Source organism: Pistacia vera, unplaced genomic scaffold, assembly GCF_008641045.1.
Source record: "Pistacia vera cultivar Batoury unplaced genomic scaffold, PisVer_v2 Contig791, whole genome shotgun sequence".
In the NCBI taxonomy this organism is placed as follows: domain Eukaryota; kingdom Viridiplantae; phylum Streptophyta; class Magnoliopsida; order Sapindales; family Anacardiaceae; genus Pistacia; species Pistacia vera.
This window is the reverse complement of record NW_022196658.1, coordinates 86831-158919: the sequence shown is the minus strand read 5'-3', so window position 1 is coordinate 158919 and position 72089 is coordinate 86831. Positions and strand designations below refer to the sequence as shown.

At 34.2% G+C, this 72089-nt stretch overlaps 2 protein-coding genes and 1 long non-coding RNA gene across 8 annotated transcripts; all 3 read right to left on the bottom strand.

The window, feature by feature from the left end:
* Nucleotides 1–33708: 33708 nt before the first annotated feature.
* Nucleotides 33709–36943, bottom strand: LOC116116971 (SHUGOSHIN 2-like). 6 transcript variants are annotated; one of them, XM_031403002.1, is made up of 12 exons: nucleotides 36796–36943; nucleotides 35918–36093; nucleotides 35755–35792; nucleotides 35538–35646; nucleotides 35406–35429; nucleotides 35248–35316; nucleotides 35106–35147; nucleotides 34922–35015; nucleotides 34777–34846; nucleotides 34616–34678; nucleotides 33982–34050; nucleotides 33709–33841 (listed from the first exon to the last, which is right to left on the bottom strand). In XM_031403002.1, exons 1-12 carry the CDS (start codon nucleotides 36842–36844, stop codon nucleotides 33751–33753), a joined length of 894 nt encoding a protein of 297 aa, XP_031258862.1. In that variant the 5' UTR covers nucleotides 36845–36943; the 3' UTR covers nucleotides 33709–33750. The 6 variants fall into 6 exon arrangements, with proteins under 6 accessions (XP_031258862.1, XP_031258864.1, XP_031258866.1 ...); XM_031403004.1 differs by having other exon boundaries at nucleotides 34777–34834; XM_031403006.1 differs by having other exon boundaries at nucleotides 35918–36680; nucleotides 36796–36941.
* Nucleotides 36944–48381: 11438 nt separating this feature from the next.
* On the bottom strand, nucleotides 48382–48722 carry LOC116116963. Its single transcript, XR_004125909.1, has 3 exons — nucleotides 48710–48722; nucleotides 48529–48622; nucleotides 48382–48455 (listed from the first exon to the last, which is right to left on the bottom strand). It is a non-coding gene; the product is annotated as an uncharacterized LOC116116963 (long non-coding RNA).
* Nucleotides 48723–53806: 5084 nt separating this feature from the next.
* LOC116116974 lies at nucleotides 53807–55033 on the bottom strand. Its single transcript, XM_031403009.1, has 2 exons — nucleotides 54913–55033; nucleotides 53807–54815 (listed from the first exon to the last, which is right to left on the bottom strand). Exons 1-2 carry the CDS (start codon nucleotides 54961–54963, stop codon nucleotides 54144–54146), a joined length of 723 nt encoding a protein of 240 aa, XP_031258869.1. The 5' UTR covers nucleotides 54964–55033; the 3' UTR covers nucleotides 53807–54143.
* Nucleotides 55034–72089: the final 17056 nt, after the last annotated feature.

Here is a 72089-nt window from a genome sequence, read left to right as displayed (position 1 = left end):
GGAATGTCTAGTAACTCCTTTATTTTCCATAACGGAGACTAAAATGTAAGTATAAGTTTAACACTTTACATTACTCATGACTTTAATTACTACTACTCTTATATTCAATATTTTATATTAGAAATTAAACCATGTTATAAGTTTCATATATTATGCAGGGTTGCTAGATCTTTTTTTTTTTTTTCTAATTTATTTAGTAGATTTTTAGGTTTGGTCATATGTTTATCTTATTACGTTACGATATTAATTGAATCCGCTCCAAGTCATTATAGATTCATAAATTTAGTTGGCTTTCATAGGATTTCCCTTTTGATGGGCATATTTGAAATATAACAAAGTAAAATATATTCTCATATTGGCACAAAAGCTAACCACCAAAGCCTCAGATATCCTCCCAATCTTCACACCATAATAACCATTCCATCATCCTCATCAAATTTACAATAAATTCCCATTTCATAAACTTGTAAACAGTCAGAATCCACCCTCTAAAACTTAATTCTCTTTTCAATGCTTTCATTCAAATTCAGAAATTGAAAAACTTAAACTTCAACATAAAATTCTACAAACAAATAGCAATTAAAGTGGAGTAATATATATAAACCTGGCAAGAACCAAGGCTCATAATCAATTGTATTGAAATTTTCAGATCAGTAAATCCAACAAAGTGTTTTATTTATTTCCTGAATAAAAATTAGAATCTAAGGCGATTATTATGCCCTAATGCAAACCTAATTATCACAATCAAAATTCTAATTGCTTACTTTAGCAGCATAGCAAGCTGCAGCAAAGAGCTGTCTATCATCTGTAATAAGACCTTTCTCCTCTAATCTTCATTTTATTTGCTCTCTTACTCCAACATAAGTGACACCATGCACAGAGGTCATCATGTTAAAACCAACAATGTAAATCACTCAGAATCAACATGTATCATTATTCATATACATGCTTATATATTCATGAAGATTCGCGAAAGCGAAATAATTTAACCGCTAACCTCCAGCCATAGCAATTTGTTGTTGCTGTGTTCTTCAAAGGTTACATACTCTTCCAATGCACTGCAATTCTCATAACGATGGTTTTTAGGAAATCAAAATAATTGCATGTATTGGGGACCTATAACTGTTCCCCTTCTAAAGCACGCAGAAGTCTTTCCATCAAAGACAACTACTGGGGATAACTGCTGAAAACTGCTCAGCAGTTTAAATTTTATATAAAATAATATATATATAAAAGTGGAGGACCAAATAGTAATTTTAAGGCAATGAATTTTAATTAATTAAAATTCTAACATTCTCCCACTTGGTCCAAACTTTTATTACACAATCCACAACATAGTAGTTTTATATTCTTTATGTTTAATTAGAAAAATAAAATTGCATGAATCATAGCGGTAAGTCCCTTTTAAACAAGTATTACCTTCCATGTATTACTATGCAATTTTCTCTTTCTAAATAAACACTTAAATGTGGAATATTACTTTATGAACAAATCTCAAATGTTTGTTCCAAGTCCTCTAGATATACAACTTAAAAGAGAAAACAAACCAAATTACAAAGTTTCAGAGAATGAAAGTATTACCTCTCATAGTGACAAAGCAAGACGTAATCCCATTTGAACTACATGATCCTTGAACGCCTTTAATGGCATGCCTTTTGTTAAAGGATCAACAATCTCTGCTCGGTGTATTTGTGTTCATTGAGCACTTTTTTGCCTTTAATGTGCTCCCTTATTGCTAAGTATTTAATGTCGATGTGTTTACTTCGACTCCCACTCTTACTATTCTTAGCAAAGAACACAGCAACTGAATTGTCGCAATACAACCTTATTAGCCTAGAGATAGACTCAACAACTCCAAGCCCAGAAATAAAAATTCTCAACCAAATACCCTGTGTAGTGGCCTCAAAACAGGAAACAATCTCAGCTTCCATGGTAGAAGTGGCAACCAAAGATTGTTTGGTACTTCTCTAAGATATAGCACCTCCAGTTAGCACAAAATCATAACCAGATGTTGATTTCCTAGAATCAACAGAGCCAGTGAAGTCTGAGTCTGAATATCCAACGACTTCTAAAATGTCAAATCGTCTATAAGTAAGCATGAAACCTTTAGTTCCTTAAAGATACCTCATGACCTTCTTTGCAGCTCTCCAATGATCTAAACTTGGATTTCTTTGATATCTTCGTAACATGTCAACTACAAAAGCAATGTCAGGTCTAGTACTGAGCATACATTAGGCTTCCAATAGTTGAAGCATATGGAATGGCTTTCATTTGTTCCATTTCAATCTCAAGTATAGGACATTGGTTCATATTGAACCTGCCACCCTCAACAATGGGTACAACACTGGGTGAACAATCATTCATCCTATATCTCTCAAGAATTTTATTAATATAGGTTTCCTGAGATAGTCCCAAAACATGTTGGGACCAATTCCTATGAATCTTAATGTCAATGACATAAGATGTCTCAACCATATCCTTCATACTAAAATGTTGAGAGAGAAATTGTTTCACCTCATGCAACAAACCCAAATCATTGGTTGCAAGTAGAATATCATCTACATATAACACAAGAAATATGATTTTGCTCTCACTGACCTAGTGGTATATACATTGATTCATGACATTCTCTACAAAACCAAATGAAAAGATAACAATGTGAAATCTTATATACCATTAGCAGGAGGCTTGTTTAAGTCCATAAATGGACTTCTTAAGCTTGCAAACCAAATGCTCACCATCACTTGAAATGAACCCATCAGGTTATTTCATATAAACCTCTTCCTCCAAATCTCCATTGAGGAAAGCTGTTTTCACATCCATTTAATGTAAATCTAAATTGAAATAGGCAACTAATGCCATGATGAAGCGGAAGGAATCCTTTTTAGAAATTGGAGAAAACGTTTCTTTATAATTTATCCCTTCCCTTTGTGTGAACCCCTTGCCAACAAGCCTAGCCTTGTATCTCTCAATGTTGCCTAATGAATCCCTTTTGATTTTAAATACTCATTTACAGCCAATAGGTTATTTTCCAGTAGGCAACTTAACAAGGTCCCAAACTTTATTATCCGCCATATAATTCATCTCGTCAATCATGGCATTATACCACAACTCAGATTTACTATTGTCCATAGCTTGTAAAAACGTGTCTGGTCATCTTCAACACCTATGTCACAATCAAACTCTTACATATACACTACATGATCAGTAGGAATTGCTGATTTCTTTGTTCTAGTAAATCTCCTTAATGTTGTATCAACAATCTCTTGTTGAGATTGTTGCACAACTGGTTGTTCCTCCTGTGGTAGAGGTTGTTCATAATTATCTTCTAAAATAATCTCATCAAAACGTGGACTCTGAATGATTGGTTCCTCATTATTCATCTTGTTTGGATGAACAATCAATCTTTTACTTAACGTAGCAGCATTATTTGAAACATCAATTTTCTTAGGAACTAAGTCTCCGAGTTGATCACTCCCACTGACCACGTCATTCTCAAGAAATTTGGCATTTCTTGATTCAACAATTCTACTAGAATGGTTCGAACAATAAAACCTATATCCCTTGGATTTTTCAGCATATCAAATAAAATATGCACTAAGAGTCCTAAGATCTAACTTTCGTTCTTATGGATTATAAACTCTAACTTTAACTGGGTAACCCCAGACGCATAAATGACTTAAGCTTGGTTTCCAACCTTCCCATAACTCGAATGGCATTTTAGGAACTGCCTTAGTTGGAACACGGTTTAATATAGATGTTGTAGTTTTAAGAGCTTCGATCCACAAAGAATGAGGAAGTTTGGAGTTACTTAGAATACTCCGTACCATATCCATTAATATTCTATTTCTCCCTTCTGCTACACCATTCTGAGATGGTGTGCCAAGCAAGGTTTATTAAGCCACAATACCTTGCTCTTGAAGAAATTTAGCAAATGGACCAAACGCTTGTCCTGTACCAGTGTATCTACCATAATATTCACCACCTCTATCAGATCTCACGATCTTAATTTGTTTTCCACATTGTTTATCTACTTCTATTTTATATGTTTTGAAAGCATCCAACCCTTCATCCTTGTGATGAAGCAAATAGAGATACATATATCGTGAGTGATCATCAATAAAAGTGATGAAATATTTATGACTACTAGAGTTCATGTCAGGGCAACAAATATATGTGTGTATGATCTCTAAAAGTTTAAAACTCTTTCTGGCACCTTTCTTGGATTTGTTAGTCTGTTTTCCCTTAATGCAGTCTACACAAGTATCAAAGTTAGTAAAATCAAGAGTTTCAAGAACTCCAACATCTACAAACCTTTTAATCCTATCAATAGAGATGTGTCATAATCTCCTATGCCACAGAAAAGAAGAGTTTTTATTCATAACAGTACGTTTAATACCAATACTAGCATGTGAAGTCATTAAACTATAAGGAACAGTATCACTTAAATGAATTTTAAACAAACCATAGTACCATTTCCAACAATAGATGAGTTCTTAATTAAATTAAAAGAACTACCATAAAAGTTGAAAAAGTATCCACAAGGTACAAGTTTAGAAACTAAAATTAAATTCCTAGAAAAAGTTGGAATATAAAGTGTTCGTTCCAAATCCAAAAAAAAATTAGTGCTTAAAATAAGTCTATATGTTCCAACAGCTTCAACATGTGAAGGCATCATGTTTCCTGAATAGATGTTACATTCATTTCCCATCGGTTTCCTTTGATCCAAAGAACCGTGCATGGTATTAGAAACATGGATTGTAGAAACAGAATTAATCCACCAATCATTATGAGAAACACAACTCATATTAGATTCATAACACACAAGAGATGTGAGGTTACCTTTCTTGTCAAGGCAGGCCTTTCTTTTAGGATAATCCTTCTTCATGTGTCCTTTCTTTTTACAGAAGAAACACTTGGTGTTGTCTTTATTTCTTTTACTCATAACCTCATGCAACTTTCCTTTTCCCTTCCACTTCTTATTCTTGTTTGAAGTGTGTTTGACATTTCCTGTCACCAAATGTGCAGTTTCATTCACTTCTTGAAGCAACCTCTCCTCCTCTTGAATACACATGGTCAAAAGCTCATTGATTGATCATTTAGCCTTTTGTGTGTTATAGGATATCTTGAAAAGAGTATAATGAAATGAGAGAGAGTTCAAGGCATAATGCACCAGGAAATCATCATTAATCACCATCTAAAGGGAACTCAACTGAGCAGCGATGTCCCTCGTTTTCATAATGTGCCCACAAACTCCTTTAATACTGATGAGCTTCCTGGATGTCAATCTACTCATTAGGGTGCTGCCTAATGTCTTATCTGATGTTTCAAACTGAGCATGAATTGCATCTATCAGATCCTTGACATTCTCACACTTCGGTATCGACCCATGAATACTACTCATAATGTGAGATTTAATAAACATCATGCTTAAACGGTTAGATCACTCCCACCATTCATACAAAGCAATCTCGCCTGAGTGTTAGTATTCGTAGGTGTAGGTGGCTCTTCCTTACGAAGAGCATAGTCAAGATCAATGCACCCTAAATGAAGAAGGACAACTTCCCTCCAGGATTTGTAGTTATCACCATTTAAATAAGGAACTTTATCCTCAACCATCATCAAAGTTTGATCAACTATAGGTATATCAACAGATATGCTTACTAAATAAATTATGAGGCACAAACCATCAACAACAATTATAAGTTTATCAATGTAAAACAAATAACAAATCATAAATGAATCGACATATCATAAAATCTCCCTATGGGTAAAGACATTATATATTATGATTCACTATCCTTTAATGATGAAAATAAAATTTATTAATATTTCATAATACCTGTGGGCTAATTAAGAAATAAGAATAATTTATATTTCATCATAATTAATCATGAAAATATAACATTCCCTGTGGGTAAAATGATTATATTAACATGATTAACTACAAAACGATGTTATTAACTATAATAATCATAATTAATATTACTTAATGCATATAGTATCATAACTTAGATGTTGTGGCTACTCTAAATTAATTAAATATATACTATTATAAAACATCATATAGTTCTAACATGAATTATTGCATATAATACAACATAACATAAATCAAAACAAGAATAACACATTATTTATTCATAACAGACTAATACATGACATAAAAACCATCACACGCGCTATCACCGAACCCCACGCGCCATTGTGACTCAACCACACGCAGCCACGTGTCCCCATACGTCGTCACGATCCTCTAGAAGACAACACACTCTGCACGCGCCGACAAGGCCCTCCCACAAGTTGCACGCGCCAAAGCACACCTCCCCCACGCGTTTGACGCAAGCACACATACACACGCCAAAAGTCAACGCCAATCAGTTTGACCCATTTGACAAAGTTGGGTTAACCTTTACCCGATTCCTTTGACCCGATTTGACTAGTTCGCTAACTTGTTGACCTGTTCATTGGCTCGATTTGGACTGTTGACCGGGTTGATCAAGTCAGGTTCACCCATTGGGTTGTTGGGTGAGTTTGACTAGGTCGATTTGACCTTCGACTTTGATCGAGTTAGTTTGACCCATTTTATTCTTGACTAGGTCAATTTGACCCATTGACCCGGTCAAACCGGGTATTCTTAACCCATTTTCTACAATTTTTGAACCTATTTTCTGCAGTTTTTAACAGTCTGATTTCGACCATTTTTCCAACGTTTTAGAGGGAAACTTGAATGTGGACGTGTGACCTATGTCAGTGACATCCAAATCGGCATCGTAAATGGCTGCCAAAATCACCCAAACGATAATTTTAACTAAGACTTTAAACTAGCATAACTTTGCAACCACAACTCCGTTTTTGACAAATAATATCTCGTTGGAAAGCTCTTTCAACAAGGATTCTAATGACACCAAAATCGAAAACATATATGATTTATTCAAGAAGTTATGTCCTATTAAAGTTATAGGTTTAAATACAAAAAGTCCCAATTTTATGTAATAAACTCTAATTTTGCAACAAACAATTACATGTCAGGCAGAGATTAAAAGAAGGCTTTGATATCACATGTTAAAACCAACAATGTAAATTACTCAGAATCAACATGTATATATTCATATCATTATTCATATACATGTTTATATATTCATGAAGATTTGCAGAAGCGAAATAATTTAACCACTAACCTCCAGTCATAACAATTTGTTGTTGTTGTGTTCTTCAAAGGTTACAGACTCTTCCAATGCACTGCAATTCTCAGAACGATGGTTTTGGGGCAATCAGAATAATTACGCGTATTGGGGACCTGTAACTGTTCCCCTTTTAAAGTATGCAAAAATCTTTCCATCAAAGACAACTGTCGGGGATAACTGCTGAAAACTGCTCAGCAATTTAAATTATATATATATATATAAGTAAAGGACCAAATAGTAATTTTAGGGCAATGAATTTTTATTAATTAAAATTCTAACACATCACTTTCTGTTTCACCAATTTCAGATCCACCTGAAGCTTACAAACATTTAAACAGTCAGTTCAAGAAAACATAACAAAATCACAGTTAAGAACTTTGAAAGGCCAACCTAATCAATTAAAATCTTGGCCAATAAAGCATGCAGATATTTAGCAATATCCTTGTTACATAATCCCAATCATCTGTGAATTCGTCATATTTTTGTAAATTGAAATGCTATATCAGAATCTAAACAGAAATTCAAAATCAAAAAATCAGAAATTGAAAACCTACATAATGATGATACGTTTACAAGTCCTAAAACACTTGTAAACATGAGAGGACAAGGAATTACAAGTCCTAAAACACTTGCTAATTCGGTTGAATCAAAGAGTTTCATTCCAAGTCCTAAAACACTAGGATTGTAGAATGTGGAAAGCATTGGAGGAGATTCGGCCCAAGCAAGTTCCAGGGGGAGAGAGAGCCCAAGCACTTCGGCCCAAACCATTCCAAGTCCAAGCCCAACAAAGAAAGCTCAAGTCCACCAAGAGAGAAGCCCAAGTGTTGAAGTGAACCCATTTGGCCCAATTCTCATTCCAAAGGGGAAAGCCCACTTGAACCCTTATTGGATCCATTTGCAAGATCTTCAAGGCCCAATCTCTTACACCCTTATTAGTAGACTTGATTAGGATCATTGATCAAGTTTTGGGCTAATAAAGTGAGTTTTTTCAACTAATGGGGTGGTTAAAGACATGAACCCTAGAATTAGGGAATCATGTCCCTTTTTGCATTAAATGGGTATGGCCTTAATTTGAATGGAAGGCTTGTAATTTTGTGTAATATTTATTAATTTTCATTTTCTGTATTGTATTTGTTGATTACTCTTTTAACCTTGTAATTCCTATATAAAGGCAAATATTCTCCTTGTAAAAGTAGTTCATGAAATATCAAAAACTTGGTTAACCATTGAGAGAACTTTGTGTTCTTATTGTGATTTCTTTATCCAAGTTGGCAAGGGATTTGGTGGTGAATCAATTAAGTTGGTGGAGAATTCCTTTATGCTTGAAGTGTTCATTCTTGTCTTAACCCAAAATTGCAAGTAAGTGTGACATTGCCTCCCTAGTGTTTTGGCCGAATCTAAGCTTGAGTTTAGGGCATATTTTGTGTTGTTGTTGCAAATTGGTTGGAATTGGATCAAATGATGAGACTAACGTTAATCTATAAAACAAAAATGTTGATGCGTGATTTTGACACCAACGAAACGCACGTGTGAAATGTTGAGTTGGCCCAAAAGACACACGTGAATGGAAAGGAAAATGACAGTAAATGCAATGGGGACAGTTTTTAAAGTGGTTCGGATGCTAAGAAAGCAAGTCCTACATCCAGTGATGTTTATATTATTGATAAGGGTCAGGTCGCCTCAGCTGACTGACTTTACAATGGTAATATAAGGTATCTAATGATGTCTATTCTAGAGAGAGAGAATGGGTGGTCAAGAGTAAAAATGTGTGAATCCCCCATAATGAGAGAGGAGCTCTCAACTTATATTGGGATGCATTGAGGTAATGATCACTGAATCTGTAAGTTGGTGGGATGATTCGTGCAAATCCTTCTTTATGTCACATTATCCATCTTCTAAAGTAATTCACATGATTTGCTGCAGGGATTGGACACGCGGGATCATCACAGCTCCTGGCTGGCCTGACGTGCACCCACTATTCTGACGGAAGTAGGTTGTGGGTGTACCCATGATCACACGACGCGGCTATGCCAGAATGTTAGTAAACTCTTTCCGAGGTCTAACCTTTCGCACTTAATTGGGCGTCATGTTAGCCCTATTTTCCCAGGCATAATAGAAGTCCCCTAATTTTTAAAGTTTGAAAATCGAACCTTGGAAAATATAAGTCATGCCGCAATTAGATGATTCCTGGAAATTCTGGTGATTTTGACTTGTTTGAAAGTAGGTCGGGACGGCACTTTTTTGCGAACACGACCTCGCATGATCATTGTTTACAGAGGACGAGCGACCTGATTTCGTCGGACGTCACCTGTTGTGCTTTTGATATGGGCGCATTTAATGAAACAGTCTCTGTGCTGACAGATGTGCCTTATGCGTGATAAGTGCCAGCCAGATGCATTAAATGCGTTGTACGCTGACACAATACGCCTTATCAAGACATTAAATGAGTGGCATGTTGAAACGACGCCCCTTACCAGAGCATTAAATGCAGATTGAGGCGCAATTAATGCTCTGAGAGAGAGATGGCCATCGTTTGAGCTTTTCAACGAAAAGATGAAGATTTGACTTTCTTCAGTCGTGACGCTCACTATTCCATGCTGATGAGCGACACGTGGCCGTGATCAATGGTGAGAAACCTTTGCCGCCCAAACGCCATTTCAATTCCAAGAAATCCAAACGCCGATTCATACGTTATAAAAACCTCAAATCTTTCTCAGGCAATGTCACCAGAGCCTTTTACATAGAGAGTAAAAGATTTTCGCAAACCTAGAACCTCTGCCTTCCAAACCAGTATTTTTTTCAGTATTTGAAGCGGAAGCTATTCTCATACTCCGAGAGGTAAGAGCTTTTCTTTGTTTTTGTTTCATTATTTTCCATGCTTAAATGGCGTCTGTCTTCCGGTAGCCCATCGGAGACGAGATGCTTAGGTCGGGTTCGAGCCATGAATGGCAGCTTGAATCATGCCGTTAGGGTTTCCTTTGGGATTTAGGGAGTTTGTTTCCTCCCACCTCATCGTACAAAATAGCGTACGGCAACTAAATGACCATTCTGCTTGTCGCTTTTGCAGACAAGCAAAATGGACCCCTTAACAACTAGATCCGAGCAGGAAACCAGTTCGTCCCCGCAGGGTGCTCCGAGTATCCCTCTCGAGGTCTTCTCGGTACTTACCGAGGATGAGCTTGAGAGGGTAATAAAACAGTACGGTATCGAGGTGGACGCTTTCCTCGACGTGGCACACTCATCATGATACCCGCTAAGTGGTTTGGCCGCGATCTCCGAGGAGATCATCAAGGGTGGGGGACTGATCCCCTTCCACCCTTTCATCATGTCGCTTTTGGACCACTTCGGGGTCGCGCCGATGCAGCTGACTCCAAACGCGTACGTCATTTCCGTTGCAATGTACATCGCGTGCCATAAGAACGGGCTAGGCGAGCTGATCGTGACGGAGCTCGGCTGCTCGTATTTTTTGAAAAAGAGCAAGGACAAGGATTCTTATTACTTGTCCAAGCAACCTACTATCACCGAAGGAATACACAGTTACCCGAGCAACGCGGGGGCCTATGAAATGAAGTTTTTCTTCTTTCACTATGACGGCCATTGCCGTTTCCAGGAACCGAGTAGGCCTCTTTTTCTTCTCTTTTTTTTTTTTTTTTTTTGACAAATTCATTACATTTGAAATGTGCTCTTTCTAACGACCTGATTCCTTTCTGACAGTTAACAAAAACGACCAACTTAGGGCTACTTTTTGATAGAAGTAAGATCGTGCATTTTGGCTCCCTACCCGAGGACAAGTGCGACGCGAAGAAACTCGTGACGACCATAAATTTGTGGAAATACGGTTTCTTCAACGCAAATGCGTCGTTAGAGCCCCCATTGAGTAAGTCCTGCTAACTGGTCCTTTTCTAGTCGTGAAATAAGATATCTTTGCTAATGATGCTTTGCATGCAGCGACCATGCCTCTGAAGGAGTTAGAGCAACTACGACAAAGGCCGCTCAATTTCCCTCGGTCAAGAAAAGCCAAGGCGACCGATGCTGCTCCGACCATTCCCCCGACTAAAGGCGTAACATCGAGCCTACTGACGCAACCTTTCGGAACTTCTCAGCCACAACCGTTAGAGGATGCACCAATATGAACCACGAAGGTCTCCCAGTCGTCGCCTGCTCGCCCGAGGCTAAAGACAATAGCCCAGCGAAAGAAGAGGAGACAAATTCAGGTCGAAGAGTCAGAGACCGAATCTGAGGGTGATCAACCCAAGAAGTCACGGCCGGACATGAAGAGGTCGAGTAAGGAACCGATGGATGACACGACCACTGTTGAAGGAGCGAAGAAGGATACTCCAGTGTTGGACTCACTGGGGAACCTATCAGAGTATCTGCAGTCGGTGGTCAACGTCTTATTGGAATGCGGACTCTCAGAATCATTTGAGCAGTTCGCAGATTCTAGCGACGTGGACCTAATGTCCATATCGGTCCAACACTTAAGCAAGGTGAACGAACTATCCTCGGCAAGGACTACCCTTAGCTTCTTTTGATTAGCTAACTCTATCTTTCTTTGTTCGCAGGCTCATCTTTCCATGTGAATGTCCTTGGAGAAGGTTCAATTGGGAGCCGCAAAGGGAGAGGTTGCTCTGAAGGAAGAGAACGCAACGCTCAAGCGAAGCCTGGAAGCCACCAAAACAAAGAGAAACCTATTTTCTGAGCCAGCGAATCGGTACCTGAACAAAAGAGACGCAGCTCTTCGCACGGTGGACTTCCAAAAAGCGCAGCTCGAGAAGCATGGAGAGAAAATAAAAGAGCTACAAAGGACCATAGCCAGACTCTCCAAGGAGGCCGAAGAGAAAGACCAGGAGCTCAAAGCGACCTCTCTACAGGCCTTGCGAATAGAACAAGGGAGGGATGCCTCTGAGAAGCGAACGCAAGCTCTCGAAGCTGAACTCCAGGCAAGTTAGGGAAAAATTGCTTCCTTGACAGAAGAGATGCAAAATCAGGCAACGGAGGTCGAGGAGAAGGCTGCCGAATGGGTGATCAAATCTATCTATGCCTTGCGACCGAAGAATCTGTGACTTGATATGTCTGACCTCCTGGAAGACTAGCAGGATACACTTATGTCCATGACGCGGGAGGATGATGAAGCGGCAGCCTCCAGAGCAGGGGGTTCGAGACATGCCTCGGATAAACCCTCAGCCGACCAGCTTTAGGACGACGAGGTCGGCCCTCTAGGAGCCGGATTAGGGCTTGTAGTCATGTCATTTTGCCTATTGTACTCCTCATTAATGAAATACATTTTTGCTTTTACAATTTCTGTTCGCAGTATTATACATGAGTACTTCCTGATTGCTTACACTGGAACAAGTGTGATAACATAACACATTCACACGAACAAGATTACATGCGAAGATTGTTACAAGCGCACAAAATGACACTTTACAAGGAAATTATTTACACAAATCGCAAGTTAATTTACAAGGAAAACTGAGTTTGAAATTACTGATAGTATGGTCGAAGGTGCTCAGCATTCCAAGCTCGGGGTACTTTGGAACCGTTCAGCCTTTTGAGATGATAAGTCCCCGGTCTTATCACTTTGTCGATGCGGTATGGACCTTCCCAGTTTGGTCCTAACACTCCCGTACTTGGTTCCCTAGTACCGAGAAGAACTTCCTTTAACACAAGGTCGCTGACCTGCAAGTCTTTTCACCTGACCTTTGAATCGAAGAACCTCTTCGCGCGTTGCTGATAGGCTGCTATCCTTAGCGAAGCCTTGCTGCAATGTTCTTCAACAAGGTCTAGGCTTGCTCTCATAAGTGCTTCATTGTCGGCTTCATTGTACAAGTCTCTCCGAAGTGAACCAGTTCCCACCTCTACAGGGATCATCGCTTCGCATCTGTATACTAGCAAAAAAGGTGTTTCTGAGGTAGAGGTTCTTGGAGTTGTTTTGTATGCCCATAGGACTTCGGGGAGGTCGTTGGCCCAATTCTCTTTGGCTACACCAAGTTTGACCTTCAGAGTGTGCTTAATGGTTTTGTTGACAGCTTCAACTTGGCCATTTGCTTGTGGTCTTGCGACTGAGGCGAATTTTTTATGGATGCCCAGCTCTTCGCAAAACTACTTGAATTCCTCGTTGTCGAACTGTTTCCCATTATCCAAGATGAGGGTATGAGGAATTCCGAAGCGGTACACGATATTCTTGAAAACGAAGTCTTTGAGCTTTCTGGTCGTGATCACGACTAGCGGTTTGGCTTCCACCCATTTGGTGAAGTAATCTACCGCAACCACGGCATATTTGACTCCCCCTTTATCAACTGGCATGGGACCGATGAGATCAATCCCCCACATGGAAAAAGGCCAGGGGCTAGTCATGGTTATTAGTTCGTGGGAGGGAGCTCGCGGTATATTCGCAAACCGCTGGCACTTATCACACCTTTTGACAAAGTTGTAGGCGTCATCTTGGATTCGGGGCCAACAGTACCCCTAACGAACAATCTTGTTCGCAAGAGATCGCGCGGCAGTGTGATTACCGCAGATCCCTTCATGTATCTCCCTCATGATGTAATCCGCTTCTTCGCTGGTTACACATCGAAGGAAAGGGGCACTAAACCCTCGCCTATACAGCTGGTCTCCGATAAGGGTGTAACGAGCAGATCTTGTTCGCAGAACCCTTGCCTCGACCTTATCGTCAGGCAAGATCCCATCCTTGAGATACCGAGTAATGGGGGTCATCCATGAGTCTGAACCTGTTACATTCATGGCCTGTTCGACTAGACTGATACTGGAGATTTCGATGAATCTAACAGGAATGTTCTCCGGTGCATCCGAGTCTAATGATGAGGCTATCCTTGCCAAGGCGTCCGTCACATAATTGTTTTCTCTGGGAATCTAAGTGATCGTGAAGTGCTTGAACGGCTCGAGTGCGACCTTAGCTTTCTTCAGATAATTGATCATGTTATCTTCCTTAGCTTGATAATCTCCCAAAATCTGGTTAACGACCAGCATAGAGTCACTATGGATGCTGATCGCGGTTGCGCCCATTTCCCTGGCCAACCTGAGTCTAGCGAGCAGGGCTTTATACTCGGCCTCATTATTAGTTGCTTTGAAACCGAATCAGAGAATGCCATGAATGCGGGCCTCTTCGGGACTTAACAAGAGAAGACCTGCTCCAGCCCTCTTTCTGTTTGATGATCCATCAATGTAGAGGGTCCAGGTTGAGAGATTTTGAAAAGTTTCCTGGATGACTTCGTTGGGCTGTTCCGACTCGTTTCGCTGGATGATGCGAGAACTCTGATATGAAGTCAGCAACAGCCTGCCTTTAATAGTTGCTCTTGGTTTGTAATGCAGATCGAACTGGCTGAGTTCCATGGCCCATTTGAGCAATTTACCCGATGCCTCCGGTTTTTGAAGGACCTGCCTGAGCGGGTAATTAGTCAATACGTGAACTGTATGGGCATGGAAGTAAAGTCATAACTTTCGGGAAGCGATCAGCAGGGCATAGGCTAATCACTCTATTTCGGATACCATATCTTGGCATCCAACAGATGCTTGCTCGTGTAATATACTGGCCATTACGTTCTATTCTCTTCCCGAACTAAAGTTGCACTGACTGTGAATTGCGAGACGAATAGGTACAAAAAGAGGATCTCTTGTGGAAGAGGTTTGGACAAAAGTGGTGACTTCCCGAGGTGTTCCTTTATTCTCTAGAAGGTCTGTTTGCACTCGAGAGTCCATTCGAACTTCTTATTGGCCTTGAGTACATTGAAGAATGGCAAGCAGCGATCTGTTAGCTTCGATATGAAGCGACTTAGCACCGCTATACGCCCGTTCAGGCTCATAACCTGTTTTTTGTTGGTCGGGCTCTTCATATCGAGGAGAGCTTGGATTTTTTCAGGGTTGATCTCAATTCCCCGCTGGTTAACCATGTACCCTAGGAACTTTCCCAAGGATACTCCGAATGAACATTTGAGGGGGTTCAACTTCATTCGGTACTGTCGGAGGATGCCGAACATCTCAGCGAGATGTGCTACGTGATCTAAAGCGACAAACGACTTCACCAGCATATCGTCTACGTGGACCTCCATCAATCTGCCTATCTATTCGGAGAACATCCAGTTAACCAATCGCTGGTAAGTTGCACCAGCGTTCTTGAGGCCGAAGGGCATAACTTTGTAGCAGTACAGTCCCTGATCTGTAATAAAAGATGTATGCTCTTTGTCTGGCCCGTACATCAGAATTTGATTATATCCTGAGTACGCGTCCATAAAACTTAGCAGCTCGTGCCCCGAGGTGGCATCCACGAGTTGGTCAATTCTTGGTAGGGAAAAGCTTTCTTTAGGACATGCCTTGTTAAGGTCGGTGAAGTCGACGCAGGTCCGCCATTTGTCGTTAGGCTTCTTTATTAGAACTGGGTTAGCAACCCAGGTCAGATAGAGTACTTCTCGGATGGATCCATTTTGAAAGAGGTTGTCCACCTTTAAGCTTCAAGGCAGCATATCGCTCTGGGTCCATCGCTCTCCTCTTTTGGCGAACTGGCTTGGCTTCATTGTTGATGTTTAATGCATGGCAAATAACATTCGGGCTGATCCCGACCATATCTGCATGCGACCATGCGAACACATCAATGTTTTCCCTGAGGAAGCTAGTCAGTTCGGTAGCGAGCTGAGGATTGAGATTTTTATCGATCCTTAACACCCTGCTTGGTTCGTTCTGGTCGACCAGTACTTCAGTCAGGTCCTCAACTGGCCCACTAGAAAGGTAGTCCTGAATGCGAGGATCTATATTATCCTCGGCTCGACCAGGCTGTGGCTCGATCCGGCTAATCGCCATTGTCTAGTTGTGATTGTTGCGTGAGGTGCCTTTGCCTTTGCCTTTGCACGCCATCTGCATTGCTTTCACATAGCAGTCTCGAGATACGCGTTGAGACCCGCTAACTTCTCTAATCCCCATCGGGGTGGGGAACTTCATCTTCAAATGGTATATTGAAGTGACCGCCTTGAAGTGTCTCAGCAGAGGTCGCCCCAGGATTCCATTAAAGGCAAACGGGCAATCCACTACCAAGAACTCAATTACCTTGGTCACCTCGTCGAAGTCACCCAGCGTGACTGGGAGTGAGATCGTGTCCTTGGGGAGCAGGTGGTCCCTTGTGAAGCCATATAGAGGGAACGAGGCAGGCTTCAGGTCTGCTTCATCCAAATTCATTCTTTCGAAAGTTGAAGCGAACAGGATGTTTATAGCACTACCGTTATCCACTAACATTCTCTGGTTATTATGGCGCCCTATAAGGGGCGTGATCACAAGGGCATCATCATGAGGATGATGCAGCTGGGCTACATCTTTTTCGGAGAAGGAAATTTCCTCCTCCCGGCGAACCTTCTGTGGTCACTGTGTCACGCTCATCGTACTGATGGGCTCGTGATGTGCCTCGCAAGCATACCTTTCTTGGGCACCTCGCGAGTTCCCCGCGAAGTGCTGTCCCCCGAAAATTAAATTGAGGGTGCACACTCTTTTCTGATCGTGGTGCTTCTTACTTGGCTCCCCCTGATTTTTCTCTTGTGAGGGAGCAGAGTCATCAATTTACTCCTTGAAATGTCCCTGCTTGATGAGGTTTTCGATCGCCTGCTTGAGAGCTCAGCATTCATCGGTATGGTGCATATTGTCCCGATGATAGCGACAATATTTTTTATTATTTCTGGCTGTCATAGGAGTTTTCATGGGCTCAGGCTCTCCGAGCAGGCTAGCCTCCTCGGATTTATCAAGGATAGCCGATACAAATGCGTTCAGTGGAGTATACTGGTTTCTGTCGTGATCGCAATGAGGGACGGGAGCATAGGAGTTTTTGGGCTCGTAACGGGGTTTCTTCCCTCTTCGCTGATCGTCTGCGTCCCCCCTGCGATCAGCTCTTCTACTATCCCATCGACCAGGTGTACTGTCCGAAGCGCTGGGGTCGCAACGGCGGAGTGCCGCCAATGAATTTTCTATCCGGAGGTACTTCTCCACAAGGTTATAGAATCCAATAAGGGAAACATCGTCCTCAGCCTGTAATTCTTTCCACAGGTCGGTCTGTGGACGAACTCCGGCTATGATGAGAGTCTGAACAAACTCTTCGGGAGTATGAGCCACCTTGTTGAGTTCTCTATGGAAATGGTCAATGTAGGACTAGAGGGATTCATCCCTTTCTCGCCTTATATTGCTGAGGTAGCTCAAAGGCATCGAGAACTTTCGATTTGCTTGAAAATGCCTTAGGAATGTCGCGCTCATCTGAGGCCACAAACCGATCAATCCCGTTGGGAGCAACCTAAAACACCGTTAGGCATGAGAGGTCAAAGTCACTGCCAAACAACGGCATTTTGCTAGATCTGAGACCCGGTGAAGCTCCATCAGGTCATTAAATTCATATAAATGATCCTGCGGATCGGAGTTTCCATCAAACGCCGGCATGTCGGGTATCTTGAATCCTGGTGGGAGTGGAGCGGCTAACACTTCGATAGATAAGGGGCACGCAGATGCGACCTGCCCCTACTCATTTTGCTGAGCTCGTAGTCTGTCTAGAGCTCGCTGCAGCTCCTCAATTTGTGGCAATGGAGCCGCTTGGGGATTGCTTTCACCCATACGAGTTCGACCCTCGCGATTACGATTGAGGAAAGTCCGAAGGTCGGGTTCCTCTTCGCCTTGGTCTGCGGTTCCAGCCACTCCCGACACACGCTGGCTAGAGGCATGTGATGGCGATGAAAGGTGCAGGGTATTTTCACGACCTTCGCAGTGGTAAGAACCGCTCCGCGAAGTGTGGGACCCTTTTGCACGGTGACGATCATGATCGTTTTGCTGGCAGTGATAGGAATCGCCCCGTCCAGCACTTTTATGGGTGTGCACTTGCGACGTGACATGGGACAGCTCAGGCTGTATCCTTTCACTGAGTCTCAACGAGACTGGTATTCTGCTTGAGACGCGATCAGAGTTTGCTGGCCCTTTGGAGCCTGTAGGCTTGTTTTTTGCCACTTGCTTACCCTTTCGCCTACGCGTTGCAATGCTCGTGGCACAGGCTATTTCCCTTTGCCTCATTTTTGCGCGACCTGCAGGCGTTTTTGGCGGTTACACTGCCGCAGCTGACTTAGAAGGCACGCCTTGGTCCAAACGGTCCAACCTTCGGTTGACAGTCTGGAGAGTATTGTTAAACCTTTCCAGGTAGCTTCTTATAGCGGGGTCAAGCTGTGAACTTGACGGGATATCTCTTGCAGCATTTTGCGGGCTGAAGGTTTTTTGGAAGAAGTGTCCCCCTGAACTTGGGAGAGCCCCTCAGCGCCCTGGTTGGTTTGCTCAGGTTCTGGTTGGCGGGCCATTTGTTGCTGTAGGACCGGTAGGTTGGAGATTCTCCTGATGAAGGATGAACACTAAATCAGCCCTCCTTCTAGCGCCAAACTGTTGATGCATGATTTTGACACCAACGAAACGCACGTGTGAAATGTTGAGTTGGCCCAAAAGACACACGTGAATGGAAAGGAAAATGACAGTAAATGCAATGGGGACAATTTTTAAAGTGGTTCGGATGCTAAAGAACCAAGTCCTACGTCCACTAATGTTTGTATTATTGATAAGGGTCAGGTCACCTCAGCTGACTGAGTTTACAATGGTAATACAAGATATCTAATGTTGTTTATTCTAGAGAGAGAGAGTGGCTGGTCAAGAGTAAAAATGTGCTAATCCCCCTTAATGAGAGAGGAGCTCTCAACTTATATTAGGATGCATTGAGGTAATGATCACTGAATTTGTAAGTTGATGGGATGATCCGTACAAATCCTTCTTTATGCCACATTATCCATCTTCTAGAGTAATTCACGTGATTTGCTGCAGAGATTGGACACGCGGGATCATCACAGCTCCTGGCTGGCCTGACATGCATCCACTATTCTGACAGAAGCAGACTGTGGGTGTACCCATGATCACATGACGCAACTGCACCAGAATATCAGTAAACTCTTCCCGAGGTCTGACCTTTCACACTTAACTGGGCGCCACGTCAGTCCTATTTTCCCAGATATAACAAAAAACAAAATAAACTTTATGCAGGATAACTCGGATGTAAAAATAAAAACCCAAAAAGAAAAACCCCCAGAATCCAAAATTTATCAAAAAAAAAAGCATGCACTATAAAATCCTAATAAACTTCAAAAAAAACAAAAATCTTAAATAATAAAAAAATAAAAAAGGCCAAATAATAAACTACTATCGAGCTTGCTCCAGGCCTGATCTTGTTCTTGGTGTTAGCGCCCATTCTGATGCAAGTGCATTCAGCTTTATTGTCTAACCAAGGGCTACTCAGCTATATATATATATAATGTTACATTTACACTACTTTTTTACACCATTTTCATTGCATCATGATGTAGCATATGTCATAACCACATAAATTTTATTATAATATTAAAAATTTTAAATAATTAAAAATTTATGTGATTGTGGTATATACCACATCATGATGTAATGAAAATTGTGTAAAAGAGTGGTGTATATATATATATATTTCACATATTAATTATTTGATTACATTTACTTAAACCCCTATTGAAAATATTGACTTAAGAATATACCAATATTGTATTTTCCATTATGCTGATATGGTAAAGTGGGTTGCATTTTGGGCCTAAATTGTCTAACCAAATCAACCAGCCCAATCAATTAAATTGGGACAACTTCGATTGGGTAAGTAAGACCAAGACCACTATTTTGGTTCTAAAAACTCACAGACTTCTCTCTAGGTCAAGGTCAAGCCACTACTTCATAGTTCAGTGCATCACTGCCTAAAGCATATTTATTTACCCTACCCATCCACACATTAATTTTTTTTTTTTTTTATAATCAAAATATTCGTACCAGTTTATACACATCTTAATCGATCTTAAAGACTCATTAAACATTCTATAAGTTCAATATTCTAAGTAAACCATAAATATGATAAATGTCCCCAATGTTGCTTGAACTCATGAAGTTAATAAAGGAAGTAAAATTTTCTTAACCACCAAACTAGCCTCTTGGTGTTTATACATTAATTTTTTATTCATACTAAACATGATCTCAAAAAATGGACCAAAATTTTTATTTCAAGTATTTAATATTATTTTATAACATCATCTTATCATATACGCGTTAATATCACATGTGGAAACAGATTACGAAGAAAATTGTTTTAACTTTCTATTTGAAACGTAAAGTATTACTCGCTTTTATTTGTCATTTGACAATGTTAGCAAAAGTACTAATTGAATTGACAATCAAAATAAGAAACAATGCTTTCAAAAAATAAATTCTTATTTTTATTAAACGGACTTCAAAATACAGCAGACCGATCACATTATATATGCTTCAAAATCAAAGATTATCATGCCATATAAATGATTAATTTATATTTAACTCAATGTAAATTAACTTGTGACATGACCTATAAATATTGTGGAACAACACCAAATAAGCACAAAACACGCAATGGATTTTATTAATATCACAAACCAAATTGTAAAATATATATGCATTAATATTTTTCTGGGTTTTTTTGGTAAACTCGTGTATTTGACCTTTTTGTAACGAGCATCTACTAGTTTCGAAAATGTAATTTTAACTCGTGTGTTTGGTTTTTTCTTAGTAAGTATATGCTAGTTTTGGAAATGCGATCGTAGCTCTTATTTTTCATGGTCCATTAGGTTATTTTGTTTAAATTTAAAGGAAATAATGTTTTTACTGTTCTCACAAATTCAATTAATCTAACATTCAAAATCTATCAACAAATTGATGATATTATTGACAAATTTAAAAGTTTGATTATAACATTTCTAAAACCAAAGTGCTCATATATATATGCGCTAAATACGTAGGAATTAAGATCACATTTTCGAAATTAATAATGTTAAATGTACAAAGAAATTTACAAAAATTTCTTATACAAAATGATGTAGCATGAGATTAATGAAAGAATGAATACAAAGAGTTAAACTCATCATATTCACTCTTTTATTCATCTCCTTTCATATTACATTTTAGTGGAACTCTTTGTAAATTTATTTATATATATAGGATTACCCGTAAATATTATAAAAGGGTAAACAAAATGCGTTTTCCTATAAAAATATATATATATTTTTTTTTTTTTTAATATATTTAATAATATCTAGGAAGAAAATTGAGTGGGCTTTGTCATTTATGTAAAAACGTGTACTCAATCGCGCAATACACTGCAGATGTATTTATAACCCGAATTCCACGCGTCAGGAATGGAAGACAAAGACTAGAGAGTTCTGTGCAAGTGCAAATGCAACAAGACAATGAGTTGTAACTCGGTTTTAAATTTTAAGCGTCTTTGACGGAGTCAGCGGTGAAACTTAAGAAAGCCTCCTGATTTCAACCACATTTTCTGACAGGCTATTGCATTGGTAGGAAATCACGCAACTTGTAAAGTTCAAATAAACCAGTGTCAATCTCAAAATGAACTCTACTCGTCAACTTCTAAGTATTAAATTAGTCTATTTTATTATTATATATTAAATCAGATTTTAAAAATAAATTAATAAAAAATAAAACAAACTAAAAAGTAAATAAAAATAGAATTGTATTAATACTTTGATAAAAAGATCAATAAAATTAAACTTAGGATACAGATTTCACACCAATTTAATACTATGCATTGATAATTATTGCTAACCTAATTAAACTTATTTTAAAGGTCAAATTCAATAATATTTCACCAACTTTCTCTCGAATAATTAGCAAATTAACCCTAAATATCTCTAAAGTAGATTTAGCTAAGAGATCATTAAGTTCTATGGAATCTACCAGAGTCTCACAGATCGCGGTAACCAATCTCTAGCGTTCGCTTAATTTATGGTTTTATTACCTTAGACTAATTAAGTTTCATCTCTTGATCTCAACCCAACCCATAAAATAATTCAACACTTGGTTAAGAATTGAAAGCATTACACATAATAATGAAACTTAGAATTAATGCTCAATTAAAATTAACAACAATAAAATTAACACATATTCATAAATTGGGTTACATCTTTAGCCGTAGAATAGGAATTTAGTTCATAATTGCAGTAATAAAAACAACCATTGTATTAACAAACATGAGTTCAAGAAAGAAAATAGAAAAACTTCTCTAATTGGTGAACAAAAACTGCAAGAATTCTGATCTCCAAAATAGTAGCCGCTCTTTCTCCTTCTCTAACCTCTCTAAAAATAATTAAAGACTCTTATTTATAGTGCTAGGATTTCGAAATTTATTAGGAAAGAATCAAATGCCTTAAACCATTCAGATTCGGACTAGGAAAATACGATAACCCAACACAGGCTCGTGATCCACCGCTGCGGCGATAGAAACGGTAGCTGCTGCGATAAAAACGGTTGCTGCAACAATAGTTCTTTCTATCCCACGAGTTTGGAATCTTCAGAATCTGGCAAAGTCGTTATAAACACGAACTTTGTAGCTCTCTGAATAAGCTTTCCAACGCCAGAAGAATCATCAAATTCCGATTTTTACAACTCAAGTTACAATCAAAATATCAAAGCATGCTCATCTTGACAAATTTCTAAGTTTTACGTCTCATCTTCAACATGTCACAACTTTCTCGTTTCAACTCTGATTCTAACACCGTTTGTACCTACTCATCACAAATTCCATCGACATCATTATTCTTCATTCAAATATTGTTTTTAACCTGAAAATACTCAAAATACACTAGTGATTCCATCAAATGTATTTACGAAATAATTAACTCAAATTTCACATTAAAAAAACATTTTTCCACAAATAATCTAGTTGAATCACTAACAAAATATATATTTGTTGAAATTTAATACAAATTAGTAGCAAAACAGTGAAAAACAACAACAAAACAGCAGAAGAACAACAATAAAACAACAGGAGAATAGCAGGAAAAAATAGCATAGAGACAGTAGCAAAACAGCAATGATACAGCAATGAAACAGCAACAAACTCAGCAACGATATAGCAGCATCAAGGCGTGCAAAAGCAATGTCCTTAAGATCAGATTTCTGCCCCACTGGAAGGATCTTCTTGATGCAAATGGCTCAAAAGCAGACCAACCTCCAGGATACAATGACAACTTTCTATTTAAAGTGCACTCTTTTAACAGAAGCTTATAACAATATAAGAAAAAATAGAAGTTGGAAAAAATAAAAATATAGAGGTAAAATGAATTCTCTCAAGTTGAAAAATTGTCTCTGTATAAAAGAGAATAAAATACCCCCTTTTATACTTACCTCTTACATGTAACAACCATTTTTTTAATTATTAAAATCGAAACTACCTGGCTTTTATAACAACCATTTTTAATTAAAAAAATGAAACTGTCCAACCATGATTTGAATTGTAAAGTAACCGAAGTAATTGCAATTGCAATTGCATTCAAGTCATAACAATCCAAAATTTTAATTACATTCAAATCATAACAGTCCAAAAATTTAATTAAAAATTTGGTATTTTAAAATACTATATCAACCCAGCTTTTATAACGGTATTTTCAAGCTCTTATCATTTTATCTTCTAATAAGTTGAAACTTGAACTAAGTAGGTTCAGAGAATCTCCATGCAACTAGCCCAAACTCACTATCATTCAATGAATATTTTTGTACCAAACTCACTATCATTCAATGAATATTTTTGTACCAAACAGTACATCATCATACGCATTACAATTCTCACTACCAAAATACACGGTTATGACAGCTGATTAAAAAACACTAAATAATATATATATATGCTCGTTATCAGATTTTTTTTTTTTTTTTTTTTTTTTGATAACTAATATTTAGGATTTATTGAACACTCTACAAACCTAATGACAGGTAAATCATAAATGTGGTAGGTAATCACTTGGTAAGACTCGAACAGAAAACTTCTTAGTAATCTAAGGTTTTGTCATCTAGTCCAACTAAGTGGTTCGCTATAAAAAAATTTAAAATCTATTTTGTATGACTTCTTCAAGTAAAGCATATAAGATCAAGCTTACTAGAGTAGAGTTTTTATAAATAAATAATAATAATAAAATAAAAAGAGATTTATAATCTTAAATATTATTTTAATATATAGAAAAAAAGTATGAAATCAAATTCATAAAATAGTATAGAGATGTTCAAACACTTTAAATAATTTAAAATAGTTTACAAGATAGACATAAATATTTTCTTAAATTAATTTATTGTAATCATATAATACTTTTAAGATACAACAAACAACTTATAAAATTTCAAAATACTTATTATTCTAATAAATTTTTTGACCTATATTATGTATATATTATAAACAATATAATTAAGAAGTTTTTATTTTTACTTTTTTTTTTTAATTAACTTCGACTCATATCTCATGTTTTGTTAAGGTAAGATAGGTATCTAATCAAGAATGATAGTTCATTAAATTCACCTGGGTGACTGAGTGGTTCGATAGGGTTCTTGGGTGTAACTCAAGAAATCCTAAGTTTGAGTCCCTCCTTAGTTGCTAATAGGAGAGCCACTAGAGCTCTTATTCTGTGGATAATTCCAACCTCTAGGTTTTAAAAGATTAGTTGAAGTACGTATAAGCGACCTATACACCCCGATTATAAAAAAAAAAAAATTAAAAAAAAGGCCCATTATGTAATAAATTGTGTGTTTGTTTCATATTTTGAGTATATTTTAAAATATTATGGGTAGGTAGATTTTCGTGATTATTACGAGGTAAATTTTAAAATTAACAAAAAAAAAAAAACCATAGGTTTGCTATTAATTAAACCCCCCAATATAATATTTTTGTAAAATGCACAAACACCCCCACCCACCGACAGTTGCTAGATGGTCCACCACGTCGAAATCAGCCGAATCTGGCGTTACGACTCACGATCGGTCGGTCGGATCTGGCCAGTCGTGTGCCGATCTGGCTGTCGATCGGAAAAGATATAGCCGACATTGATGATCAACGATGCCAACTCTTGGTCGTTGTTGACGTTCAACATCTGGCCTTTTCTAGCCAATCCATTGGGGGTCTGGCTGAAAAAGATCAGATTGCGTATTACTGGCTAGTTCTGATCAGTAGTGCACTATTGTGACAGATTCTGCCCACCATCGATGGTGGTTGCCAGAATCTGGTAACTATGGGTGAATGAGAGTGTTTTAATCAATTTATAAATTTTTTTGTTAGAGGTATTTTTATCAATTAATAACTTAGGGTTTAAAAAAAATTTAGTATATGATTTTGAAATAAGAAACAAACCTTATTTATATTTGAAATAAGAATAAATAGTGGTGAAAACGATCAAACGCAGCCATGTTATTAGTTAGAATATTTATTAATATCTTCTACTTTCCGTAAAGAGTAGAATGACCTTAAAATCCAAAATTTTGGGTTGATCGAATGGGGAATGAAACGTGTAAAGAATTAGTAGTGAAAACAAGTCGTTGTCGAAACACACAAATTAAGCAAGTCTAGTCTATTTTCACCTATCAAAGATCAGTGAATTAAGTTCTCCTCTCTCTCTCCAAAAAAAAAAAAAAAAGGAAGAATTGCCGCGTGGGACCTCACCGTGAATCTGGCGCTCACTAGCAGGTGCGACGCACGACAATGGCTACTTCAATTGAAGAAACTTGTTCTTTATTACTTAATTACTTCTTCGTCAATTGTGTGTGTTTTTCATTGACTTGTTTCTTTGGTGGTGTAAAGGTGCAATGCCATGACACTTTAATTTCCTCATACTATTCTTTCACTTCCAATTTTATTTTTACTATTCAGATAACGTTTTAATAGTCTGTTTTTACTCTTATATTATAGTTACTTTATGAAATGTGACGCTCCATCTTTTTCGAGGCCCAATAGATAATGTGTTTCAAAATAAGGTTAACCAACATGTTCATTAATCAATTACAATAATCAAATTATATTTTGCAATTTTTCTTCAATTATATCTCAACTTAACTTGAACGCAACGGGTTTGAAATCAGTTTTTTTTATAAGGGTTAAAATCATTCATTTTGGCTTTTTAATCCTATATTGTAGAGTGGATTTTCATCGAATATGGTTTTTCCGGACCCGTATATGTAAATTTAAGCTTTTAAAATCAAATGGGTACTTAATGACTCCATGTTAAGTTACTAACTTTTGTTTGTTATTGATTTCATGACACAATTGAAGTCAGTTTGGGTATGGAACAACTTGATGATATCAGTTATGGTGAATGCGAGAGGACCTCTGCTTCATTATAGCTATGATGGTGAAATTGAATTAAAGGTGCTATCTTTATGGCAGACATCACTCACCAAATTATCATGGTAGGTGTGCTTCATAGAAAGCAAAACAAAAGTTTTTATAATTTAATTCCTCATCTTGGTCACATTTGCTTATGATTAATCTTACTTTAATATAACGGAAAAGCTAAAGCTAAAAGCCATTCCATGACTGACCATTACCATATCATAATTCTATTAAGAAAAAAAATTACATCTCTGATGAATTTGGAGATTTGGTTACATCAACCCAACTATCAAAAGTTCAAATTCATAATATAATAGCTGATATTATAAAACTCAGATAGAAGTTCCATTGCTTTTGCGGAAAATTTCTTCAACCCCATTTCATATTAGCTACACATTAACATAATCTTGCTAATTAAAAAGATTGTTAATCCTAATGCAAAATTAGTAGTTTACAGAGTCTCTCAATCAACTGATGCGCAAAACCATCCATTTCATGCTGAAATTCTCAGTTATGTCAAACAGTATGAAAGAGATGGCTAATATTTTGCAGGTTTGGTTAATTAATGGGGGCAACTTTTGATACTTTGGGGAGAATCAAAACCAATTTCACCGAACTCAAGACCCTCTTTCTTGCTTAAACACCGGCAGTTGGACTGTGAAAAGCTCTGATGGTGTCGAAGCGCGGGCGAAGGTGAAGAACTTATCGCCACCGGTGGTATTTCAACGGAGTCGAGCTGCGGAGGAGGATGCTGCTGCCACTGAGGGAGTCCCGCCAAGAGAAGAGTCTGCAAAAGTGGCCCTGCTTCCATTACTGCCTTCATATTTTGCCTTTCACCGGCAATGGCCTATCGGCTGCTAATTCAAGGCCTTTGCGGCAATTCTGATAATACCGGATTTGTAATGGGAGATAAAGTCATGTTTTGATTCCTAAGTTTGTCGCCCGGTTTTGATTCATCATCGCTGCTAGATGTGCGCGCACTCACCTGAGCCCGAGCTTCTGTTGTTCTGCTGTGTTTTTTGAAGTTGTTGTTGCAGCAAAGGTTCTCCGCATCACTTTTGGCATTGCGTTTGTGCTTCATTCCTCTCTTTGATAGCTTATTTAAACATCCTTAAGTGATGAATTCTATTTCTCGCCTTTCGATCTCCTCCTTAGCTGATAAAATCGTTGCCTCCAGCTCCCAAGTTCTGTACATGCCTTAACTCTTCAATTCTCTGCCACCAAAATGAAAATTTTAAAACACCCCTCTACTTAAAAAAAAAAAATTAAGACAGAATTAGAAATTGAAGCAAAATCAAAGAGAATTTACCTCTTCTTGATAGCAATGTCCCCAGCCAAGGGGCTGCATTGTTCTTCCATTTCTTGGGAGAGTTTTTTTCTAAACCAAATGTTGGGGGTGCTTAGTGGTAAATGATTTCACCTTCTTATAACAAGTAGTGAATTTAAGCAATTGGGTTTTCTGTTTCTTTATTTTTGAGTCCATTTTTTCTCTTTTGCCTTCTTTTTTAATTTAATTTTTTTAATTTTTCATATTCATGGGACATGAGTTGGACCAAAACGCATAAGGCCAAAGCATATATAGTAAAGGCCAAAAATTTATGGGTTTTAACTTTAAGCAGTAGATTCCCGTAGACAAGCTATGTAAAGGACTGCAGATGTGAAATCGGCAGTGAAGTTGAAACTAATAAAAATCTTCACTACCTTTCTGCAGGTTACTCTGCGCTGTGTTTGCACTGTGCAAATGTAAAAAGGGCAGATTTATAACTTGTCAAGGGGATTATCAAAAGTTTAAAAAGCAGAGAATATGCAAATTTATCCTTTTTACATTTTTTAAACTATAATTTTACTAAATTATTGTTAAAATCTACCCAATGACAACATTGAATGTTTAATTGTAATGTTGACTTAACTAACCCACACTTAGGTACATAATCAAATTTTTTAATATATTTATCTTTCATAATTGAAATATTGAATTAGAGAAATCGGGTATTCAACCAAGAAATAATCCACTAATTTATCTTATTGTGTGGAGGTATTGTAACTTACTTTTCTATTTGTTCCCATGTGAAATTATGTCTTTAGAAAACTATTTAGTAAAAAATACAATTGTAAATAGAATAAAATTAGGAGTCTTATTTGGAATTGAAATAAAATCTATTAGATATTCTATCTTATAGGAATTGAAAATAAATCTTATTAGAAATTAATATCTCATATTCTATCTATAAATATAGATGTGAAGGTCAATTCAAGATTACGAAGAATGTAAGAACATAGCTATTTGTGTAACAGTTATTAAACGCCATAAGGAGAGTTCTTAGAAATTGGGATTGTTTCCTAATTCCACTCTAGGTATACGTTGATCATAGTTAGAAATTATGATGTTTCCACTTATTTTATGAACCGAGTTTATGGTTTGTGTACTCTTTTATATCATGTTTATAAAATTATAGTGGATATATGGATGTAAGCGGTTATGCCAAGCCACGTAAATTACGTGTCTTTTTGCGTGGTGTGATTGTAATATATATTATTATCTCAAGTATATTTTAACTGGGTGATCTCCCACAGTTTATAAGGTGAAAAATCTCTTAATTAATCAATGTTATTACTCATTAATGATATATTATCTATTATCGGCTTCGACCTACCATGAAGTACAAATGTTAAAGAATTAACAAAGCAAACCGTTAATTTAATATGCAAAATTATCCTTAATTTTCACTATAATTTACTAGAATTTTGAATCTACTTTACATTGAGAATCTTATTTGTATATGTGCCAAACTATGCTAATTATGTATTTATCCTCAATTATATTGAATTAAGAACTCGGGTTATCCAACCTAAAAATTAATCTATTATTTATTCTTTTATATAAGGTTAAAAATCTCCTAACCCATTTACGTGATTGAAACGATATATATTATAAAGTTAAAATCTCGTAACCCATTTACGTGATTGAAATGATATATTATTATTGAAGATCGATTCGACCTATATAACTAACATGCGCTATTGGAATCAAGAATGTAAATAATTAGTTTGATTAGTCCAGAAAAAGTCATTTAGATATGATAAAGCCATCTCATCTTCAAACTTTTTTTTTTTTTTTTTTCCCCTTCAAGAGTGTGGGCTTAGGTTTTCTTTTTGACTAGTAAAAGGAAAATGTGATTGAAGAGAACTACAATAGTACACTCTAAGTACATAGGGAGCTCTATATTTACTCTTTTTTTTTTATTTTTAATTATTATTATTGTTTTTGGCAAAAAGATGAATAATTTGATATAGGTAATACTACATATAATTCAATCTCTTAAACTTTCTCTCACAACTTCGATATTCAGTTTACAATTGGTCCCCTCGCAAATGGGTTCCGCCTGCTCGCTAGGATCCTGTCATATTGTAAATTGACCAATTACAAACTACCATGTTAGGGCTTGTGAGAGAAAATTTATAAATTTAGATTATAGTCAATTTTTATCCATTTGATATTCTATAGATCCTCCTCTTTGAAAATGCATAGTTTTTGTAGATAAATTCTAACTTTTAGCACCCAAACACCTCTGTTGGCTACCATAGAGTAAAAGTCCAAATTTATGTAGATTTTATAGGAGGAAGGATATAACTTTAGATGTTTACACGCTTTAGAAAATGAAAGACCTTGGGAAAGTATAGAAAATTTCTCTTTTACTTCTTCATTTGTTTTATTCACTAGAAATTTTTTTCTCATAATACCCCCATTATTTATACATTATTATATTATTATATTATTTTGTGATCTAAAAAAATATAAAATTGAATATCTTTTTTTCATTTTTATCTTACAAAATCAACTAAAATACTTTTAGCACTGCATTTGAAAAGTGTTCTAACTTTGGTGGGAAGATAAGATGTTAGAAATATGAAATTTGCTTTTATTTCTCTAAAAAAATATATAAATACATTTTCACTAATTTTAATTTTTAAAATCAAAATTAGGGAAACGATATTTAACCACCAAAAGTTGTAATATGGTTTATAGAAATTGTGAGTGTTAGGGGTCAAGTCAGAGGAAGGCGCGGGAGGAAAACATTTCCCACCAAAGACTGGGCAAAGTAGTAATGGTGGGCCCTATTGGACCCTCTTTTGGGCTACCATATTGTAAAAATAAAATAAATAAATATAACTTTAAACAAACAACTTGAAGTTTATATGACTACAATGGCACCCTCAAGTGAGATATATCAACAAACCTCTCCTATTTTTGTTAATTACATTTACACCATTAATATGTAAGATTTCACTGATATCTTCTAAAGGTTCATAAGATTTTTAACAAGTTCCCCTGATATTTCATTGAGTAACATTTCTCTCATTAAATATTTGAAATAACAATTTTTTCTTGATGTTAATGTTCCTTCAAGTTCCATTCATTTAACTAGTGGACATACTATACTTACAATCTAATCTCACAATCCCGACATGCACACTCGCAATTGGTTTCTATGAATTTTCCGTCTGACCAATTGTGAGTTGTCACTCAGTTGTGAGAGATGGTTTGTGAGATTGTTTATGAGTCAATCTTTATTGTTACTAATATATTTTACCGTTATCTGTAAATTAAATCTGAAACCCTAATGAATGTTCACAGCAGGGTAAATATTTATTTCAAATACAAGAGAGGAAAATATTATTAAAGGAGACCTCAAGAAGTAAATGTATTAGTAAAAGATAGAGGTTGTGAGTTATAAGTTCAATCTCTTGCGGTTGTAAGAATTATTATATGATTAAATCTCATTCAAACTTTTTTGTTTTTATATTCGTATACCCAAAGAGATTAAAAAAAGTTATTGATGTTTCGTAATATGAGGGACATAATTGTATTTTTTCAGGTGTCAGGAATATAATTGTTTTTTTAACCTATATCGAAGTTCGTTAAAAAAAGAAAATAATGTTTAAATTAAGCAAAAGTAAAAAAAGTATGTATTAACGGCATGGTTGGTTTGCTTTGATTCTAACTTTTAGAATTAGACCAAAACAAAAGAACAAACCGAATTTAGATGTGGGGGTGAACCATGCTGCATTGCCGTTTTGCGCGGGGTCCTTGGAAATCAAATTATGGTGCACCCCACGCTCACATGTAAAAATTCTTCATATTTGTTTGTTTTTATGGGCTCTTTTCCCATCCCACATCTTCTTTTTGTGGTTCTTTTGAGTGTGCAATCACAATTTGACACATCATCATACATGGGATTTGTTTTATATTTTAAAAGTAATTTTTATATTATGATAATTATTTTATATACCTAATAAGATATATATATTCTCACATTCACTAATGGAGATCATATTTTACAAATGAATCCAATGACATATTAATATTATCTTAACAACATTATATCAAATCTCTAATTGAGAATTATTTTATACTAGAAATATTTTAGCCGGAACATCTTAATATTAATTATATCAACGTCATTCTTAATTATTGTTGGATTCTGTTATTCAGTCTAAATAAGAAACTTAAAAAAGAATTTAAAAATAAATTATTAAACTATAACACAAATTTATGTGATAAAACTTTTTAATGAATCTTGAATCACTACGAGGTGTTCTGATGATAAAGTGTAAATGAGGTTTCATGAACTCCTGAGTTTGAGTCTCTATAGGCCCTAATAGGAGTGGCCACTGAGAGACTTATCAGGGTATCAACTTCAGGAGATTAGTAAAGATGTGTACAAGCTCATCCGAATACCTCTAATCACAAAAAAAAAAAAAAAAAAATCGCAATTACTTTGATTTAATGGAAAGCAGGATATAGTAAGAGCACGATATCATAAAGACAAAAGAGGAAGGAAGGAAGAGGAAGGCAACAACATTCAAATATATTATTCATCTTCGTGCAGAAACGCGGTTTATAGTTGTAAGTTGTAGAATAAAGAAAAATGATGTGAAAATCTCTGGCTTTTTGTCACCTACCTTTTTTTCTTCTTTGCATGTGACTTGGACCAACATGTCCCGTTTCTTTTTCTCACTTAACTGCTGGATTATTACCAAATTTTCTCATCAATTTTTTTTTTTTTCATTTATCAACACGCTTTGACAAGAATTTTGTCCCCGATGGCTTATCTTCAGTGTCGTCTCATAATTTAATTTAGATTACTTCTACTTTATCCATCTTAAAAACCGAATCTATTCTCTATAAGTATGCTGTCACCATGTTTCATGTTATGTTTTGTATCATGTTTGATTAAATTTAACATGTTATATTTTGAAATTTGTCTCACTTTCATTTGCAACTCACATGATAATTTATAAATAATAAAAAAAAAAATTATGAATATGATAATATTTGAATTACATGTTCTAGTTTGAATTCATTAAATTTCCTTAATAATTTTCGTTACAAAATATTTTATATTATTTCATGTGGTATACAAAATAATTTTATGATTATTTCATGTGTTCCGTGGATAACAAAAGAATTATTAGACATTTTGACCAAAAATAAAATAAAAATTAAAGTGTGATAATGCTTGGATTTAGAAAAGGGATGTTAATGTTAAACATAGTAGAATTGTGTAACTTTTGAAAAAAATTCCTAAGTTCAGTGGGGCTTATTGGTGGCTACGTCCCTGATTGTCACATCGTACTACAACAATGATTTGAGAAAAAAGGAGCTCCTGGTATTGGTACTGTTAAGATATGGATATTGGTTTGCTTCACTTAGTACTCCGAACATCAGCCATCATATTCTTTATAAATGGAATTTTTTTAATGAAATTTATTTTCCCTCTCTTTATAAACTTCAACAACCCAAAAAGAAAATAAATGCAAAACTGTAGTCCAAAGCTTGAAGTTAGAAATCAAACAATGAGAATAAGAAATGTACTCATGATTCACTTGACAATGTTTGATCTTGACTGGAAGAGTTTGGAACCTATTCAGATAGAAAACAATACTAAATTGAGGTTTGATTTTGGGCATTTCACTCTATCCATGGTGTCACAAAAGAGAACAGCCGCCCGCTTAGATTAGAGACTTTTACAAAGAATTAGCACATGTATTCAAAGAAAAGTCAATCCAACACATACTACAAAACACAACAATAACAGAGGCACGAAATGTGCATATGCAGTAGATTTTACTGGGAAAGTTTTTTACTCAATTTCCTCGGCGCATTTTAACTTTAAGAGAATTTCTTTGTAAGATTGCACCTTCTCAACTGCCTGACGCAAGGGCCTTCCAGAAGATCCTCTCCTAGTTTCATGAGCTTCATCATTCTGGGCACGGTTTCCTTCTTTGCGCTCTTGTTGGACTGATAGTCGGATGATGTGGGATCATTCTCATGTACCATTTTATCACTCAGAAGGGAAACAGGAGATTTAACATCATCATCTCAAATGAATCCTCAGTTGGTTTTGACGCAACAGATTTAAACCTAGCAAACTGCCTTCTGAAAAAAAGACAGGAAGAGGATAATAGAATACTTAAATCCAATTTTTCTGTCGCTCGAAACTTTATACATTTTAAACAACCTGAAATGACAACATCACTCAAGATTCCAAACTGCACAGCAAAAACAAGCACAACAACCTATCCTGAGTCGGTTCTGGTGCTGGTTCTTCACACTTAAACTTGGCAGATTGTCTTCTCAAACAAAGCCTGTGAAGAGAATTAAGGAAAACCACAAAACACAATTTAAATTTCCATTTGTTCCACTAAATTTACTGGTCAATGTGATAACCGTAAAACATATCACTGAAAATTCAAATTGCATACAGCACAGAACATGCATTACAAACCTCTCCTCGATGGCTCTGCCCTTCAGATTTAAACCTACCAGATTGCCTTCTCAACGAAGCCTGCAATCAGAACAGAATCAAATGTAATTTTTTTTTTTTTTTTTTAATTTAATTCTTTATGAAAACTTTGAATAGAACACATGATTTAGATATTGAAATTGCACTAAACAGCAAATTTACAGGAAAAAACCTCTTGTTATCAACTTTATCTTGAGTCAGTTCTGGTGCTGGTGCTGGTTCTTCACACTTAAACCTGGCAGATTGTCTTCTCAAACAAAGCCTGTCAAGAGAAGAAAAGGAAAACCACAAAAGCAAATTTAAATTTACATTTGTTCCACTAAATTTACTGGTCAATGTGATAACTGATAATAAACATATCACTGAAAAATCAAATGGCATACAGCAACAGAACATGCATTACAAACCTCTCCTCTGATGGCTCTGCCTCTTCAGATTTAAACCTACCAGATTGCCTTCTCAATCGAAGCCTGCAATCAGAACATGAAATCAAATGTAAATTTCTTTTTTTTTTTTTTAAATTATATCTTTGTGAGAACTTTGAAATAGAAACATGATTTAGAAATACCTCTTGTTATCAACTTTCTCTTTATCTTGGACCGTACTGACAGTAGAAGAATCCGAACCTACATGTAAAACTATAAGTGAAAAAGATTTTAGTATAGGTAATAGTTCTGAAATTTAGAATAGAAAGCATCTGGTAAACTTGCTACTTTGATTTTTTGATTGCCTTCTCCTGTTGGTATTACAAGGTTTCTTGTCCTGCTCATCCGCTTTGCCTCCCTTGTCATATTTATCTGCTCCTATCTGAAAAGTAGTGGAAGAAAAGGTGTAAATAACATGAGAAATTAAATAATTGATGTGTTAGAAATTTTACACATTGAATTTGCTAACTACCTGAGTTCCAGAAGTATGGCATGTCAGTGTATTTGCTTTATCCTGGGTGAAAAACAAGAAGAATTTGTTACTAACTAATACAGTCTAACCCAATAAACTCAGTCACATTCAATCAAAGGGGAAAACTACTATGAGAAATGACCTCTAACACAAAGTTTCTTGCTTCACGTAAGGTGTTTATACATCCCAGCTCATGTTGAAGTACTCTCAGCTGAAGATTAACAAAGAGCAAATATCAATGCACAGAAAATTATAAGGCCAAAAGAAAACAAAAGCAAGAAAGTTATAAAGAAAACATACCCTATCTTTACCTGAATTAAGTTCCTGCATGATCAGATAAAAATATTATACATATATTGTACAAGATACCACCTTAGCTGCTTAAAAACTAGGTAAAACAAGAAACTAAAAATCAGAAATAAGCAAGGTTACCGCCAACATTGAACTGTTTGCTTTGGCAAGCTGCAAATTTTGTTGCTGCGCTTTCTGCAAATTGATTTTCATCTTCTGTAGCTCAGTTCCATTTAATTCAATCAATTTACTGCCAACCAGAATTAAGGGGCAAACCCGCAAACGAAAAAAGGCATTGAAATCACAACATTTAATGTGCAAACAAAGGAAAGCAAAACAAAGTGACCATTGAGGATACTTTCTTTCTGCAAGAAGTTTCATCAGGGTCATATTTTCCTGGGGAGCAGATGCAGAATAAAACCCCAGTCAGCAAAAGTGAAAGAAAGACATCCGTAAGGTCATGTAAGGTCATGCATATACAAAAGAGAGCGAGAGAGGAGTTGAATCCCCTGACAATATACCTTGTGGAGCTGGTCAACATACACATTAGCTGTAAGGGAATCGGTTTGTTGTGGCTTTACAACTTCATTTGAAAGCTTACTCGGCTGCTGCATGTTGCTTATGTCGGCTAGTCTTTTCCTTGGCACACTTCCAACGTTAGATCCCTTTACCATTTTCTTCCCTCTAGGTTTTTCATCTAAAATTGCCCACAACAATTTCTCGTCAAGTTATTTGACAACCTAACACAGTTTGGTTTCCTACAACATTGATATAAAGAAAAGAAATACCGAATCCCATGAATAACATTATTTCAGTTACCAAGTAGTGACCACCTCATCCAAATTAGGCCAAGCACATGTACTAACCATTGCTCAAATCAATATAAACACAATTTCTGAATACAAAAACTCAACAAACACAATTCTCTTAATCCAAAAAGTTTCCATCTCATAAACCCTAACGCTAAATTTCTCAAAGGATAACCAAAGTTAGTTTCCAGTGAATAACCCAGCTAAAATTCAGCTAAATACAGCTGTATTTTTCGGCAATTAATAGGTAAATAACATCCATTTCTCTCCTTTCTCATTTTCTTATAAACCAACAGAGTCAACAGTGAATTTCTACAGTCTATCCACTCCACACACCTCATTCAGTTTTAAAAAATCCTAACCCTAGAAACCCAGATGCGCAAATCCACACCATTCTCAGTTCCAAATCTTGACACAGATAAGTTCTACGACATTGAAACCCTAAAAACCCTCATTTATGATACTAATTTCTCGGCTGTTAAAAAAAAAAAAAAAAAAAAAAAAAAAAAAACTTCAAGAATAAAAATCTCAATCTTAGGAGTCTTCTAAAGGATTAAAAGAAATTATTATAAGATTAAGAAAGAAAGTACCTGCAACAACGATAGGATCCTCGTCGCCGAGAAAGCTGAAACTGTCCATAGCACCGCACCAGCTAAAATTTATCACTCACTCAAAAACTAATCGATTTGAATGATGAAATGAGTAATGAATGAGAGGGAATGAAGAAGGGCAAATTGGTAAAGGAACAAGAAGGTTCGGACAACAGTTTTCCAAACCAAACACCGAACCTATTTTGAACTGTCCACATTTTGGTCTTCATTTAATAACTAAGTTTAATACGTAGATGTGGTGATCTGGACGTATAGGATTATTATTTTATATTTACATTCATGATTCTAGGGAGTAAATACATTGTTTACACCAATGTTCTGAAAATCGGACCAGGAGTCGACCCGCTAAAATATCCGATTCCAGGTTTACACGGTCCGACCGGTTGGTCGGACTAGTGACATCAACAAAAGCAAAAAAAACTGAAAATTTTCAGATTTTGTAACTGAAAATTTTCAAATTTTGTATGTAACTGAAATCTAAAAACAATTAAATAGACACTCAAAAACATTAAAACCATCAAATTTTGATAGTTAATGACTTAATGTTTACAAATTCTAAAAATCAATCCTCAACTCAAGTCTAAACTCTAAAGTTTCAATTTTCAAACATCATTAAAGGCATTACAAATTACAAAATAGTGAAATACAAAGTAATATCATATATGAATCCATGATCCATCAACTAGGCTGATTCACACTTGAAGGCTGAAGCTGAACTGCTGAAGGAGATCGCGAATGGAGGAGGAGGACTGAACTAAACTGGAGGAGGGCCAAACTGAAAAAGAAAAAGCAAACTGGAGGAGGGCCAAGCTGAAGGAGGTCGCACGCAGACGGTAGAGCAAAGTAGCAGCGCCGCAGGGAGATCGTGAACTGAACTGGAGGAGGCAAACCGAAGAAGCAGGCTAATTCACACTTGAAGGCTAAAGCTGAATTGCTGAAGGAGATTGCGAATGGAGGAGGAGGACTGAACTGAACTGGAGGAGGGCGAAACTGAAAAAGAAAAAGCAAATTGGAGGAGGGCCAAGCTGAAGGAGATCGCACGTAGACGGCAGAGCAAAGTAGCAGCGTCGCAGCTGAAGTGCTGAACCGCAAAAGCAAAATGCAAAAATAAAAATGGGTTTGAGTTGTTTGACACTTTGACTTTAGGGTTTGCTTTTCATTAAAAAAATTAAATTTAAATTTTAAAATAGTTTTCAATTTGTTAGTGGACCGGATGGGAGGTTGGATCGGTTTTAGATGTTGTACCGGTTGGACCGTCGGTTTGCTATAGTGAGATGGTCCAACCGCGGTTCAAAATGGTCTAACTCAAAATCTCGTTTTTTTACCCTTTACAACCTAGAAATTTCACTGAAACCCGGTTCGACCGCCCAGTCCGGTCTGGGTTTCAGAACATTGGTTTACACTAATGATTATATAATGTTTTTACTTTATGAATATCCGTTTGATAGACTCCCTAAAATTAATATTTCTTTTTTGTCAGTATAATCTTCTAAATTTATACCGACAGAACGTCATATAAAATGTACACATGTTATTATGAACTATATGACCTTAAGTGCTATTTTTTTCAATTAATGTTGGGCTATCGCTTTATCTACAGAAATCCTAGACTATTGTTTTTGTTAAAAGACCTTTTGGAATTTAGTATGAGATTTTCCAACTATGAACACATATCATTTGATAATTTGGTTTAATAACTCTTGTAGCAATATCAATCTTGTTTGATTTTCTCTTCACTATCCTTGATGAAAGCCAAAGAAGTATTTAGTATTGTATTTTTGTGCGCATTCAATTAATGATTTAACACATACAAAACTATATTTCAAAGTTTACAGGAAATTATCATTTAAATTTAATTATTGTATGCCTTTGCTAAACGATGCAAGTGCTAACCGGGTTCTGTTTTTAGTGGATAGATGATAAAAAGAAAAATAAAAAAAAAAAGGGCTCTGTTCAGCATTTGGCCCATTTTTAGTGGGCTGGTAAATTATGGCTCTAGCGAAAGAGATCCAGAAATTAGCCTCTCTCATTCATCATTTAAATCATGAATTATTTAATAATTGAATTTTAACTCTGTTTTTTCATCTCTAATAATGCAATGATAGGATAGAAATTGAAAAATTTACCCCCTGTTTGTTAAATTTTTTGAAACACTTTTCTATTATCCTATCCTATCCTATCTAGGGGTGTCAACGGCTGAGTAAAAAGCTTGATATTTATTGAGTCGAGCTCAACTCGGCTTGGCTTAGGTCTTCAGGCGAGCCGAGTTCGAACAACCAATGCTAGGCTCTCCAAGCTCAAATCTAGCTTCAGTCAGCTTGAGTATATATGACTTTTTACAACTATTAGGGGGTATAAGAATTTACCAATTTTAAAAAATGACAAACACACCCCCACATAATCGATGGGTTTCATTTTATATTATTTTTTCTTCCATTTTGAATTTGAGATGAAGTGGAGGAGGATTTAGAAGGAAGGATTGGCGGCAATATCTCTGTTTCATTTCTTCTTGGACACAAGGTTACATGAGCAGACTCGAACTCGTTTACAGGAGCTCGAATCGATTTCGAGTCAGCTTGTGTATAAAATGAGTTGAGTCAAGAGCTCAATTTTCCTGGCTCGTCAAGCTCGAGACTCAACTCGAACTCGCCAAAGTGTAAAACGAGTCAAGCTCGTTTAAGCCAAAACTTGATTCGACTCGACTCGTTTACAATCCTTCCTATCCTAAATAGTAAAAAACGTGTTTGTTTTAATATTGACTATTCAATTCAAAATCCAATCCTATTTTATTCAACTAAAAACATTTAATAACTACCTTTCACAATAAAAGTTTATAAATTAACAAAAACACCCCCATCTACCCAAGCCATTATCGACTGCCAACAACCACCGTAGGTCGCCAGTTGCTACCACTGTCGGTATGCCAAATCCAATCAATCGTATGCCATTCCAACTGAGCAGATCCAATTGATCATGTGTCATTTCGACGATTGTCAATCACTGCTTGGTGGTGGTAGTCAGTTGGGTGTGTGGGGGTGTTTTTATTAATTTATAAATTTTTATTGTCATGAGTAAGGGAGGAGGTGTTACCTAAATGAATAAATGTATAACCTAAATATTATCAGAAAATATATCAAATACATTCTTATAATTCTATCATATTTGATTTAATCTTATCCTATCATATCCATAATAGTTTTTCAGAATATCATATTTCAAATAATGTACAAAATATTGTTTTTTATATAAAGTGTGTTTCCTAATTAAATAAATTAATGTATGTCTTTGTGTTCTCCATAGAAAAGCAAAACAAAAGGTTTTATATTTAATTCCTCATCTTGGTCACATTTGCTTATGATTAATCTTACTTTAATATACGGAAAAGCTAAAGCTAAAAGCCATTCCATGACTGACCATTACCATATCATAATTCTATTAAGAAAAAAAATTACATCTTCTGATGAATTTGGAGATTTGGTTACATCAACCCAATCTATCAAAAAGTTCAAATCAATATATAAGCTGATATTATAAACTCAATAGAAGTTCCTTGCTTTTGCGGAAAATTTCTTACCCCATTTCATATTACTACACTTACATTAATCATGCATATTAAAAAGATTGTTAATCCTAATGCAAAATTAAGTATTTACAGAGTCTCATCAATCAACTGATGCGCAAAACCCATCCATTTCATGCTGAAAGTCATCAGTTAATTGTCAAACAGTATGAAAGAGATGGGCTAATAATTTGCAGGGTTTGGTTAATTAATGGGGGCAACTTTTTGATACTTTGGGGAAGAATCAAAACCAATTTCACCGAACTCAAGACCTCTTTTCTGCTTAAACAACCGGCAGTTGGACTGTTGAAAGAGCTCTGATGGTGTCGAAGGCGCGGCGAAGGTGAAGAACTTATCGCCACCGGGGTATTTCACGGAGTCGAGCTGCGGAGGAGGATGCTGCCACTGAGGGAGAGGTCCCGCCAAGAGAAAAGTCTGCAAAAGTGGCCCTGCTTCCATTACTGCCTTCAATAATTTGCCTTTCCCCGGCAATGGCCTATCGGCTGCTAAATTCAAGGCCTCTTGCGGCAATTCTGATAATACCGGATTTGTAATGGGAGATAAGTCATGTTTTATTCCTAATTATGTCGCCCGGTTTTGATTCATCATCGCTGCTAGATGTGCGCGACATCACCTGAGCCCGAGCTTCTTGTTGCTGCTGCTGTTTTTTGAAGTTGTTGTTGCAGCAAAAGGTTCTCCAGCATCAGCTTTTGGCATTGCGTTTGTGCTTCATTCCTCTCTTTGATAGTCTTATTTAAAACATCCTTAAGATGGATGAATTCTATTTCTCGCCTTTCGATCTCCTCCTTAGCTGATAAAATCGTTGCCTCCAGCTCCCAAGTTCTGTACAAATGCCTTAACTCTTCAATTCTCTGCCACCAAAATGAAAAATTTTAAAACACCCTCTCCTTAAAAAAAAAAAAAATTAAGACAGAATTAGAAATTAAGCGAAAATCAAAGAGAATTTACCTCTTCTTGATAGCAAGGTCCCCAGCCAAGAGGGCTGCATTGTTCTTCCATTTCTTGGAAGTTTTTTTTCTAACCAAATGTGGGGGGTGCTTAGTGGTAAATGATTTCAACTTCTTATAACAAGTAGTGAATTTAAGCAATTGGGTTTTCTGTTTACTTATTTTTGAGTCCATTTTTTCTCTTTTGCCTTCTTTTTTAATTAATTTTTTTAATTTTTCATATTCATGGGACATGAAGTTGGACCAAACGCATAGGCCAAAGCATATATAGTAAGGCCAAAAATTTATGGGTTTTAACTTTAGCAAGTAGATTCCCATGTAGACAAGCTATGTAAAGGACTGCAGAGTGTGAAATCGGCAGTAAGTTGGAAACTAATAAAATCTTCACTACCTTTCTGCAGGTTCCTCTGCGCGTGTGTTGTGCACGTGCAATGTAAAAAGGGCAGATTTATAACTTGTCAAGGGGATTATCAAAAGTTTAAAGACAAGAGAATATGCAAATTTATCCTTTTTACATTTTTTTAACTATAATTTATACTAAATTATGTTAAATAACTAACCCAATGACAACATTGATGTTTAATTGTAATGTTGACTTAACTACCACAACTTAGGTACATTAATCAAATTTTTTAATATATTTATCTTTCATAATTGAAATATTGAATTAGAGAAATCGGGTATTCAACCAAGAAAATTAATCCACTAATTTATCTTATTTGTGTTGAGGTATTGTAACTTACTTTTCTATTTGTTCCCATGTGAAATTGTATGTCTTTAGAAAAACTATTTAGTAAAAATACAATTGTAAATAAGAATAAATTTAGGAGTCTTATTTGGAATTGAAATATAAATCATATTAGATATTCTATCTTATTAGGAATTGAAATATAAATCTTATTAGAAATTAATATCTCATATTCTATCTATAAATATAGATGTGAAGGTCAATTCAAGATTACGAAGAATTGTAAGAACATAAGCTATTTGATGTAACAGTTATTAAACGCCATAAGGAGTATCTTAGAAATTGGGATTGTTTCCAAATTCCCTCTAGGTATACGTTGATCATAGTTAGAAATTATGATTGTTCCACTTTATTTTATGAACCGAGTTTATGGTATTGTGTCCCTTTTATATCATGTTTATAAAATTATAGTGGATATATGGATGTAAGCGAGTTATGCCAAGCCACGTAAAATCGTGTCTTTTTGCGTGGTGTGATTGTAATATTATATTATTTACTCAAAAGTATATTTTAACTGGGTGATCTCCAACAGTTTATAGGTGAAAAATCTCTTAATTAATCAATGTTATTACTCATTAAGATGATATATTATCTATTATCGGCTTCGACCTACATGAAGTGACAAATGTAATAGAATTAACAAAGCAAACGTTAATTATAATATGCAAAATTTCCTTATTTTCACTATAATTACTAGAATTTTGAATCTACTTTACATTGAGAATCTTATTTGTATATTGTAGCCAAACTATGCTAATTAATGTATTTATCCTCATTATTTGAATTAGAAACTCGGGTATCCAACCTAAAAATTAATCTATTATTTTTTCTTTTATATAGGTTAAAAATCTCCTAACCCATTTACGTGATTGAAACATATAATATTATAAAGGTTAAAAATCTCGTACCCATTTACGTGATTGAAATGATATATTATTATTGAAGATCGGATTCGACCTATATGAACTAACATGCGCTATTGGAATCAAGAATGTAAATAATTAGTTTGATTAGTCCAAGAAAAAGTCATTTAGATATGATTAAAGCCATCTCTCTTCAAGACTTTTTTTTTTTTTTTTTCCCCTTCAAGAGTGTGGGCTTAGGTTTTCTTTTTGACTAGTAAAAAGGAAAATGTGATTGAAGAGAACTACAAATAGTACACTCTAAAGTACATAGGAGCCTCTATATTATCTCTTTTTATTTTATTTTTAATTATATTATTGTTTTGGCAAAAAGATGAATAATTTGATATAGGTATACTACATTTATAATTCAATCTCTAACTTTCTCTCACACCTTCGTATACGTTTACAATTGGTCACCTCGCAAATGGGTTCCGCCTGCTCGCTATGGATCCTGTCATATTGTAAATGACCAATTACAAACTACCATGTTAGGGCTGTGAGAGAAAATTTATAAAATTGATTATAAGTCATTTTTATCCATTTGATATTCTTATAATCCTCCTCTTTGAAAATGCATAGTTTTTGTAGATAAATTCTAACTTTTAGCACACAAAACACTCTTGTTGGCTACCATAAGAGTAAAAGTCCAAATTTATGTAGATTTATAGGAAGGAGGAATATAACTTTGAGATGTTTACACGCCTTTTAGAAATGAAAGACCTTGGGAAGTAGAAAATTTCTCTTTTAACTTCTTCATTTGTTTTATTCACTAGAATTTTTTTTCATAATACCCCATTATTTATACTATTATTATTATATTATTTTATTTTGTGATCTAAAAAAATTAAAATGAAATATCTTTTTTTCATTTTTATCTTACAAAATCACCTAAATATACTTTAGCACTGCATTTGAAAATGTGTTCTAACTTTGGTGGAAGATAAGATGTTAGAAAATATGAAATTGGCTTTTATTTCTCTAAAAAATAATAATAAATACATTTTTCACTAATTTTAATTTTTAAATCAATTAGGGAAACGATATTAACCACCAAAAGTTGTAATATGGTTATAGAAATTGTGAGTTTTTAGGGGTCAAGTCAGAGGAGGCGCGGGAGGAAAACATTTCCCCCAAAGACTGGGCAAAGTAGATAATGGTGGGCCCTTATTGGACCCTCTTTTGGGCTACCATATGTTAAAAATAAAATAAAATAAATAAATAAACTTTAAACAACAACTTGAAGTTTATATGACTTCACATGCACCCTTCAAGTGAGATATATCAACAACCTCTCCTATTTTTGTTAATTACATTACACCATTTAAGGTAAGATTTCACTGATATCTTCAAAGGTTCATAAGATTTTAATACATTCCCCTGATATTTCATTGAGTAACATTTCTCTCATTAAATATTTGAATAACAATTTATTCTTGATGTTAATGTTCCTTCAAGGTTCCAGTCATTTACCTAGTGGACAATACTATACTTACAATCTAATCTCCCAATCCCGACTGACAACTCGCAATTGGTTTCTAAGAATTTTCCGTCTGACCATTGTGAGTGTCACATCAAAGTTTGAGAGATGGTTTTGAGATTGAGTTATGAGTCAATCTTTATTGTTCTAATATATTTTTACCCTTATCTGATAAATTAATCTTGAAACCCTATAGAATGTTGCAGCAAAGGGTAAATAGTTATTTCAAATACAAGGAGGAAATATATTAAAGGAGACCTCAAGAAGTAAATGTATAGTAAAATGATAGAGGTTGTGAGTATAATAGTTCAATCTCTTGCGGTTGTAAGAATTATTATATGATTAATCTCATTCATAACTTTTTTGTGTTTTATATTGTATACCCAAAGAGATTAAAAAGTTTGATGTTCGTAAATTGAGGACATAATTGTATATTTTTCAGGTGTCAGGAATATAATTGTTTTTTTAACCTATATCGAAGTTCGTTAAAAAAAGAAAATAATGTTTAAATTAAGCAAAAAGTAGAAAAAGTATGTATTAACGGCATGGTTGGTTTGCTTTGATTCTAACTTTTAAATTAGACCAACAAAAGAACAAAAACGAAGATTTAATGTGGGGTGTGGACCATGCTGCATTGCCGTTTTGCGCGTGGGTCCTTGGAAATCAAATTATGGTGCACCCCACGCTCACATGTAAAATTCTTCATATTTGTTTGTTTTTATGGGCTCTTTTTCCCATCCCACATCTCTTTTGTGGGGTCTTTTGAGTGGTGCAATCACAATTTGACACATCAATCATACATGGGAATTTGTTTTATATTTTAAGTAATTTTTTATTATTATGAATTATTTTAATACCTAATAAGATGATATATATTCTCACATTCACTAATGAGATCATATTTTACATGAATCCAATGACATATTAATATTATCTTACAACTAATATCAAGATACTCTATGAGAATTATTTTATACTAGAAATTTTTAGCCGGAACATCTAATATTATTATATTCACGTCATTCTTAATTATTGTTGGATTCTTGTATATCCAGTCTAAATAAGAAACTTAAAATAAAATAGAATTAAAATAAATTATTAAACTATAAAACAAAATTTTATGTGATAAAACTTTTAATGATCTTGAATCACTACGAGGTGTTCTGATGATAAAAGTGTAAAATGAGGTTTCATGAACTCCTGATTTGAGTCTCTATAGGCCCTAATAGGAGTGGCCACTGAGAGACTTATCAGGTATCAACTTCAGGAGATTAGTAAAGATGTGTACAAGCTCATCCGAATACCTCTAATCACAAAAAAAAAAAAAAAAATCGCAATTACTTTGATTTGAATGGAAAGCAGATATAGTAAGAGCACGATATCATCAAGACAAAGAGGAAAGGAAGGAAGAGGAAGGCAACAAACATTCAAATATTTATTCATCTTCGTGCAGAACGCGGTTTATAGTTGTAAGTTGTAGAATAAGAAAGAAATGATGTGAAAATCTCTGGCTTTTTGTCACCTTACCTTTTTTTTCTTCTTTGCATGTGACATGGACCAACATGTCCCGTTTCTTTTCTCACTTTTAACTGCTGGATTATTACCAAATTTTCTCATCAATTTTTTTTTTTTCATTTATCAACACGCGTTGACAAGAATTTTGTCCCCGATGGCTATCTTCATGTCGTCTCATAATTTAATTTAGATTACTTCTAACTTTATCCATCTTTAAAACCGAATCTATTCTCTATAAGTATGCTGTCACCATGTTTCATGTTAGGTTTTGTATCATGTTTGATTAAATTTAACATGTATATTTTTAAATTTGTCTCACTTTCATTTGCAACTCACATGATAATTTATAAATAAAAAAAAAAAATTATGATATGATAAATTTAGAATTTAACATGTTCTAGTTTGAATTCATTAAATTTCCTTAATAATTTTTCGTATACAAATAATTTTATGATTATTTCATGGTGTATACAAATAATTTTATGATTATTTCATGTGTTCCGTGGATAACAAAGAAATATTAGACATTTTTGACCAAAAATAAAAATAAAAATTAAAGTGGTGATAATGCTTGGATTTAGAAAAGGGATGTTAATGTTAACATAAAGTAGAATTGTTAACTTTTGAAAAAATTCCTAAGTTCAGTGGGGCTATTGGTGGCTACGTCCCTGATTGTCACATCGTACTACAACAATGATTGAGAAAAAAGGAGCTCCTGGTATTGGTACTGTTAAGATATGGATATTGGTTTGCTTCACTAGTACTCTCGAAATCAGCCATCATATTCTTTATAAATGGATTTTTTAAATGAAATTTATTTTCCCTCTCTTATAAACTTCAACACCCAAAAAGAAAATAAGCAAATAACTGTATGTCAAAGCTTGAAAGTTAGAAATCAAAACAATGAGAATAAGAAATGTACTCATGATTCAACTTGACAAGTTTGATCTATGACTGGAAGAGTTTGGAACCTATTCAGATAGAAACCAACTAAATTGAGGTTGGATTTTGGGCATTTCACTCTATCCATGGTGTCACAAAGAGAACAGCCGCCCGCTTAGATAGAGTTTACAAAGAATTAGCAGTCATTTTCAAAAAAGTCAATCCAACACATACTACAAAACAACAATACCAAGAGGCACGAAATGTGCAATAGCATATAGTGACTGGGGAAAGTTTTTTACCTCAATTTTCTCGGCGCATTTTAACTTTAGAGGAATTTCTTTTGATTGCACCTTCTCAACTGCCTGACGCAAGGGCCTTCCAGAAGATCCTCTCCTAGTTTCATGACTCTCATTTCTGGGCACGGTTTCCTTCTTTGCGCTCTTGTTGGACTGATAAGTCGATGATGTTGTATCATTCTCATGTACCAGTTTATCACTCAGAGGGAAACAGGAGATTTACATCATCAATCTCAAATGAATCCTCAGTTGGTTTTGACGCAACAGATTTAACCCTAGCAAACTGCTTCTGAAAAAAAGACAGGAAGAGGATAAAGAATACTTAAATCCAATTTTTCTGTCGCTCGAAACTTTATACATTTAAAACAACCTGAAATGACAACATCACTCAAATTCCAAAACTGCACACAGCAGTAAAAACAAGCACACAAACCTATCCTGAGTCGGTTCTGGTGCTGGTTCTTCACACTTAAACTTGCAGATTGTCTTCTCAAACAAAGCCTGTGAAGAGAATTAAGGAAAACCAAAAAACAAATTTAAATTTCCATTTGTTCCACTAAATTTACTGGTCAATGTGATAACCGATAAAAACATATCACTGAATTCAAATTGCATACAGCACAGAACATGCATTACAAACCTCTCCTCTGATGGCTCTGCCTCTTCAATTAACCTACCAGATTGCCTTCTCAAACGAAGCCTGCAATCAGAACTGAAATCAAATGTAAATTTTTTTTTTTTTTTTTTAATTTAATTCTTTATGAAACTTTGAAATAGAAACATGATTTAGATATTGAAATTGCACTAAACAGCAAAATTTACAGAAAAAAACCTCTTGTTATCAACTTTATCTTGAGTCGTTCTGGTGCTGGTGCTGGTTCTTCACACTTAAACCTGGCAGATTGTCTTCTCAAACAAACCCTGTCAAGAGAAGAAGGAAAACCACAAAAGCAAATTTAAATTTACATTTGTTCCACTAAATTTACTGGTCAATGTTAACTGATAATAAACATATCACTGAAAAATCAAATGGCATACAGCACCAGAACATGCATTACAAACCTCTCTCTGATGGCTCTGCCTCTTCAGATTTAACCTACCATATTGCCTTCTCAATCGAAGCCTGCAATCAGAACATGAAATCAATGTAAATTTCTTTTTTTTTTTTTAAATTATATCTTTGTGAGAACTTTGAATAGAAACTGATTTAGAAATCCTCTTGTTATCAACTTTCTCTTTATCTTGGACCGTACTGACAGTAGAAGAATCCGAACCTACATGTAAAACTATAAGTGAAAAGATTTTAGTCTAGGTAATGTTCTGAAATTTAGAATAGAAAGCATCTGGTAAACTTGCTACTTTGATTTTTTGATTGCCTTCTCCTGTTGGTATTACAAGGTTTCTTGTCCTGCTCATCCGCTTTGCCTCCCTTGTCATATTTATCTGCTCCTATCTGAAAGTAGTGAAGAAAAGGTGTAAATAACATGAGAATTAAATAATTGATGTGTTAGAAATTTTACACATTGAATTTGCTAACTACCTGAGTTCCAGAGTATGGCATGTCAGTGTATTTGCTTTATCCTGTGTGAAAACAAGAAGATTTGTTACTAACTAATACAGTCTAACCCAATAAACTCAGTCACATTCATCAAGGGGAAAACTACTATGGAAATGACCTCTAACACAAAGTTTCTTCTTCACGTAAGGTGTTTATACATCCCAGCTCATGTTAAGTACTCTCAGCTGAAGATTAACAAAGAGCAAATATCAATGCACAGAAAATTATAAGGCCAAGAAAACAAAAGCAAGAAGTTATAAAGAAAACATACCCTATCTTTACCTGAATTAAGTTCCTGCATGATCAGATAAAAAATATTATACATATATTGTACAAGATACCACCTTCTAGCTGCTTAAAAACTAGGTAAACAGAAACTAAAATCAGAAATAAGCAAGGTTACCGCCAACATTGAACTGTTTGCTTTGGCAAGCTGCAATTTTTGTGTGCTGTGCTTTCTGCAAATTGATTTTCATCTTCTGTAGCTCAGTTCCATTTAATTCAATCAATTTACTGCCAACCAGAATTAAGGGGCAAACCCGCAACCGAAAAAGGCATTGAAATCACAACATTTAATGTGCAAACAAAGAGCAAAACAAAGTGACCATTGAGGATACTTTCTTTCTGCAAGAAGTTTCATCAGGTCATATTTTCCTGGGGAGCAGATGCAGAATAAAACCCCAGTGAGCAAAAGTGAAGAAAGATCCGTAAGGTCATGCTATACAAAAGAGAGCGAAGAGGAGTTGAATCCTCTGACATATACCTTGTAGCTGGTCAACATACACATTAGCTGCAAGGAATCGGTTTGTTGTGCTTTACAACTTCATTTGAAAGCTTACTCGGCTGCTGCATGTTGCTTATGTCGGCTAGTCTTTTCCTTGGGACACTCCAACATTAGATCCCTTTACCATTTTCTTCCCTCTAGGTTTTTCATCTAAAATTGCCCACAACAATTTCTCGTCAAGTTATTTGACAACCTAACCACAGTTTGTTTTCCTACAACATTGATATAAAAAAGAAATACCGAATCCCATGAATAACATTATTTCAGTTACCAAGTAGTGACCACCTCATCCCAAATTAGACCAAGCACGTGTACTAACCATAGCTCAAATCAATATAAACACAATTTCTGAATACAAAACTCACCAACCACAATTCTCTTAATCCAAAAAGTTTCCATCTCATAAAACCCTAACCCTAAATTTCTCAAAGATAACCAAAGTTAGTTTCCAGTGAATAACCCACTAAATTCAGCTAAATACAGCTGTATTTTCGGCAATTATAGGATAAACATCCATTTCCTCCCTTTCTCATTTTCTTATAAACCAACAGAGTCAACAGTGAATTTCTACAGTCTATCCACTCCACACCACCTCATTCAGTTTTAAAAAATCCTAACCCTAGAAACCCAGAGTGCGCAAATCCCACATTCTCCAGTTCCAAATCTTGATACAATAAGTTCTACGACATTGAAACCCTAAAAACCCTCATTTATGATACTAATTTCTCGGCTGTTAAAAAAAAAAAAAAAAAAAAAAAAAGAGCTTCAAGAATAAAATCTCAATCTTTGGAGTCTTCTAAGGATTAAAAGAAATTATTATAAGATTAAGAAAGAAAGTACCTGCAACAACGATAGGATCCTCGTCGCCGAGAAAGCTGAAACTGTCCATAGCACCGCACCAGCTAAAATTTATCACTCACTCAAAAACTAATCGATTTGAATGATGAAATGAGTAATGAATGAGAGGGAATGAAGAGGGCAAATTGGTAAAGGAACAAAAGGTTCGGACAACAGTTTTCCAAACCAAACACCGAACCTATTTTGAACTGTCCACATTTTGGTCTTCATTTAATAACTAGTTTAATACGTAGATGTGGTGATCTGGACGTATAGGATTATTATTTTATATTTACATTCATGATTCTAGGGAGTAAATACATTGTGTTTACACCAATGTTCTGAAAATCGGACCAGGAGTCGACCCGCTAAAATATCCGATTCCAGTTTACACGGTCCGACCGGTTGGTCGGACTAGTGACATCAACAAAAGCAAAAAAAAACTGAAATTTTCAGATTTTGTAACTGAAAATTTTCAAATTTTGTATGTACTGAATCTAAAAACAATTAATAACACTCAAAACATTAAAACCATCAAATTTTGATAGTTAATGACTTAATGTTTACAAATTCTAAAAATCAATCCTCAACTCAAGTCTAAACTCTAATTTCAATTTTCAAACATCATTAAAGGCATTACAATTACAAAATAGTGAAATCAAAGTAATATCATATATGAATCCATGATCCATCAACTAGGCTGATTCACACTTGAAGGCTGAAGCTGAACTGCTGAAGGAGATCGCAGGAGGAGAGTGAACTAAACTAGGAGGCCAAACTGAAAAAGAAAAAGCAAACTGTAATCTAAGGTTTTGTCATCTAGTCACAAGCTAAGTGGTTCGATATAAAAAAATTTAAAATCTATTTTGTATGACTTCTTCAAGTAAAGCATATAAGAGTCAAGCTTACTAGAGTAGAGTTTTTATAAATAAAATAATAATAATAATAATAATATAAAAGAGATTTATAATCTTAAATATATATTTTAATATATAGAAAAAAAAAAGTATCAAATCAAATTCATAAAATAGTATAGAGATGTTCAAAACACTTTAAATAATTTAAAAATAGTTACAAGATAGACATAAAATAATTTATCTTAAATTAATTTATTGTAAATCATATAAATACTTTTAAGATACAACTAAACAACTTATAAAAATTTCAAAATACTTATTATTCTAAATAAATTATTTTGACCTATATTATGTATATATTTATAAACAATATAATTAAGAAGTAGTTTTTATTTTTACTTTTTTTTTTTTTAATTAACTTCGACTCATAATCTCATGTTTTGTTAAGGTAAGATAGGTATCTAATCAAGAAATGATAGTTCATTAAATTACCTTTGGGTGACTGAGTGGTTCGATAGGGATTCTTGGGTGTATCACTCAAGAAATCCTAAGTTTGAGTCCCTCCTTAGTTGCTAATAGGGATAGCCACTAGAGCTCTTATTCTGTGGATAATTCCAACCTCTAAGGTTTTAAAAGATTAGTTGAAGTACGTATAAGCGGACCTATACACCCCGATTATAAAAAAAAAAAAAATTAAAAAAAAAAGTGGCCCATTATGTAATGAAATTGTGTGTTTGTTTCATATTTTGAGTAATATTTTTAAAATATTATTGGTAGGTAGAGTTTCGTGATTATTACGAGGTAAATTTTAAAAATTAACAAAAAAAAAAAAAAACCATAGGTTTGCTAATTTAATTAAACACCCCAATATATAAATTTTTTGTAAAATGACAAAACACCCCCACCCACCGACAGTTGCTAGATTATGGTCACCACCGTCGAAATCTAGCCGAATCTGGCGTTACGACTCACGATCGGTCGGTCGGATCTGGCCAGTCGTGTGCCGATCTGGCTGTCGATCGGAAAAGATATAGCCGACATTGATGATCAACGATAGCCAACTCTTGGTCGTTGTTGACGTTCAACATCTGGCCTTTTCTAGCCAGATCCATTGGGGGTCTGGCTGAAAAAGATCAGATTAGCGTATTACTGGCTAGTTCTGATCAGTAGTGCACTATTGTGACAGATTCTGACCACCATCGATGGTGGTTGCCAGAATCTGGTAACTATGGGTGAATGAGAGTGTTTTTATCAATTTATAAATTTTTTTGTTAGAGGTATTTTTATCAATTAATAAACTTAGGGGGTTTAAAAAAAAATTTAGTATATGATTTTGAAAATAAGAAAACAAACGCGTATTTATATTTGAAATAAGAATAAAATAGTGGTGAAATAACGAATCAAACGCAGCCATGTTATTAGTTAAGAATATTTATTAATATCTTCTACTTTCCGTAAAGAAGTAGAATGACCTTAAAATCCAAAATTTTGGGGTTGAACGAATGGAGAAATGACACGTGTAAAGAATGAGTAGTGAAAACAAGTCGTTGTCAGAAGACAACACAAATTAAGCAAGTCTAGTCTAGTTCACCTATCAAAGATCAGTGAATTAAGTTCTCCTCTCTTCTCTCCAAAAAAAAAAAAAAAAAGGAGAGAATTGCCGCGTGGGGACCTCACCGGTGAATCTTGCGCTCACTAGCATGTGCGACGCACGACAATGGCTACTTCAATTGAAGAAACTTGTTCTTTAATTACTTAATTACTTCTTCGTCAATTTGTGTGTGTTTTTCATTGACTTGTTTCTTTGGTGGTGTAAAGGTGCAAATGACCATGACACTTTAATTTCCTCATACTATTCTTTCACTTCCAATTTTATCTTTACTATTTAGATAACGTTTTAAATAGTCTGTTTTTACTGTTATATTATAGTTATTTTATGAAATGTTTGACACTCCATCTTTTTCGAGACTCAATAGATAATGTGTTTCAAAATAAGGTTAACCAACATGTTCATTAATCAATTACAATAAATCAAATTATATTTTGCAATTTTTCTTCAATTATATCTCAACTTAACTTGAACGCAAACGGGGTTTGAGAATCAGTTTTCTTTTTACAAGGGTTAAAATCATTCATTTTGGCTTTTTAATCCTATATTGTAGAGTGGATTTTTATGGAATATGGTTTTTCTGGCCCGTATATGTAAATTTAAGCTTTTAAATCAAATGGGTACTTAATGACTCCATGTTAAGTTTAACTAACTTTTGGTTGTTATTGATTTCATGACACAATTGAAGTCAGTTTGGGTATGAGAACAACTTTGATGATCAGTTATGGTGAATGCGAGAGGACCTCTGCTTCATTATTAGCTATGATGGTGAAATTGAATTAAAGGTGCTATCTTTAATGGCAGACATGCACTCACCAAATTATCAATGGTAGGTGTGCTTCATAGAAAAGCAAAACAAAAGGTTTTTATAATTTAATTCCTCATCTTGGTCACATTTGCTTATGATTAATCTTACTTTAATATAACGGAAAAGCTAAAGCTAAAAGCCATTCCATGACTGACCATTACCATATCATAATTCTATTAAAAAAAAAAATTACATCTTCTGATGAATTTGGAGATTTGGTTACATCAACCCAATCTATCAAAAAGTTCAAATTCATAATATAATAAGCTGATATTATAAAACTCAGATAGAAGTTCCATTGCTTTTGCGGAAAATTTCTTCAACCCCATTTCATATTAGCTACACATTAACATTAATCATGCATAATTAAAAAGATTGTTAATCCTAATGCAAAATTAAGTAGTTTACAGAATCTCAATCAATCAACTGATGCGCAAAACCCATCCATTTCATGCTGAAAGTCATCAGTTAATTGTCAAACAGTATGAAAGAGATGGGCTAATAATTTTTGCAGGGTTTGGTTAATTAATGGGGGCAACTTTTTGATACTTTGGGGAAGAATCAAAACCAATTTCACCGAACTCAAGACCTCTTTTCTTGCTTAAACAACCGGCAGTTGGACTGTTGAAAGAGCTCTGATGGTGTCGAAGGCGCGGCGAAGGTGAAGAACTTATCGCCACCGGTGGTATTTCAACGGAGTCGAGCTGCGGAGGAGGATGCTGCCACTGAGGGAGAGGTCCCGCCAAGAGAAGAGTCTGCAAAAGTGGCCCTGCTTCCATTACTGCCTTCAATAATTTGCCTTTCACCGGCAATGGCCTATCGGCTGCTAAATTCAAGGCCTCTTGCGGCAATTCTGATAATACCGGATTTGTAATGGGAGATAAAGTCAAGTTTTGATTCCTAAGTATGTCGCCCGGTTTTGATTCATCATCGCTGCTAGATGTGCGCGACATCACCTGAGCCCGAGCTTCTTGTTGCTGCTGCTGTTTTTGAAGTTGTTGTTGCAGCAAAAGGTTCTCCAGCATCAGCTTTTGGCATTGCGTTTGTGCTTCATTCCTCTCTTTGATAGTCTTATTTAAAACATCCTTAAGATGGATGAATTCTATTTCTCGCCTTTCGATCTCCTCCTTAGCTGATAAAATCGTTGCCTCCAGCTCCCAAGTTCTGTACAAATGCCTTAACTCTTCAATTCTCTGCCACCAAAATGAAAAATTTTAAAACACCCTCTACTTAAAAAAAAAAAAATTAAGACAGAATTAGAAATTGAAGCGAAAATCAAAGAGAATTTACCTCTTCTTGATAGCAATGTCCCCAGCCAAGAGGGCTGCATTGTTCTTCCATTTCTTGGGAGAGTTTTTTTCTAAACCAAATGTTGGGGGGTGCTTAGTGGTAAATGATTTCAACTTCTTATAACAAGTAGTGAATTTAAGCAATTGGGTTTTCTGTTTACTTTATTTTTGAGTCCATTTTTTTCTCTTTTGCCTTCTTTTTTAATTTAATTTTTTTAATTTTTCATATTCATGGGACATGAAGTTGGACCAAAACACATAAGGCCAAAAGCATATATAGTAAAGGCCAAAAATTTATGGGTTTTAACTTTAAGCAAGTAGATTCCGGTGTACACAAAGTATGTAAAGGACTGCAGAGTGTGAAATCGGCAGTGAAGTTGGAAACTAATAAAAATCTTCACTACCTTTCTGCAGGTTACTCTGCGCGTGTGTTTGCACGTGCAAATGTAAAAAGGGAAGATTTATAACTTGTCAAGGGGGTTATCAAAAGTTGAAAGACAAGAGAATATGCAAATTTATCCTTTTACATTTTTTTAAACTATAATTTATACTAAATTATGTTAAAATAACTAACCCAATGACAACATTGAATGTTTAATTGTAATGTTAACTTAACTAACCACAACTTAGGTACATTAATCAAATTTTTTAATATATTTATCTTTCATAATTGAAATATTGAATTAGAGAAATCGGGTATTCAACCAAGAAAATTAATCCACTAATTTATCTTGTTTATGTTGGGGTATTGTAGCTTGCTTTTCCATTTGTTCCCATGTGAAATTGTATATCTTCAGAAAAACTATTTAGTAAAGAATACAGTTGTAAATAAGAATAGAATTTAGGAGTGCTATTAGGAATTGAAATATAAATTATATTAAATATTCCATCTTATTAGGAATTGAAATATAAATCTTATTAGAAAAAGAATATCTCATATTCTACCTATAAATATAGGTGTGAAAGTCAATTCAAGATTACGAGAGAATGTGAGAACACAGGGTATTTAATGTAAAGTTATTAAACACCATAGGGAGAATGTCTTAGAAACTGGGATCGTTTCCACAATTCCACTATAGGTATTAGGTTGATCATAGTTATAAATTAGAATTTTTTCCACTCTATTTTATGAACCAGGTTTATGGTGTTATATACTCTTTTATATCGTGTTTATGAAATTATAGTGGATCCATGGATGTAAGCGGGTTATATCAAACCACGTAAATATCGTGTCTCTTGGCGTGGTGTGATTGTAATCTTATATTATTTATCTCAAAAGTATATTTTTAACTGCGTGATCTCCCAACAGTTTATAAGGTTAAAAATCTCTTAATTAATCAATGTTATTAAGATGATATATTATCTACTATCGGCTTCGACCTACATGAACTGACAAATGTTAATAGAATTAACAAAGCAAACCGTTAATTATAATATGCAAAATTATCCTTAATTTTCACTATAATTTACTAGAATTTTGAATCTACTTTACATTGAGAATCTTATTTGTATATTGTAGCCAAACTATGCTAATTAATGTATTTATCCTTAATTATAATTGAATTAGAGAAATTGGGTATCCAACACTAAAAAATTAATCTATTAATTTATTCTTTTTTATAAGGTTAAAAATCTCCTAACCCATTTACGTGATTGAAACGATATAATATTATAAAGATTAAAAATCTCTTAACCTATTTACGTGATTGAAATGATATGTTATTATTGAAGATCGGTTTCGACCTATATGAACTAACAAGGGCTATTGGAATCAAGAATGTAAATAATTAAGAGTAAATAATTAGTTTGATTAGTCCAAGAAAAAAGTCATTTAGATATGATTAAAGCCATCTCATCTTCAAGACTTTTTTTTTTTTTTTTCCCCTTCAAGAGTGTGGGCTTTGGTTTTCTTTTTGACTAGTAAAAAGGAAAATGTTATTGAAGAGAACTACAAATAGTACACTCTAAAGTACATAGGAGCCTCTATATTATCTCTTTTTATTTTATTTTTAATTATTATTATTGTTTTTGGCAAAAAGATGAATAATTTGATACAAGTAATACTAAATTTATAATTCAATCTCTCAAACTTTCTCTCACAACTCCGACATTACAGTTTACAATTGGTCACCTCGCAAATGGGTTTCGCCTGCTCGCTATGGATCCTGTCATATTACAAACTGACCAATTACGAACTACTATGTTAGGGTTGTGGGAGAAAATTTGTAAAATTGAATTATAAGTCAATTTTTATTCATTTGATATTCTTATAGATCCTCCTCTTTGAAAATGCATAGTTTTTGTAGATAAATTTTAACTTTTAGCACACAAAACACTCTTGTTGGCTACCATAAGAGTAAAAGTCCAAAATTTATGTAGATTTTATAGGAAGGAAGGAATATAACTTTGAGATGTTTACACGCTTTTAGAAATGAAAGACCTTGGGAAAGTATAGAAAATTTCTCTTTTACTTCTTCATTTGTTTTATTCACTAGAAATTTTTTTCATAATACCCCATTATTTATTACTATTATTATTATTATTATTATTATTTTGTGATCTAAAAAAATATAAAATTGAAATATCTTTTTTTCATTTTTATCTTACAAAATCAACTAAAATATACTTTTAGCACTGCATTTGAAAATGTGTTCTAACTTTGGTGGGAAGATAAGATGTTAGAAAATATGAAAATTTGCTTTTATTTCTCTAAAAAATAATAATAAATACATTTTTCACTAATTTTAATTTTTAAAAATCAAAATTAGGGAAACGATATTTAACCACCAAAAGTTGTAATATAGTTATAGAAATTGTGAGTTGTTAGGGGTCAAGTCAGAGGAAGGCGCGGGAGGAAAACATTTCCCACCAAAGACTGGGCAAAGTAGATAATGGTGGGCCCTTATTGGACCCTCTTTTGGGCTACCATATTGTTAAAAATAAAATAAAAATAAATAAATAAACTTTAAACAAACAACTTGAAGTTTATATGACTTACAATGGCACCCTTCAAGTGAGATATATCAACAAACCTCTCCTATTTTTTGTTAATTACATTTACACCATTAATAATGTAAGATTTCACTGATATCTTCTAAAAGGTTCATAAGATTTTTAATACAAGTTCCCCTGATATTTCATTGAATAACATTTCTCTCATTAAATATCTTAAATAACAATTTATTTCTTGATGTTAATGTTCCTTCAAGGTTCCGGTCATTTAACTAGTGGGCAATTCTACACTTACAATCCAATTTTATAAACTTTCTCTCACAACCCCAATGTGACAACTCGCAATTGGTTTCTGATGAATTTTTCGGTTTGACCAATTGCGAGCTGTCACGTCGGGGTTGTGAGAGATGGTTTGTGAGATTGAGTTATGAGTCAATCTTTATTGTTAACTAATATATTTTGCCCGTTATCTGATAAATTAAATCTTGAAACCCTAATAGAATGTTGACAGCAAAGGGTAAATAGTTATTTCAAATACAAGAGAGGAAAATATTATTAAAGGAGACCTCAAGAAGTAAATGTATTAGTAAAATGATAGAGGTCGTGAGTATAATAAGTTCAATCTCTTGAGGTTGTAAGAATTATTATATGATTAAATCTCATTCATAACTTTTTTGTGTTTATATTCGTATACCCAAAGAGATTAAAAAAAGTTATTGATGTTTCGTAAATATGAGGGACATAATTGTATATTTTTCAGGTGTTAGGAAGATGATTGTTTTTTTAACCTATATCGTCGAGGTTCATTAAAAAAAGAAAATAATGTTTAAATTAAGCAAAAAGTAGAAAAAAGTATGTATTAACGGCATGGTTGGTTTGCTTTGATTCTAACTTTTAGAATTAGACCAAAACAAAAGAAACAAAAACGAAGATTTAGATTTTGGGCTGAACCATGCTGCATTGCCGTTTTACGCGTGGGTCCTTGGAAATCAAATTATGGTGCACCCCACGCTCACATGTAAAAATTCTTCATATTTGTTTGTTTTTATGGGCTCTTTTCCCATCCCACATCTTCTTTTTGTGGGGTCTTTTGAGTGGTGCAATCACAATTTGACACATCATCATACATGGGAATTTGTTTTATATTTTAAAAGTAATTTTTATTATTATGATAATTATTTTATATACCTAACAAGATGATATATATTCTCACATTCACTAATAGGAACGAAGATCATATTTTACAAATGAACCCAATGACATAATGAATATTATCTTAACAACATTAACATCAAGATACTCCGATTAGAGAATTATTTTATATTAGAAATTTTTTAGCCAGAACGTTTTAATATTAATTATATCAACTTCATACTTAATTATTGTTAGATTCTTGTATATACCGTTTAAATAAGAAACGTAAAATAAAATAGAATTTTAAAAATAAATTATTAAACTATAAAACAAAATTTCATGTGATAAAACTTCTTAATGAATCTTGAATCACTACGAGGTGTTCTGATGATAAAAGTGTAAAATGAGGTTTCATGAACTCCTGAGTTTGAGTCTCTATAGGCCCTAATAGGAGTGGCCACTGAGAGACTTATCAGGGTATCAACTTCAGGAGATTAGTAAAGATGTGTACAAGCTCATCCGAATACCTCTAATCACAAAAAAAAAAAAAAAAAAAAATCGCAATTACTTTGATTTGAATGGAAAGCAGGATATAGTAAGAGCATGATATCATCAAAGACAAAAGAGGAAAGGAAGGAAGAGGAAGGCAACAAACATTCAAATATATTATTCATCTTCGTGCAGAAACGCGGTTTATAGTTGTAAGTTGTAGAATAAAGAAAGAAATGATGTGAAAATCTCTGGCTTTTTGTCACCCTACTTTTTTTCTTCTTTGCATGTGACATGGACCAACATGTCCCGTTTCTTTTTCTCACTTTTAACCGCTGGATTATTACCAAATTTTCTCATCAATTTTTTTTTTTCATTTATCAACACGCTTTGACAAGAATTTTGTCCCCGATGGCTTATCTTCAATGTCGTCTCATAATTTAATTTAGATTACTTCTAACTTTATCCATCATTTAAAACCGAATCTTTTCTCTAAGAATGCTCTCACCACGTTTCATGTTATGGTTTTGTATCATGTTTGATTAAGTTTAACATGTTATATTTTGAAATTTGTCTCACTTTCATTTGCAACTCACATGATAACTTATGAATATGACAATATTTAGAATTTAACATGTTCTAGTTTGAATTCATTAAATTTCCTTAATAATTTCATGGATAACAAAAGAAATATATTAGACATTTTTAACCAAAAAAAAAAATAAATAAATAAAAGTGGTGATAATGCTTGGATTTAGAAAAGGGATGTTAATGTTAAACATAGAGTAGAATTGTATGACTTTTAAACAAATTCCAAGTTCATGCCCCCACTCACCCCTTGGTGGCTCCGTCCCTGATTGTCACATCGTACTACAACAATGATTTGAGAAAAAAGGAGCTCCTGGTATTGGTACTGTTAAGATATGGATATTGGTTTGCTTCACTTAGTACTCTGAAGTATCAGCCATCATATTCTTTATAAATGGAATTTTTTTAAGGAAATTTATTTTCCCTCTCTTTAGTCTTTACAAGCTTCGACAACCCAAAAAGAAAAAAAAAAAAAAAAAAAAAATTAACTGTATGTCCAAAGCTTGAAAGTTAGAAATCAAAACAATGAGAATATGAAATGTACCCATGATAAAAAAAAAAAAAAAAAAATTAACTGTATGTCCAAAGCTTGAAAGTTAGAAATCAAAACAATGAGAATAAGAAATGTACTCATGATTCAACTTGACAATGTTTGATCTATGACTGGAAAGAGTTTGGAACCTATTCAGATAGAAAACAATACTAAATTGAGGTTTGATTTTGGGCATTTCACTCTATCCATGGTGTCACAAAAGAGAACAGCCGCCCGCTTAGATTAGAGACTTTTACAAAGAATTAGCAGCATGTATTCAAAGAGAAAAGTCAATCCAACACATACTACAAAAACAACAATAACAAGAGGCACGAAATGTGCAATATGCAGTAGATTTTACTGGGGAAAGTTTTTTACTCAATTTTCTCGGCGCATTTTAACTTTAAGAGGAATTTCTTTGTAAGATTGCACCTTCTCAACTGCCTGACGCAAGGGCCTTCCAGAAGATCCTCTCCTAGTTTCATGAGCTTCATCATTCTGGGCACGGTTTCCTTCTTTGCGCTCTTGTTGGACTGATAAGTCGGATGATGTGGGATCATTCTCATGTACCAGTTTATCACTCAGAAGGGAAACAGGAGATTTAACATCATCAATCTCAAATGAATCCTCAGTTGGTTTTGACGCAACAGATTTAAACCTGGCAACCTGCCTTCTGAAAAAAAGACAGGAAGAGGATTATAGAAATAACTTAAATCCAATTTTTCTGTCGCTCAAAATTTTATACATTTTAAAACAACCTGAAATAACAACATCACTCAAGATTCAAAACGCACAGCAGTAAAAGAAGCAAACAAACCTATCCTGAGTCAGGTTGGTGCTGGTTCTTCACACTTAAACCTGGCAGATTGTCTTCTCAAACAAAGCCTGTGAATAGAAAAGGGAAAGCCACAAAAACAAATTTAAATTGATTTTGTCCACTAAATTACTGGTCAATGTGATAACCGATAAAAAACATATCACTGAAAATTCAAATTGCATACAGCAACAGACAGCATTACAAACCTCTCTCTGATGGCTCTGCCTCTTCAGATTTAAACCTACAGATTGCCTTCTCAAACAAAGCCTGCTACAGAACACGAAATCAAATGTAATTTTATTTTTTTTTAATTTAATTCGTTATGAAAACTTTGAAATAGAACATGATTTAGATATTGAAATTGCACTAAACAGTAAAATTACAGGAAAAAAACCTTGTTATCAACTTTATCTTGAGTCAGTTCTGGTGCTGGTTCTTCACACTTAAACCTGGCAGATTGTCTTTCAAGCAAAGTCTGTCAAGGAAGAAAAGGAAAACCACAAAAGAAATTTAATTTCATCTGTTCCACTAAATTTACTGGTCAATGTGATAACCGATAATAAACATATCACTGAAAATTCAAATTGCAACAGCGACAGAACATGCATTACAAACTCTCCTCTGATGGCTTGCCTCTTCAGATTTAAACCTACCAGATTGCCTTCTCAAACGAAGCCTGCAATCAGAACATGAAATCAAATGTAAATTTTTTTTTTTTTTTTTAAATTTAATCTTTATGAAAACTTTGAAATAGAAACATGATTTAGATATTGAAATTGCACAAACAGTAAAATTTACAGGAAAAAAACCTCTTGTATCAACTTTATCTTGAGTCAGTTCTGGTGCTGGTTCTTCACACTTAAAACGCAGATTGTCTCTCAAACAAAGCTGTCAAGAGAAGAAAAGGAAAAACACAAAAGCAAATTTAAATTACATTTGTTCCTAAATTTGGTCAATGTGATTACTGATAATAAACATATCACTGAAAAATCAAATGCATACAGCAACAGAACATGCATTACAAACCTCTCCTCTGATGGCTCTGCCTCTTCAGAAAACCTACCAGATTGCCTTCTCAAATGAAGCCTGCAATCAGAACATGAAATCAAATGTAAATTTTTTTTTTTTTTTTTAAATTATCTTTGTGAAAACTTTGAAATAGAAACATGATTTAGAAATACCTCTGTTATCAACTTCTCTTTATCTGGACCGTCTTGACAGGAGAAGGATCCGAACCTACATGTAAAACTATAAGTGAAAAGATTTAGTATAGGTAATAGTTCTGAAATTTAGAAAGAAAGTATTGGTAAACTTGCTACTTTGATTTTTGATTGCCGTCTCTGTTGGGATTACAAGGTCTGTTCGCATGCTTGGCCTCCCTTGTCACATTTATCTGCTCCTATCTGAAAAGTAGTGGAAGAAAAGGTGTAAATAACATGAGAAATTAATAATTAATGTGCTAGAAATTTTACACATTGAATTTCCTAACTACCTGATTTCCATAAGTATGGCATGTCAGTGTATTTGCTTTATCCTGGGTGAAAAACAAAGAATTTGTTACTAACTAATACAGTCTAACCCAATAAACTCAGTCACATTCAATCAAAGGGGAAAAATACTATGAGAAATGACCTCTAACACAAAGTTTTTGCTTCAGTAAGGTGTTTATACATCCCATCATGTTGAAGTACTCTCAGCTGAAGATTAACGAGAGCAAATATCAATGCACAGAAAATTTAAGGCCAAAAGAAGACAAAAGCAAGAAAGTTATGAAGAAACATACCCACTTTACCTGAATTAAGTTCCTGCATGATCAGATAAAAAATATTCAATATTGTACAAGACACCTTAGCTGCTTAAAACTAGGTAAAACAAGAAACTAAAAATCAGAAATAACAAGGTTACCGCCAACATTGAACTGTTTGCTTTGGCAAGCTGCAAATTTTGTTGCTGCGCTTTCTGCAAATTGATTTTATCTTCTGTAGCTCAGTTCCATTTAATTCAATAATTTACTGCCAACCAGAATTAAGGGGCAAACCCGAAAGGAAAAAAGGCATTGAAATCACAACATTTAATGTGCAAACAAAGGAAAGCAAAACAAAGTGACCATTGAGGATACTTTCTTTCTGCAAGAAGTTCATCAGGGTCATATTTTCCTGGGGAGCAGATGCAGAATAAACCCCAGTGACAAAAGTGAAAAAAAGACATCCGTAAGGTCATGTAAGGTCATGCATATACAAAAGAGAGCGAGAGAGGAGTTGAATCCCCTGACAATATACCTGTGGAGTGGTCAACATACACATTAGCTGTAAGGGAATCGGTTTGTGTGGCTTTGCAACTTCATTTGAAAGCTTACTCGGCTGCTGCATGTTGTTATTTCGGTAGTCTTTTCCTTGGCACACTTCCAACGTTAGATCCCTTTACCATTTTCTTTCTAGGTTTTATCTAAAATTGCCCACAACAATTTCTCGTCAAGTTATTTGACAACCTAACACAGTTTGGTTTCTAACATTGATATAAAGAAAAGAAATACCGAATCCATGAATAAAATTATTTCAGTTACCAAGTAGTGACACCTCATCCAAATTAGGCCAAGACATGTACTAACCTTGCTCAAATCAATATAAAAACAATTTTGAATACAAAAACTCAACCAACACAATTCTCTTAATCCAAAAAGTTTCCATCTCATAAACCCTAACGCTAAATTTCTCAAGGATAACCAAAGTTAGTTTCCAGTGAATAACCCAGCTAAATCAGCTAAATACAGCTGTATTTTTCCGCATTAATGGTAATAACATCCTTTCTCATTTTCTTAAAAACAACAGAGTAAACAGTGAATTTCTACAGTCTATCCATCCACACACCGCATTCAGTTTTAAAAAATCCTAACCCTAGAAACCCAGAGCGCAAATCCACCCATTCTCAGTTCCAATCTTGACACAGATAAGTTCTACGACATTGAAACCCTAAAAACCTCATTTATGATACTAATTTCTCGGCTGTCAAAAAAAAAAAAAAAAAAAAAAAAAAAAAAAAAAACTTCAAGAATAAAAATCTCAATCTTAGGAGTCTTCTAAAGGATTAAAAGAAATTATTATAAGATTAGAAAGAAAGTACTGCAACAACGATAGGATTCTCGTGCGCCGAAAGCTGAAACTGTCCATAGCAGCGCACCAGCTAAAATTGTCACTCACTAAAAACTAATCGATTTGAATGATGAAATGAGTAATGATGAGAGGGAATGAAGAAGGGTAAATTGGTAAAGGAACAAGAAGGTTCGGACAACAGTTTTCCAAACCAAACACCGAACCTATTTTGAACTGTCCACATTTTGGTCTCCATTTAATAAACGAAGTTTAATACGTAGATGTGGTGATATAGGATTATTATTTTATATTTACACTCTAATGATTCTATGGAGTAAATATATTGTTTACACTAATGATTATATAATATTTTTTCTTTATGAATATTCATTTAATAGACTTCCTAGAATTAGGATTATTTTTTTGTCAACACAATCTTTTAAATTTATACCGTCAGAATGTCGTATAAAAAGTACACGTGTTATTATGAGCTATATGACTTTAAGTGCTATTTTTTTCAATTAATGTAGGGCTATTGCTTTATCTACATAAATCCTAGACTATTGTTTTTGTTAAAAGACCTTTTGAAATTTAGTATGAAATTTTCCAATTAGCAACACCTCTTATTTGATAATTTGGTTTAATAACTCTCGTAGTAATATCAATCTTGTTTGATTTTCTCTTCACAATCCTTGATGAAAGCCAAAGAAGTATTTAGTATTGTATTTTTTTTGTGCATTCAATTAATGATTTAACACATACAAGACTATATTTCAAAGTTTACAGGAAATTATCATTTCAATTTAATTATTGTATGCCTTTGCTAAACAATGCAAGTGCTAACCCGGTTCTGTTTCTAGTGGATAGATGATAAAAAAAAAAGGGCTCTGTTCAGCATTTGGCCCATTTTTAGTGGGCTGGTAAATTATGGTTCTAGCCTTTCTCATTCATCATTTAAATCATGAATTATTTTATAATTGAATTTTAACTCTGTTTTTTCATCTCTAATAATGTAATGATAGGATAGAAATTGAAAAATTTACCCCCTGTTTGTTAATTTTTTTTGAAACACTTTTATATTATATTATCCTACCATATCTAGGGGTGTCAGCCAAGCCGAGCCGCTTGCAAGAGGCTCCGCTAGGTAAAAAGCTCGAGCTCAGCTCGATATTTATCAAGTCGAACTCAACTCGGCTCGGCTCAGGTCATCAGGTGAGCCAAGTTCGAACAACCAATGCTTGGCTCACCAAGCTCGAATCTAGCTTCAGTCGGCTCGAGTAGATCTGACATTTTTACAACTATTAACGGGTATAAGAATTTACCAATTTTAAAAAATGACAAACACAACCCCACATAACCGGTGGGTTTCATTTTATATTATTTTTCTTCCATTTTGAGTTTGAGATGAATGTGGAGGAGGATTCATAAGGAAGGATTGGCAGTAGTATCCCTGCTTCGTTTCTTCCTTGGACTCAAGGTTACATGAGCTGGCTCGAACTCATTTACACGAGCTCGAATTGAGTTCAAGCCAACTTGTGTAAAAAATGAGTCGAGTCTAGAGCTCAATTTTCCTGGCTCGTCGGGCTCAAGACTCAACTCGAACTTGCCAAAGTGTAAAACGAGTCAGGCTCGTCTAAGCCAAAACTCGATTCGACTCGACTTGTTTACAGCCCTGATCCCATCCTAAATAGTTAAAAACATATTTGTTTTAATATTGACTATTCAATTCAAAATTCAATCATATTTTATTCAAATAAAAACACTTAATAATTACCTTTCACAATAAAAGTTTATAAATTAACAAAAACACCCCCACCCACCCAAGCCATTATCAACTGCCAACAACCACCGTAGGCCGCCAGCCGCCACCATTACCACTGTTAGAATAATGCACATTGATCAGATCTGATCGATCGTGCACCGATCTGGCCATTTCCAACCAGATCTACGACCAGATACATAATGGATTTGGTAAAAAAAGATTAGATTGACGTACAACCAGCTAGATCAAATCGATCGTATGCCATTTCAACAACTGTCAGCCACCGTTTGGTGGTGATGGTTGGCTACCAGCAGTTGGCTAGGTAGGTGGGGGTGTTTTTTGTTAATTTATAAATTTTTATTGTTGTGGGTAAGGGAGGGGGGTGTTACCTAAATTAATAAATGTATAACCTAAATATTATCAGAAAATACATCAAATACATTCTCATAATTCTATCCTATTTGATTTAATCTTATCATATCTTATCCATAATAGTTTTTCAGAATATCATATTTCAAATAATGTACCAAACATTTTTTTTTTATATAAAGTGTGTTTCCTAATTAAATAAATTAATGTATGTCTTATTTTAAAAACTAACAAATTAAAATATGAATCATGAACTTAAATATCTTACAAACACTTGTGGGATCCATGTAGGACATATAAGTCATAAATTGAGGCGTCCTGAAGATAGATAGTCTTTTGACCTTTTATAACCAAATTGGAATATTGGATAACAAAATATAATTTTGATTCTCATGGCCCCATTTATCTAATCAAAACCTTTTCTTTCTTCGTTGGTTTCGAATCTCATCAAACCTCATAAAGCTTCGCCCCATTTTCTTGATCTACTTTTTCGCATATATAAAACATCATCTTAAAATTACGAGAAACCTCTTTGAAATTATTGAAAGGAAATTGTAGAAAAACAAAGAACCCTTTAAAATTATTTAAAAAAATATATATCTCTAAATAAAAAGGTAGTTAATAGTTTTCGAAGATCATTGGACCGTGTAAGATTTAACATATGAAATTTTAAAAAACAATAAGAAAATACTTTTAAAAGGTGTCAAAAGTAATCCTTTTTTTTTAAATAAATGTTACTCAATTACCATTGATTAAGCTCCTTTTTTATCTTTTGCATGCATGTATGCTCCCAAAATTATGTAAAGTAATTGTCAAAAATAACTTTTTTCTGAGTCATTTGAGACAAATTGTAGGCTTAATTGCTATATAAATAAAATTTAATTCTATCTTTCCTTATCTTTGAGCAATGCATCAAAACTTTTCTTCTCACCAACACAAAATACACGTAGATTTAGCACTACTAACTTTCATATTTCTTGAATTCTAATCCCAAACTCAAAACCGAATTCATACTAAATATATCTCACTTTTTTAGATGATGCTTTAGAATGGAAGCAAAGAAATGAATTGATTGGATTGGATTGGGTATAATATTTTGATACTTTTCTCCTTTTTAGAAAAAAACAAAAAAATATTCATATATAAATAATGTAGTTTTTTTTTATTTATTTTTTGTGGGTTAGGATGAATGTCATCACAATTTTTTTTTTAATTTATTTCTGTTTTTGCTACATCAATTAAATGAAATATTCAATAGCTAAATTACAAAAACGCTTTTGAAAATCAGTGTGAGCATTCATGCAAAGATAAGATTAAAAGAAAGCTAAAACTAACTATCCAATTGGTGACACATTGAAGGGCATTTTTTTTTTTTTAAATAACTGAGGTGTTTAGGCAGGTTTGTGCGCATCTCAATTAATCTCTAAAGCTCATTGAATATCCTACAAGCTCAATATTCAAAGTAAGTCACAAATATGGTAAATAATCTTAAAATAGTTTAAATCTAAGAAATAAATTAAGAGAGCAAATATTATTAACCATCAATAGAAGTGTGAAATTTAGTGCTCACATACTTTAGTGTGAAATTTTGTGCCCAATAATCATGGTAGTTTAAATGTTAAGACATCTGAATTAATATTCAATTCCTTTTAATTAAAAATAATTCATGTTTCAACATCAATCAATTGAACTTTTTTACTTTTTTTATAAGTAGGGTTGTATCAAAATGTCTAGGTTACACATGTGAAATAAAGGTGCTTTTGCCACTTCCGATTGCATTTTACAAATTTTTATTGAGATTACTGACTATTTTTTTGATGATTAATTTGTGTATTCATATGAAAATGATGGTAAAAGAGCAAAGGATCTAACATGAGTTTCTGAGTTTAAGTCTCCGCAGACACTAATAAGGGTGATCACTGAAAGGATTTACTTAGCTGTTTATTTCAGGGTCCCGAGAGATTAGTTAAAATATGCGCAAACTGGTTCGGACATCTTTGGTCACAAAAAAAAAAAATGAAAAAAATGAAAATGAATATATTTAAGATTATTATAAATTATTTGTCATTGGACCATTCATTCTCGTGGTACTAATTTGTCTTGGACTTATTTTGCCAAGCCATCATCGAGAGAAGAATAAGCAAAAGCAGTTGAAAAGTGCTTTTAAAATTTGTTTGGTTGCTCCAAGTTGGGCGACCCATGTATAGTAGATTTCATGCCTTTCAGTATGGAAGTAATTAACCCTACTCCCTACTCACGAAAAGCACTTACTCCTCTATCCTACTTCAACATGGTTTTTCTTTGAATGTCCCACAAATTAACTAGCCTACTTTTAATCCTTGTTTCAAAACCTGACCGTTGTGCAACCGGACTAGGTGATCGCGTCATGAGTCGATGGCGATGTAAGCAATAAAAGCATTTAAAAAAAAATTATAATTAGTCCCTCAAATTTTAGTATATTAAAAATACCCCTAAAAATTACAAAGTAATCATTAAAATTTTAATTGATTTTTAAAATACCCAAAAAATTACAATGAGTCTCCATAGTTTTGAAATAATGCAAAAACACCCTAAAAAATTATAAATTTGAAATATAGAAAAAACCCCTTAGAACCTGAACCAGACTAGAGAGGCTGTCAAGTCCCAGTTGGGTCGATTCGATTTGAGTTTTAAAACAATGTTTTTAATAGCTCCTTGTACATTGTAATAATATAGTTTCTTATTGCAAAACTTTTCTAAATTTTTTTTGATCATATTACCCTATTTTACATGAATAGGAGTTCATAATTAAAACCTAAGTAGTTCAGAATTAGACTCATGTTTGAAACCTATAATCTTTGAAAGATAGGACACACATGTGAAAACAAATCAAATATCTAACAATTCGACTACGTTCTTGTAGGTTATATTATATGATTTTTTGTAGTAACATAAAATGTGTTAAATACGACATTAAACATTTTTTTTTTTTTTTGGTATTTTCATATATTTTGTTATTGGGTGATACAACTTGCAAAATGGTTGTGTTTGGGGCATTATTCAGACTCTATCATATCCTATTATTCTATCTAAAAAAATGAAAAACTTATTTGTTTTAATATTCTCAAAATTCAACTCTATTTTATTTAACTCAAAACATTAACAATTATTTTCCTCGATAAAAGTTTTAAAATTAACAAAAACACCCTCACCTTTCTTAATAAAAGTTTATAAATTAACAAAAACAATACCATCCACCCATTAAATGCCGGCCACTACTGTCGGATAGTGGCTGAAAGTCGCCAAAATAGCTCACAATCGACTAGATCTAGTCGGTCATGCACCGATCTGACCTTTTTCGGCCAGATATACAACCTTTGTTGACGACTAAATCTTTGGCCGTTGATCTGGTCGAAAAAGGATAGATTGAGCCAATCATGCGCTATTTCAACGAATTTTGGCCAACGTTCGATGGTGGTGGCCGACTGGTAGCATTTAATGAGTGGGTAGAGGTATTTTTGTTAATTTATAAACTTTTATTGTAGGGGGTGTTTATCTAAATTAACAAGTATAGGGGGTTAAAAATAATCTAAAAATTTTTAGAAAAAGTTTTCCAAAAATTTATCAAACACATTTTCAAATTCAAATCTTATTCTTATAAAAATAACCCAACTCAACTTTTTCAAAAATACTATTCTAAATAATCAAACAAACACAAGTTTCTCTTTCATTTTCACAAAAAAAAAAGTCATTTTAGTATTTATTAATATCATTATTTTTTCTCTTTATTAATTTGGCAGCCGAAATTGTTGAATTAACATAAGTTGTTGAAAATCAGTCAAAATCAATTTGCCAAATATAAAACCAAAACTTTATTTTCCTTCATTATTTTTTCATGAAAGGTGCATGCATGAACCTAAACAGCCAACTCCATCAAGGGTTGTCTGGCGGCTAAGAAGGTTTGCTCTCTTCATTAATTTTCTGAGTTCAAACTTTGAGGTCATTTACTATATTTGTGACTTACCTTAGAACATTGAGTTTGCAGGGTATTTAATGGGTCTCATGGATTAAATTAAAGTTGATTTATTGAAAGCAACTATATAGTTAAAAAAACACATAAATAAATCAAGATGGAAAAATATTGAAAATAATAAAATATCAATGAGAAACTCTAAATTGGAAGTAACAATAATCTCTAGCACTAAAAAATTATTAAAAAAAAATGATTATGTGACAAATATTCTTTTCTGCAAAATCATTACTAAATAAACCAGCTTTCAACTAGTAATGAACATAATAATTGATGACAACATTTATAGTGCCATTAAAAATATTTTCAACTCAATTCTAGTCAAATGCTACTAATTAAATTATTGCCAAGTTGCTTTGTGATTCTGTGCCTACATTAAATCTCAAACTATAATTACAGTATTCTTAATCCCACTTTATTAATAACATTAGGATTAAACCATGTATATATGAATTTCTTTTTTAATTATACTTTATTTTGTTATTTTTTAATTAATTTTTTCCTCCTTTTAATTATATAAAAAAAGTCCTTAAATCACATGCATTTGATCTGTCTGATGTATAAGTAACATTAATTTGTGCATAGTGATGGACTGTAAAGAGAACAAACTGACTCATAAAATCAAACCTAGATTGGTGAATAAAGTCATATGGGTACCTTATTTATATAAGAATTTTGAGGTGTAAGGGAATTACCTTTAATAAATTATATTTGTTGTTTAACTATTTTTGGAACATAAAATCATAAATTAAAAAAAAAAAAAAAAAAACTAGATTTCAAGTAAATCCTCGGAACTCGTGCAAGAGCTAAATTTTATGCGTACAAATTAAGATTCAAATTTTAGCATTGTTTTATTTTACAATTAGGTGAAGATCTAGTATGGTCTCCCAAGAGGAGGAACTAACATACTCTCTCAAGTTTGAGTTCCCTTGATGATAAAAGAGTAAGAGAATGGTCTAATATGATCTCCTAAATTCGAGTCTCCATGATTGCTAATAAGGGTGACCATTGAATTTCTTATCCGATTGGTAATTTCAGAGTCATAAGAAATTAGTTAAGGTACGCGCAAGCTGGTTCGGACATCCTAGTCATAAAATAATAATAACAATTTTTTTTGAGGAAATCTTATGAATATGTATGAATTTGGGATTGCAATTTTAAATCTGAATTTTTGGTCCACAATTGAGAATTTCTATATTATATATCATATATACAGAATAATATTATATTAGAAACTTGTAATTAATATCATTGTCCCGGTTAGCTGTTGCACATTATTAAAAAAAAAAAAAAAAATCCAAATTATGTCATATGATTGGTAAGTAATAAAAAACAAATGATAATTTTATCGTATATAATAATGTTGCAATACCACATAGATAATAATATAATACATGGAATCTGGTATAAGAAATAATATGTTACTGTAGGTCTGTA

Bases quoted from the DNA above. Each gene is read 5' to 3' on its own strand.
- LOC116116971 (XM_031403002.1), bottom strand. From the start codon at position 36,844: ATGGACAGTTTCAGCTTTCTCGGCGACGAGGATCCTATCGTTGTTGCA. The intron at 35,430-35,537 runs GTAACCTTGCTT...CTGATCATGCAG, and splicing joins CAAACAGTTCAATGTTGGCG to GAACTTAATTCAGGTAAAGA. The intron at 34,679-34,776 runs GTATTTCTAAAT...TTCTGATTGCAG, and splicing joins GAGAAAGTTGATAACAAGAG to GCTTCGATTGAGAAGGCAAT.
- LOC116116974 (XM_031403009.1), bottom strand. From the start codon at position 54,963: ATGGAAGAACAATGCAGCCCTCTTGGCTGGGGACATTGCTATCAAGAA. The intron at 54,816-54,912 runs GTAAATTCTCTT...TTTTGGTGGCAG, and splicing joins GACATTGCTATCAAGAAGAG to AGAATTGAAGAGTTAAGGCA.